Genomic DNA, 72,089 nt, shown 5'->3' on the forward strand with positions numbered 1-72,089 from the left:
TCACTGTCTCAGAAATACTTTACTTTGATAACACCTTGTGGTGAGAATGGAATGCAGAAATGAGGGCAGACTCTGCCAGAGTCATGTGAGTAGTCATCCTGGAAAGGGAGTTTGTGGGAGACCGAACACCGAATCATACTTAGGAAGTTCACTTCCTCCAGCTGTTGACACGAGTTGACAGCCCCAGTTTTTATAAATGTGAGGCCAGTCTCTAACTAGAGCCCAGTGGCCCTTCAATGCCCAGTTTTTGAAACTTGAGCTAAATAAAGCACTCATGGTGGACTTTTCCCCCTGGAGTTAATACTAGGTGAGAGAATTTCTAGACTCATATGCTAAAGTATTGTGGGCTGGGGTGTTAAGAGCTATTCAATGTGGCAAAGGGGCCAGCACTGTAGATGGTTGGATTATATTTTGATGGAATTGTACTTGGGTATGATGCTGTTGGCCTTTTTAAAGGTGAAGTGAGGTGAAAAGACAAGACTGCCAGAAATGGGGAAGCTAATTACAGAGAATGATTTAGGAATATCTTAGTCTCTTCTCCTTTTAGACTAGGTGATGTTTCCATTTGTTCACCTACCAATAACCCCTTTACTATTTGTCCAACAACAGTAACATCTTATGTTTTCACTCTGGCTCAGGAAAAGAAATAACCCTGGGCCACTGTGGAAGTTTTTATTTTATTTTTTTATTTTTATTTTTGAGGAGGTTGAGGTGGAGCAAAAGTAATCCTTCCTTAGGAACTGATCACAGAGGGGACTGGCTAAGTCCAGATCGGTACGCTGTACTTGTTCAGGTCATAAGCCCAAAAGTTGTCTCATTAGGTCAGTTCTTACTCAGCTCTTCACTCTCCAGATTTTTGTCCCAAGATCTCTACTAGCTTTTGCAGGCAAGGTTTATACTGAATGGATTCCAGTGATGAGGTCATCCTCATGGAAGGTTTCCATATATGACATGCTTCTGCTGCTGTGTCTAACTATTCCCAATGCCCTTTCACTGATGCTGTCCAAGGATAAAATCTTGGCTGGATTCCCACATTGAAGGGGCAGTGGAGTGTTGGTTTTTGAAAATAGTTGAGTTGTCTTTTTTGCCCAGTCATACAAGCAATACATGTTCTCTCTAGAATATTTGGGAAACTCAAGAAAGGTATAGAAAGAAAAGATCATGCCATAATTCTATCACCTATAGGCGACTGATATTAATATTTTGGTATACTTATTTCTTAGTTTTTGCCAGTGCATGTGTCTATGTATATATTAGGAGGGGAGTATTGCATTGTGCTAAGAAAGTGTTGGGAAGTCTGACACTATTCATTTAGAGTTCTGTGGACTCCTGCAACTTAATCACTTTTTTTAAAGATTGTATTTATTCATTTTAGAGAGGAGAGGGAGAGAGAGAGAGAGAAGGGGGAAGGAGCAGGAAGCATCAACTTCCATATGTGCCTTGACCAGGGAAGCCAGGGTTTTAAACCGGTGACCTGTGATCCAGGTCGATGCTTTATCCACTGCGCCACCACAGGTCAGGCCACTTAATCACTTTAATTCATATCTCCTTCAGGAATAAAGGTTGCAATTTCTTAATCTAGTCTTCCGCCAGTACGATATTATTTTAACTTATAGGTTTATAATAAGAGTTATCTGGTAATAAAATTTCCACCAACATTCTTCTTTCAAATTTTAAAAATGGTTATTTTACTTATTCCAGCTCAATTTTAGAATATTCTTTTCAAGTTAAAAAAATAAAGTTTTTTGCCTGACCAGGCGATGGCGCAGTAGATAGAGCGTCGGACTGGGATGCGGAAGACCCAGGTTCGAGACCCCGAGGTTGCCAGTTTGAGCGCAGGCTCATCTGGCTTCAGCAAAAAGCTCACCAGCTTGAACCCAAGGTCGCTGGCTTGAGCAAGGGGTTATTCAGTCTGCTGAAGGCCCATGGTCAAGGCACATATGAGAAAGCAATCAATGAACAACTAAGGTGTCGCAATGCGCAACGAAAAACTAATGATTGATGCTTCTCATCTCTCCGTTCCTGTCTGTCTATCCCTCACTCTGACTCTGTCTCTGTAAAAAAAAAATTAAAATTAAAAAAAAATAAAGTTTTTTGCCTGACCAGGCAGTGGCGCAGTAGATAGAGCGTCGGCCTGGGATGTGGAGGATCCAGGTTCGAGACCCTGAGGTTGCCAGCTTGAGAGTGGGCTCATCTGGTTTGAGCAAGGCTCACCAGCTTGGACCCAAGGTCACTGGCTCAAGCAAGGGGTTACTCGGTCTGCTGTAGCCCCATGGTCAAGGCACATATGAGAAAGCAATCAATGAACAACTAAGGTGTCACAATAAAAAACCGATGATTGATGCTTCTCATCTCTCTCCGTTCCTGTCTGTCTGTCCCTATTTATCCCTCTCTCTGACTCTCCCTCTGTCTCTGTAAAAAATAAATTAATTAAATAAATAAATAAGTAAATAAATAAATTTTTTGTAGGTTTACATTGAACTTTGTGGATTAAAGAATGGTTCACATCTTTAAAGCATTAAGTCTTCCCTCATGGAATATTGCACACCTGTCTTTTCATTTATTTTCTTCATGTCTCTCTGTAGCTTAGTAGTTCTGCCCTTTTTCTGTTAATTTTGTTCTAAGGTAGTTTATAGTTTTGGTTGCTAGGGTGAATAAAATTTTTCCCCTCCAATCACAATTGGCTATCACCTGTACTAGAAAGCTATTTTAGAAGTTTTATGTATATCTTTTACTGGACATCCTACCTGCTCTCTCTCATTAAATCTGTTTTTCATGATTATCTTCAGATTTCTAGGTACTTAGTTTTGCTTCATTATAGTGGCTAGATTTTCCTTTTAGGATACAGTTGAATACACTGCTCACAAAAATTAGGGGATCAGGGAATGTGCAGATACTCCAGTCCTTTCAGCCTTTTGTATAGTGCATTTTCACCAATGAAATAAAAGTTGGTTTTGCATCTCATTTGCATAATCAAACAACTTTCTTTGACTTGTTATTTGCTTTTCTGATGTTCTTGTTTAATAAAAAAATCAGGCCCTGGCCGGTTGGCTCAGTGGTAGAGCGTTGGCCTGGCGTGCAGGAGTCCCGGGTTCGATTCCTGGCCAGGGCACACAAGGAGAAGCGCCCTTTGCTTCTCCACCCCTCACCCTCTCCTTCCTCTCTGTCTCTCTCTTCCCTTCCCGTAGCTAAGGCTCCATTGGAGCAAAGTTGGCTCGGGCGCTGAGGATGGCTCCATGGCCTCTGCCTCAGGCGCTAGAATGGCTCTGATTGAGGCAGAGCAACACCCCAGATGGGCAGAGCATCGCCTCCTGGTGGGCATGCTGGGTGGATCCCGGTCGGGCGGGCACATGTGGGAGTCTGTCTGACTGCCTCCCCATTTCCAACTTCAGAAAAATACAAAAAAAAAAAATCAAATACTTTTTATTGCTTCATATTCATTTTGAAATATCTTCTAATTTTTGTGAGCAGTATAATAGTCGTTAGGAAAGTGTCTGTCTTGTCGCTGATATTATTTTTTTAAATTAATTTTAAAGAGAGAGAAACATCAATTTGTTGTTCAATTCATTCGTGCATTCATTGGTTGATTCTTGTATGTGCCCTGACTGGGGATCGAACCTGCAACCTTGGCCTATCAAGACAATGCTCTAACCACTGAGTACCTGGCCAGGGCAACATTACTTCTTTATTAAAAATGATGCTGGGTGTTGTTTCAGAAGATGTATTTTATCATGTTAATGAAGCTTCTTTCTTTCCTGATTTATAAGGGGAGTTTTAAAAATAAAGAATAAATGTTGATTTTCATCTTCAAATACTTTATTATCTATGAGAGACTCTTGGGTCTGTTTTTCTCCTCTGACCTACTTCTGTGATGTATTACATCAGTGGCTTTCTTTTATGGGGCCATCATTACCATCTCAACAAACTCACCATATGCATTCTGGGCTCTGGGGTCAGGTAGATCTGGGCTGCCTTCCTAGTCTACCACTTACTAGCTGAGGGGTCATGGGCAAGTTCAAAATGGGGATTCAGAATAAATTCTGGCAGTTATGAATATGATTCCTTACTATATTGAAGAATTTGTTAGTGCTTTATTTAGAAATTTTTCATCTATTATTGAAAATGGTATTAAGTGTGTATATGTATATGTGTACACACTTTATCAGGTACATTCACAAGAATGAATTATGTTGGTTTTCTTATTTTTCTATGCCCTACAAGAGATTAAACAGCACCAAATTTACACATTCATGTCCACAGCAGCATTATTCACAAGAGCCAGGAAGTGGAAGGCAATCCAAGTGTTAACAGTTGGGTAAATGGATAAACAAAATGTGTTATATACATACAATGGAATATTATTCAGCATGAAGAAGGAAATTCTGACATGCTACAACATAAATGACCTTAAGGACATTATCCAAGTAAAATGAGCAAGTCACAAAAAGACAAACACTGCATGATTCCATTTATATAAACTATCTAAAGAAAGTCAAATTCATGGCTGACCGGTGGTGGCACAGTGGATAGTGTCAGACTGGGACGCAGAAGACCCAGATTCAAAACCCCAAGGTCACTGGCTTGAGCGTGGATCACGGACATGACCCCATGGGCTTGAGCCCAAAGGTCGCTGGCTTTAGCCCAAGGTCACTGGCTTGAGTAAGGGGTCACTTGCTCTATCTCCCCCCCCATCAAGGCACGTATGAGAAAGCAATCAATGAACAACTAAGATGCTGCAACAAAGAATTGATGTTTCTCATCTCTCCCTTCCTGTCTGTCTGTCCTTATCTGTCCCTCTCTCTGCCTTTCTCTCTATCTCTGTCAGAAAAAAGAAGTCAAATTCATTGAGACAGAAAAGGGAAGGGTGGTTGCAAGAGGCTGAGAGAGGAGAAAAAGGGGAGGTGCTATTCAGTGGGTACAGAATTTCAGTTTTGCAAGAGGAAAATGGTTTGGAGATTGGTTTCACAATAATTTGTGTGTATACTTAACAGTACTGACTGTACACTTAAAAAGGTTAATATGACAAATTTTAGGTTATGTGATTTTTTTACAATAGAAAATGACATTAGGATGATCTGTTTCTTGAAAGTTTGAAAGAACTCATTCATAAAAGCATCTGGAGATAATACTTGCACATTTCCCCCCACTTCTTCATTGAATATTGATTTTTTAAGTCTTTTACTTAGTTGTTGTTTCATTTACTGATAACATATATTTTTTTAACTAGAAAATTATTTCATTGAGCAGCAAATTCATTACCCTAGTTCTATATAGGACTTTCTTATAACATGCATTTATTGTATCTCCTTATTTATTTCTAATTATTTTCTGTCTTTGGCTATTTTACTGTTTTTTCAAAGAATGACATTATGAATTTATGTACTAATTCTATTTTAAAATTGAGTGATATCTGCTTTAATATTTCTTTCTTCTTGGCTTTCCTAGTATATTTCATTATTTTCTAATTTAACTCAAATGCTTAATTCACATCTTTTGATTATTTTTTATTAAATAATTAAAGCATTTAAAGTTCTAAATTTCCTTCTCTGTGCAATTTGTAGAAATTCCAAAAGTTTTAATTTGTGATACTGCTTTATCATTCATTTCTAAATAAAGACAAATGTAATATTTATTTTCTCAGGCTTTCCTTCATTTACCTTCTAAATGGTAACTTTCTATGATTAAGATGTTAATTTTTAAATTCTACAATCTTTAAAATAATTATTTAAAATGTGTGTCTATTTACTGCTCTGTTCTCTACCCTCTTTGAACCAAAGCTTTCCCACTTATTAACAGAGTGACTTTGGACAAATCTGTGCATTTATTCTATCTCACTGAGTGTCGGGCACTATTATGGGAGCTGAGAGTACAAGGGTAAACAAGACGAAGTTGCTGTTTCCAAGAAGTTACTGAAGGAGATAGGCAAGCTGGAAATAAATCAACAGGATGGCTCGAGTTCATGGCAGCACTGCACAGACAGCACAGAAGCTGTCAGAGTGACAGCATTGTCAGGGAAGACCTCCTCTAGTGCCAGAGCCCAACTCAGACACATCTTGGTCCTTAGCCTAGAAAATATTTCCTGAGCCACTTGACACTACTCTCCTCCCTTCTTTAGACTGTGTCCTTCCATGGTTTCTACAAAAATATAGGGCTGTTACTCTCTCCAGGTCTTGTTCTATACCTCTATGAGCCCCCCTTTCAGCCTTCAGTGCAGGCCCACCTTCCCTTGACCACCCATTAAATGTGGGTATTGGGCAGGAAAACCATCTGTTCTGGCAGCTGGAAGGAGAACTCTTACTGCAGGCTCTTTCTGCTGAGAGCTCTTGCTCATATTCAGACTTTTGGCCTAAGTGACACTGGGTGGCAACACAGGCCTAAGGAACAATGTCTGAGTCAAGACATTTAGATCCTTTCCATGAGGAAAAGGTAGAGCTTCTCAAGGTTAGGGCATATGTCCAACTGCCTCCTAACATATAATTCAACACCAAGGACACTATATCAAGGAAGGGCTTAGCAAAAGAAAGTAAGGAAGTGTTAGGTCAAATGAAAGGCACTCAACTCTACTAAAAATCAAATGTGGTCCCTACCCTTACAGAGTTTATATGACGGTTCAGAGACATGGCTTATGTACGAAAACACTGCAAACCAGCAATAAACAAAAACCAAACAAACAAAAAACAAAAACTCCCAAACGTGAAATTGTGAGAAACAAGCTATAAATGCCACGGGAGTTCAAAGAAGGAAGCCCTTGGAATGAACTGATCCATGAGAGAAGACACTGGAGGAGGTCAAACTTAAACCAAGCCCTAAAGGAAGCAGGTTTGATCACCAAAGAACACAAGAACCCTGGTTATGCAGTGCAACAGGGCTAGACTGTGGACTTAACAGGCACGATGAGTGATACTGGACACATCTGTAAGTGTAAGGCCCTGCTTCCAACACCAAGTCAGCTAAGGTTAAGAACAAATTCAACCCTGGATGAAGAAGTGAAGATTTTTGTAAAGAGAGTCAAAGTTTCTTTCTCGTCCTCTTCTTTCATTTCAAGAAGTAGTTGGGGCCCTAGCTGGTTGGCTCAGTCGGCCTGGCGTGCGGGGGACCCGGGTTTGATTCCCGGCTAGGGCACATAGGAGAAGTGCCCATTTGCTTCTCCACCCCCCCCCCCCCCCCGCTTCTCCACCCCCCCCTCCCGGGCGCTGGGGATGGCTCCTTGGCCTCTGCCCCAGGCGCTAGAGTGGCTCTGGTCGCGGCAGAGCGACGCCCCGGAGGGGCAGAGCATCGCCCCCTGGTGGGCAGAGCGTCGCCCCTGGTGGGCGTGCCGGGTGGATCCCGGTTGGGCGCATGCGGGAGTCTGTCTGACTGTCTCTCCCCGTTTCCAGCTTCAGAAAAATACAAAAAAAATAAAAATAAAAAATAAAAAAAAGAAGTAGTTGGAACACAAAAGTGAGAGGTTCAAACCGGAATGAAGCCAAAGCATGAAAGACAAGGTACAATCTCTAGGTCCTGCCTCTGCTCAGTCTCAGGGAAATGAGTGGAAATTGGGAAAAGTTTCTTCTGGTTCTTGAGATTCTGTTTTCCAGCTCTGACTATCAGGACAGACCAGATAAGATATTTGGAGCAGAGAAATATAGAATGAAGAGTCCTCTAGTTGGAAGTTGGATGGGTAGAGGTCTAGTAGGTGGAAGCAACAGAACCTCAACTCTAACATTTCAAGAGATACAAGCAACAAGTATCTTAGGTCTTGATAGCATCAGACAACTCTCATAGTTGCATATGCATTCCATTCTGCCCTCATTTGAGATAGGCTTCTTAGACTGACCTCACTTTACAGATTATAAAGAAGTTTGGGAAGTTAAGTGACTTGCTGGTGAATGAACAGCTGAGCCTAGAAACAAAGTCTTAAATGTTCCAACGGTCCTGATCCAAACAGGCCTTCTCAGTGCCCCAAGCAAAGTTGCTTACCAAAAGAAACAAGCTTTGATTGAAGAGTACTCTTCTGGGCTCATAGGCTTGAAAGATGTTTGGACAAACTTGTCTCCAAACTCAGTCTGAATAAACACTGAGAGACTCGGGGAGGAGGAGGGACGTATAATAACTACTGACAAACTGTGTTTCGGAGAACATCTGTTCGGTCCCAAAATTGTTCTCAAAATCATTTAAAACAGACCAAAGTTACAGGATTCACTGGGCCTTCAAGTCATTAAACCTTTGTTCCTAACAGATTCCATTGCTTTCAACACCCACATGAACAATTTTTCCTTCCTCTGGGGTAACTGAAATTTTGAAGGAGCAATTGACAGTCAAGGGAGATAGGCATTGTGATTTTAAATCCCGGAGTGCCAAAAGGAAAGTTAAAACCCTTGCCTCTCAAGCTATAAACATCCATGACACTAGCCCCACTGTGGAATGCTCCTCCCCATGCTGCCTGGTCAGGTATCTAGTACCGAGAAAGCATTATAAATGCTCCAGTGCTTGCTTTCTCTTTGGTTACATTTAAGTAGGAGTACTTGAAAATGATTATCACTAAAAGAAACGCAGCCCTGCCCCAACCCCCAGCAAAGCAGCTTCCTCAGTCTCCCCACACCTGGCCCTGGCCCATGGCACTTCCGAGTATCCGCGCCTCCACAGCCAGACACTGTCTCCCACTTGGCTCAGACCAGCAAGCGTGGCCTTGTGTGGCTTGGAAGAGCAGGAAGGCTTCAGAAGCCAGGAGTAAGTCTCTTTACTGACTAGTTGTTACTTTCACTATAAACTTTCCTTGGGTTTCATGGTCTAATTCCTTTATTTGCAATATTCCTTTCCTCTTTTCCTTATAACTCTTGCTCCTATCCTCTCACCAGCATTCTCAGCCTCCCCACTTCCTTGTCAGCTGGCTGGATACAACAAGTCTCCCCCACAGAGGGGAGCGTGAAGAGAGAGGCACCGAGGCTGTCCTGGGCAGTGCCTCTGCCATGGCTAGACTGCAGCTTCCTTGCCCATTCAGAGCTTCCTTGTAAGTGATCAATGTGGTTGCAATATATGACACACTCAGTTCACTTTGGCTCAATGAACATTTGCTGAGTGCCTCTGACTTGCAGAGATTGAAAAGAGAGCACACTATACTTAGGTTTTCAGCCCTGACTGTGCATCAGAACCCTAGCTGCTTTAGACTATGCGGGGCCCTGTATTTCCCTGGTGTGGGGTGGAGCACACGTATGTAAAAACTCTTCAGGTGTTTCAATGTGAAGCCAAGGCCAATAACTTGATGTGACCATATGTATCTGAATAAAGGCTAAATTTAAGTTTTAGGCCATGAAAAGCTATTGCTGGGTATTTTTAAAATTGAATTTATTGGGGTGATGTTGCTTAATAAAATTATACAGGTTTCAGGTGCACAAATCTATAATACATCATCTGTATATTATTTTAAGTTTTTAAGTGAGAGGAAAGATGAGAATGGTGATAATGTGGGGAGCTTCTTCTGAATGTACTGAGCAGAACAGACTGGAGACAAGAAACACTGAACACAAAGGGATCTGGTAAAAGCCTACTGCAATCATCCAAGTAAGGGGAAGTTCTGAGAATGGACAGAGGGGTGAATGACATGGAAAGTGCAGGACTAGGCAATGGCAGGACTGTTGGGGTACGGTGGCACAGTCCAGGCTGCCTTTGGGCCACAGGAGGGAAAGAGGGACAGTGATAGGTGAGGCACTCTTCCTCACTTGGCTCCACATTCCTACCTACACTAAAACTGCTGAAGAATTTCCAGTACCTCAAAGGTTAAGAACCCAAGAGAGGAACAAGAATATAGAGATTTGGGAGACTTGGCTTTCAGGGGGAAAGCTCAAGGAACACTAACCTAAGTGATAAAGACTGAACATATTCAGGACATAAAATATTTAAACGAAGCAAACTTCATACATTTGCAGACTTTTCCCCACACAATTCTGATATAAAACAAAGTCATTCCTGCTTGACCTGTGGTGGTGCAGCGGATAGAGTTGACCTGGAATGCTGATGTCCCCGGTTTGAAACCCTTGCCTTGCCCAGTCAAGGCTTGTACGGGAAGCAACTACCAGTTGATGCTTCCTATTCCTCCCTCCACCCCCACCCCTTCTCTCATGGTTCTATCTAAAACATGAATAAGTAAAAATCTTTAAAAAAAAAATCCCTCTTCTATCCAAGCTATTTATTTACTCTTCTCTCTCCGCCTGAGGGCCACAAACATTCCCATTCTTTCTAGGCCACCTCAGAACACAAGGCTCAGCTCACAGAAAGAAGAACACAGGATCAACTGCAGCTTTAAACACCTTCCTAAATGTTGCCTTAGTTAGAAAAGTACAGTCAACGCAAAAAAAATTAGTAGGGTGGGGTGGCATGGGAATGGAATCATTTATTTGGAGTGTAACCTGGCACTCCAAATAAAGGCTCTATTATCTTAATCTGAAAGCTTTTAGGGCATAAGGAGGAAGTGAATGGGATGACCTACTTGAGAGAGCACCAAAACGAAGAGATGACTTCACAGCCCTGGATGATGGCAACAGGAAGACAAAAAACACTGAACAATTAAAGGTGGACTAGGCGCACCTTCATGGCAGCACATCTCAAATTCCATATTCCCAACTCCTAACCCTTCCTGTCAGTCTACTGGACAATGCTGGACCAAACACACACATACACACACAAAGAAGTTAACTCTTATTTTATTATAAAGGAAAAAATATCCTGAAATATTTGTTAACTAACAGTAATTTCTGACAAAATCATTCTTCAGGGTTTTCAGGCCTCACCATTGATCAGACATAGTAATCTGTCCCTGGCCTTCATAATAAACTTCATTAATATTGCCATAAACCACAGGAAAACCCAGAGATTTTCTGAATGGCTTAGAAATTTCTGCATAGATGCCCTTTATTAGGCCAAAGGTAAACAATAAACAAGTTGGCAGAGAAATTAGGAGAGCTGAAAGAAAAAATAAATATTAACAATTGGTGACTCTAGAACAAAGAGTACACGAGTGTTTATTATATCATTCTTTCTTTTTCCATTGACTTGAGAGAGGGGAAGGGGGGGGGGGGAAGGAAGCAAGAAAGAAGTATCAAGTCGTTGCTCCACTTAGTTGTTCTATTTAGTTGTGCACTTATTGGTTGCTTCTCGTATGTGCCCTGATGGGATCAAACCTGTGTCCTTGGCACACTGGATCGACCCTCCATCCACTGATTCACCCAGCCAGGGCCTCATTATACCATTCTTTCATGTTAACTTTTCAGTTACAGGCAGACCAAATAGTTGTGTTAGCATGACAATGCTATTTTCCAGACTTGCCTAAAAAATATATTCAATTCTTTGTTCTTAAGCCAGAAATAGAAAATCAGTTTTCCCCCAGGTGATACTCACTTTCTATTCTGCCTAAAAAAGATTCCAGAGCTTTCTGGGAAGTTTAAATTAAGTAGCTACAGTACACTGATGTGGTTTTATAGTTCTTGACAGGTGTGAGTCAAACTCTCATCGAAGGTCTGTGATGGTCACTGGTCTGTCCACAACAGTCACGTGGCTGCAGATCTGTATTAGGGAAAAAGAAAGGAAGAAGTCCTGGAAAACTCTGAAGCCACTTTTTAAAACTCCTTACTTAAAGTGCTCATTTTGGCTAGTAGTTCCCAGTCTGGAAGCCAGACTGCTACTTAACGGCAGTTATAGTCAGGCGTCTGGGCATCATTACTTTCACCAATCCCTACCTGAACCCTGAGCCAATGTGGGCCTGTATAACCTCAATTATTTTTCAAATGTATCTATATTCTAGAATCATTCAAAAGGTATACATTTATCTAAAAGAATTGCTGAATTCACTGCAGTTTTCTGGGTCACTATGTCAACCCGATGACAGAGCACACCTGCTAGCACGTGGGGAATGCTCCCTCTCGGCACACAAAAGGAGTCTTCATAACCGAAAACCTGGGCATGTGGGGGGGGATTATGTGGCCTCTGTTTCAACATCCTGGCACCTAGACATTTGTATTTCCCAAGGCAGACTAACCTATTTTTGAACAGATCTGTCAGAAAGTTGTTTCTCACTCTCAGCTGAAAACTATCATTTCATGAGATCTTAGCTGTAGTTCTGGGAGTTGTAAGAAATAAACCCACTGTCATTTTATACAACAGCTCTTCCAACATTAAAGTCAATTCTCGGATTCTCCCTGGGTTTTCTCTTCTAAATACCCCCAGTTCCTTTTACGTGACAAGGTTCTGAATTTCCCACACTGGTCACTTTTCAGTGAATCCAAAAGAAATACTACTCTGTGGCCAGCATGGAGTGAAGCAACACTATCACATTGATTTGAGGGGCATACTGAAACACACTGATCTTCTCAGCAACTGAAACTTTTTATAGACAGAATACAACTTAGGCAGAAAACTTCCTAAGAATATCATAAAAATCCCTATTATCTAATTAAAATTCCATAATCAGATATATTTTACTTATTGTAAGTGGCTGTTTTCCTTGGGTTTCAAATCTCGTACTGAAGGGCAGGCTTATAAACTGATACTGATGAAGAAAAAAAACTAACAGTTAATAAAGCCAGCTTACTGCAGGCGGTACTTTCTGTATATTATTATTTCATGTAATCCTCTCGTTAATCCTATAAAGTAGGTTTACTATTATCACCATCCCAATTTACAAGTGAGAAAACTGAGGCCCAGAAGACTAAGTAGCCTGATCAAAGACACATGGTCCTTAAGTGGCAGAGCTAAGGTTCCAATCTGTTCCTATGCCACACTACATGTACTTCCCATGTACATCCTTACTAGGAAGATTCGGAAAGATAGGATATAAGGCTAATCTTCTACGTGGGTCAGAAAATACAATGCACCTCATCAGTTCTGACTGTCCTCCTGCTTGAGGCACAGCCCTGATTTCTTCTACACAGATACATACACAGAAAAGTGGTGGATCCTTGCTGTGTGGGTGAAATCCTTTCTGGCGACAGGAAGAAATCTCCTCTAGTCCATGGTCAGTTAGTTTAAAGAATCCGGTTCTGAAAAAAGAAAGAGCAGGCCTGGAATCAAGCAAAGGTGGCCCCCAGTCCCTGAAGCGTGTGCACACGTGCACCCCCCCCCACACACACACACACATCAGGGTAGAGTTCATTTTGAGACAGCTTTGAAAGTATGCTGGCTCATAGGTTACTTCTCTGGTGAATGAATCAGAGTTAGAGAATGACGCATCACAGTCACTACACTAGTTTTATTGGGAGAATTCACAGTAAATAGCAGGATTTAAAATTAAAGAAGTTAACATCTCTAATCTGATATCAATCTCTTAATAATTCCTACTGCTTCAAGTTAAACATTTCAAATTTCTTGTGTTCTTTTCTTAGAAAAGCACCTAAATTGTTACTTGGATTTCTTTTCAAGCAAGCATAACAGGTTTATCAGGATACAGGGCTGAAAAGGAAGCCTTTTAGAACAACCAATTAATACCATGATCTATATACTTTATAGAGAACAAGGTCTTAAGAATACAGACTTTCTTCTGAAGCTCTTCCCCACTGTGTTCTAGTAATGCCCCCAAACCAAGTCCTGCACTTACTCCTGGAACTTAGGGGAGCAAACAATGGCTATCGACTCTGGCAGCATCATCTGATAGGAGCAGTGAGTGTGTAGGTCGACGCTGGAGAGGAAGGCGGTCTGTGTGGGATGAGTCTGAGAAGAGAAAAGGAAGTCAGAGACCCCTCAGTGAGAACACACAGCTAACCCTGGCCCATGCAGGAAGGTCAGACAGTTCTCAACAGGAGACTGCCCACAATCTCCTTCTCAAGTACAAAGCCATTTTGCAGCCATAAGGGGTATGCCTGAAGTTTGTAATAAGTAATGAACTTCCTTTCCAGCAGTGTAAATGAGTGTTGTTTAACATGAGTGTGTGTGAAGAGACTCATAATTTCTAACTGACCATCGGGACTTAATTAACTCCTCACAAGTTCTCTCTGCACAACAAAAGCCAACCTTTCTGGAATAGATGGTACAGCTACCCCAAAATACTTCAACATGTAGAAGTCAAGGACTTAACAAACTAGTTAGGTGAATGGTTTTTCTTCCTGACAGAGGTATTAAAAGGTCTGGGGCTCTAAAGGCAAAAGTGGCAAAAAAGCTGTCCTGTGGTTAAAGCATACTATCCAAGGAGACAAGAGGCAGGCGCGACTGGGATTTCAACGGGTAGCTAAACAACACAAAGGACCCAGTCTTGTTTGGGAAAAGGACCAAGATATTGAAATTTAAGGGTAATGAGTTAAAGTACCATCTAAATATGCATTCAGTTTATCTAATTTGTTTTTAATTACTTAATGTTTTATTAAGCACATTCTTTGTATACAAATGAACAACTATATAATGATGTATGTTCATCTTAGAGGGGGTGTGATTTTAGATAACAAGAATGGAAAACCCGGTATGACTCAAAAAGACCACCAGCCTTCACTGACAGAAAAGCACAGAGAATAGCCGAGTACATCTGACCAGTTTCCAAACCTCCCACGTAATAAAATGAGGATCCTGAGAGCTTGTCAAAAAAAGCACAGGCTCCTGCTCCACCTCTGGAAATACCCATCCTGACAGAGAATTTTTCTTTTTCCAAAAAGCTCATTAAAAGCTTCTTAAGTTGCCTCATCAGCGATGCACCACTGCACAGAAGCCTGTGAGCGATGACTGTGGAAGAGGTCTGCAGGACGGGAGCGTGTAAGCTGAATGCTGACAGGAAAGTCAAACACAGGTCCTCATAGGGGAGGTAAGAATTCTGGTGACCACAAGGGAAAGACAGTTTCTACTTGATAGTACCATCATCCTATAGACTTCTAAGGACAAATAACCTGTGTACCAACACATTTTATCCTACGGTTAGAGCCAGGAATTCTAACTGGAACAAATGAGGCCTACACAAGCCGATCCAGGCCTGTGAGCTAAAGCTGGGTTAGCTAGAAAGACAGTATAGAGACATATAGCAGGGACTCCATAAATAATTGTTAAAACTAAATAAAAAACGGCCTTGAGCTTCTACATCACTCTAACTACTATGCCTTCTCTTTTTCCTCCTCTTCACAATTGAGTTTCCTGAAAAAATAGTTATGTCCACTGTGTCCACCATGCTGGAGACAGAGGAAGGCATTTTTATGGAGAGAAAACTACACCAAAGGAGCAGAAATGAGCAAGGGGAGTGAATGCTGAGGGAAGCCTGTAGAGCACCGCCAGAGAAGTCAGGCTTAGCCCAGGTGAAGGAGTGCCTCAGATACTGGGTTGGGGACTATATAATAGTTCATGATCAATACGTGACCATACAAAGCATCTGACTGGAGAAGCGGCTTTGAAGCTGGCAAGGTGCAGAGGGAGGAACCGATCTTTTGCATTTTCCTCTTGCCACTCACTGTAAGAGCTAGGCACACCTACGGTCTGGCTTTGTTTATTTTTAATCCCAAGTTAAGAAAGAATGGAACAGAAATATCATGGGGTAAAAAGATGAAATGCTATCAATTTAGGCTCTAACTTTGTTCTTACCTGGGCCCTCACTGATATTAGAAACCCTTTTATTCATTTGTGGTTCTTTTTGAAATCTAAACAGTAATTATTCCCAACTCTCCCCCATCTCCTCCAGTTCCTAAGCCTCATCTCCCTCCCACTGGGCAGTGGGTCTAGACTCCAACCTTGTTGAAATCAAGACCACCTACAGTGAGTCCCTCAACCCCTCCAACAGAACCTCAAAAATATCTCTGTATCTTCCTCTCTGCCTTCAATTCTGCTTCAGAGGAATGAGTGCTTTCTCTCCAATATGAAGATATATATCCTATCATAATTTTTTTTTTTTTTGTATTTTTCTGAAGCTGGAAACGGGGAGAGACAGACAGACTCCCGCATGCGCCCAACCGGGATCCACCCGGCACGCCCACCAGGGGGCGACGCTCTGCCCACCAGGGGGCGATGCTTTGCCCATGGGGGGGGTCGCTATGTTGCGACCAGAGCCACTCTAGAGCCTGAGGCAGAGGCCACAGAGCCATCCCCAGCGCCCGGGCAATCTTTGCTCCAATGGAGCCTTGGCTGCAGGAGGGGAAGAGAGAGACAGAGAGGAAGGAGGGGGGGTGGAGAAGCAAATGGGCGCTTCTCCTATGTGCCCTGGCCGGGAATCGAACCTGGGACTTCTGCACGCCAGGCCGACGCTCTACCACTGAGCCAACCAGCCAGGGCCTCCTATCATTATTTTTAATTTTATACTTTCCTATCTCCACATCACCTGTCTCTCCTGCCCTCTAAAATCTCCTCCACTGGCTCAATGGTGTTAAAAACACATTCAGACAACTATGCACAAGAATGGAGAGCCCTGGCCAATTGGCTCAGTGATAGAGTGTCGGTTCCATGTGTGGAAGTCCTGGGTTCCATTCCCAACAAGGGCACACAGGAGACATGCCCATCTGCTTCTCCATCCATGCCCCTTTCCTCTCTATCTCTCTCTTCCCCTCCTGCAGCCAAGGCTCCATAGGAGCAAAGTTGGCCTGGGCGCTGAGGATGGCTCCATGGCCTCGGCCTCAGGTGCTAGAATGGCTCTGGTTATAACCAAGCAACACTCCAGATGGGCAGAGCATCGCACCCTAGTGGGCTTGCTGTGTGGATCCCGGTTGGGTACATGTGGGAGTCTGTCTCTCTACCTCCCCGTTTCTCACTTCAGAAAAATATAAATAAATAAATAAATCTTAAAAATGGTGAGCAGGCCCTGGCCGGTTGGCTCGGCGGTGGAGCGTCGGCCTGGCGTGTGGGGGACCCGGGTTTGATTCCTGGCCAGGGCGCATAGGAGAGGCGCCCATTTGCTTCTCCACCTCCCACCCCCTCCTTCCTCTCTGTCTCTCTCTTCCCCTCCCGCAGCCGGGACTCCGTTGGAGCGGGGATGGCCCGGGCGCTGGGGATGGCTCCTTGGCCTCTGCCCCAGGTGCTGGAGTGGCTCTGGTCGCGGCGGGGTGACGCCCCGGAGGGGCAGAGCGTCGCCCCCTGGTGGGCAGAGCGTTGCCCCTGGTGGGCGTGCCGGGTGGATCCCGGTCGGGCGCATGCGGGAGTCTGTCTGACTGTCTCTCCCCGTTTCCAGCTTCAGAAATTAAAAAAAAAAAAAAAAAAAAAGAGTCCTCTTGAGCTCATCTAAAAAAAAAAAATGGTGAGCAGCCTGACCAGGTAGTGTAGCAGTGGACAAAGCGTCAGACTGGGATGCTGAGGACCCAGGTTCAAAACTCCAAGGTCACCAGCTTGAGCACAAAGTCATCAGGCTTGCACATGGGATCATAGATATGATCCCATTGTCGCTGGCTTGAGCCCAAAGGTCACTGGCCCAGCTGTAGCCCCCCGGTCAAGGCATATATGAGAAAGCAATCAATGAACAACTAAGGTGCCACAATGAAGAATTAGTGCTTCTCATTTCCCTCCCTCCCTGTCTGTCTTAACTTGTCTGTCTGTCTCAATTAAAAAAAAAGAATGTTGAGCAAAAGAAGCCAGACACAAAAGAATACATGCTACATAATTCTATTTATATAAAGTTCAAAACCGGGCAAAACAAAACATCACATTTAGGAATACACGTTTAGGTGGTACTATAAAGCAAGCAAAGAATTTCCAGAAAAGTCAGGAGAGGGAGGAAGTATGACCAGGCAGGAGAATGGGGGAGGGAGCATACTTCTGGCAATGTTCTAGTTCTTGAACAATGTTCTAGTTCTTGTAGTTTGTGTACAAAATGTTTGTTAAATGATTCATAATTTAGTTTATGTACTTCCTTATGTATATTTCAAATATAAAGTTTAAAAAAAATAAAATCAAAACAAAACACATGCTGAACCTTTCATAATAAACCATAAATCAAGCAAATCTTCTCTCAACCTGGATGCTACTTAAGCCCACCATCCCATAGCTTCCCTTTCCTCTAGAACTGAGCTCTTCAAAAAAATTAGTGTGAATATCACTATCACCACAACCTCAATCTTAATTACTTCTTAAACCCTTATAATGATGAGGTCCTCATCATTTTGGAGCTCTCTGCAGCATGCAACATTGTTAACATCCCGAAGTTTCTTCTTAAAACTTTCCTTCTCCTTTAGGTCTGTGCCTTGACACTACCCTGACCTTTCTCTGACATCTTTGCTTCATTACTGCCTACTTCCTACATCCTGCCAGGCAGCCTGCTCCAAGGCTGCCAGTGAATCACTTCTTGCTCTCCTCTCCTCCAGTTCCAAGTCTCCCAAGGCCAGCTCCATGCAGAGCTTCCCAGATCTCTTTTGTGCCTTGGCCTTGCTCCTAAGTTCCAACCACACTTCCTCCTGCCTGATAACCAATTCCACCCATTTAATGTATCACCAGCACCTTCAGCTCAACATGTTCAGAACTGAACACCATTTATCCCACTTCTAAAGTAAGATCTCCTCCTGGAGCCCGTTTCTGCTTATAAGATGATCACTGCCACTCCCAGGAGTCAGGCCCCAAATCTCTTAAGTCATCATTGACTTTTACTCATCATCCTCCTACTCATCCCCCACATCCTCTGAAATCCTCCCTTCACCTCCTCCTACCCAAACACAATGCCATCATCCGGGCTGTCATTATTGGGTTTTATCACCACACTAATCCCTTAAATGATCTATCTCCCTGCGTCACTTATCTTAAAACTGCTTTTACTTTTTTTCTGAACTATGGCTTTGATCATGTCATTGTTCAACTCAAAATGTCAAATCATTATATTTTACACATGAAACTAATATATATAATATTGCACATCAACTGTGCTAATAAAAAAAGAAATCATCACAAATACAGAAAAACAAAAAACTTTGAGTTCTCCACTTACTAAAAAAGGAGCGCTATTCTGCCTGTCTACCCAATATATCACATTAAAGCTTACCTGCTACCATTTTCTGATGTGAACCACAAACTCCAGCAAACTGGACATGCAATGCTCCAGGAACACAGTCTGCCTGCTCTATGCTTTCCCTCCATAGGGAACTCTCCCTGGGCCCACCCTGTCAACATTCTAGTAAATCACGCCAAGTGTGACCCTTCCCTCCTCTGGATTCCACAGGGCTCTCTGTGCTCCTCTTGAGGCACTTAGCACATTCTGCTTCATGTGAAGAGTTATAACTTCTCAGTGTGTCTAACCTTCTTCATGAAACTAAAACTAGATTTGTCTTACTCAAATCTGTATACTCTGGCAGATAAGGGGCAAGTTTTCTACCCAATGGGGATACACAATGGAAGGCCAATATTCATGTATTTAAACCAAATAAAGGACAGAGGCACATGGGTCCACTGCACAGGTCAGTATTTTCCAAATTCTAATATATAAATGTGAGTAATCATCCCAAACCCAGAAAAGAGCTGACTTGTTTGTCTGTAATCCTGGCACACATGAAAAGAAGCTTGGCCTGTGACAGTGAGGGTTTGAGAAGGAATAGAAAGAAATACCAGAAAATAATCTTTAAGGGATAGAGTTATATTTTAACTGAATATTACCAAAAGACTACATAAGCTATGCAGACACTTGGCAATCACCTATGTTGATGGTGCTCCTGGTTTACATAAAGATATATGCTGCTTTAAGAAAAACCAAATGCAAACATCTGAATTAAGTTCTTGGGCTCATTTAAAATACTTTGATTTATATACTTTTAGGAACATATATACTTGTATGAATGAGGCATAGTCCATGCCACCCCTATTCAAGACCAGCATCCCATCACCATTCACCTTCACAAGGAAACTGATACTATAGAAAAACAAGTTCACTTTTATTTAAAAAAAATTTTTTTTTTTAATAAAAAAAATTTAAAGTCCTAAGTATTTCCCAAAAATCAGTATGGAGTACAAGCAGTCAAGTATGCTAGGGAAGCCAAGTCTGCAGCCAAGGAAGGGAAACACAATCTAATCTGAATACTGTTCCCTTTGCAGAAAGAAAAACACTAGCAGTGTGTTTAAACATCATGAGAGAAGAGGCTGGCCCTCAGAGGACTCGGAATTGCTTACATGAATCCAGCCCAGTGTGATGAGGCCCTGCTGATCCTGCATGAGGAAAAGCTCTTCTTCATTCTCTGTGTTGCAATAATCAGACCCAGCACTTTGCTTAGGGATGAGAACGTGGGTGATGGTAAATTCATTCCTCATCTATCAAAGGAGAAAACAGTTCATCACAATTCCCTGGCACCTATGCAACCCCCTCTGTCACAGCAGTAGAAACTTATACATTTATGTACGTGAAGGCCTACCCCTCCTAGTCTACATCTTGCTCTCTAAGTCCCTTACCTTATGGTTCCTAACCTTGGCTGCTCATGTGCATTCCCCTGGAGGCACTCTGCAAAGTCACAGATGTACTCAGCCCCGTGGGAATTTCTATTGCACGGAAACTGGTCTATTCATGGTTCTAGAGAAGCTCCACACACAGTACTGTTTCTCTTTCTTTTTCTATGTCCAAAGTAGTTCCCTTTCACTGTTTCCCTAGTCCTTCTCATCCTTTAAGGTTCAGTCTAAGCCTATTCCACTTCATTCATTTAGTCATTCAGCAGTTAGTTAAGTGCCTCCATTCAGTGATCTTTTCCTTCTTAAAGTCCTCTGTGCTCATACTGTACTCCTATTCAGCAAGCTATTTATTTTTTGGCATGTATCTTCCACCTTTCCAAAGTTCTTGGGTACCTTCTGTGGATACATACTTTGTGCCTTATATATTTCAGATCTCCAGATCCTACCATAAAGCAGGTACTTGAAAAATAATACATAGGTGATGACTAAATCTTCCTACCAAGTGTAGAAGTAGAAATATTTCTTACTATTGGCATTAAAATTTTCAGTTCAGCCTGACCTGTGGTGGCGCAGTGGATAAAGCGTCGACCTGGAAATGCTGAGGTCGCCAGTTCTAAACCCTGGGCTTGCCTGGTCAAGGCACATATGGGAGTTGATGCTTCCAGCTCCTCCCCACCTTCTCTCTCTGTCTCTCTCTCCTCTCTCTTTCCCTCTCTGTCTCTCTCTCTCCCTTTCTCTCTCCTCTCTAAAATGAATAAATAAAATTTAAAAAAAAATCAGTTCAATTCAAAGGACTGTGAAAATCAATCAAATACAGAGTCACCAACTTCAAAATTACAATGCATTATGCTGTCCCTGGTCCTTTCTGCAGAGGGACTGGTGCAAAGAATAACTGACCCTATTCATCTTCTCTGAGAGTCACAGGAGGCCAAGGGAAAGAAACAGCTTCAGCCCAGGAAAGCATTTGTTTTTACCAGTTTTCCACAGAGAATTCCACATGTCTCTACTCCCCGTGCAGTGTTGGCACTGGCTAGTTGGAGAAACTGTGGGCAGAGCCTCCCAGGCACCACCACGTGACGCAGTCCATCGATTGTAGGCACTGTAATGGAGAAAGCGGAAAAGTCTGAGACTGTGGGCAGGGCCTCCCCAATTGGATGCAGAGTTGGAAGCCCAGGAGAGCAACGCCAAATCACTGCCATGACCTTCAACTTCAGGCAATGAGGGGAATCTCATCCTAAATGACAGAAGAAAGAAGGTTGCAAAGTCTCTTCCCCAACCTCTGGCCACAGCTGTTGGAAGTACATTATTTCAAGAAAAGAAAAGAGGCTTCAATCATTCAAGTTGAGACAAGGGCAAACTACTACTTAAAAGAAGTTTCTGAGCTATTCAGGAATTCTCTGTCACCACCTAATATAAAGGATTAAAAAAAGTAACCTCCTCATTCAATTAAATTTTTATTTTAAATCTTTCTTTACCTAAGAATATCAAAGAGTATGCCTTTCAAAGAAATAAACCAAGATATATTTTAGAAATAACAGAAAGTAATTTTGATAACTACTTAGTTCTGAATTTATTAATTTAGAAGAAAGCTAGAATGATAGAACAAAACAAAAAACATTCTGTCCTCAAAAAAGGCATGCACAAACAAAGCAGTTTATAAGCCTGGTTCAGAATGCCAAGAATGGACAGAAACCTGTGAGAGAGCCAGCAAACTGAAATCAGGTGCTAAAAAAATGATATATAGGAAACAACTGGATCTTCCTACCAAGTATAGCAGTAGGTATTTCTTACTACCTCTTTGTATCTTTCAGTCACATTTTCATTAAAAAAAAAAAAAGTGAAAAAGGATGTTCTGCTTCTCCACATTTGACAGCAAGATCTGAACTACTGGAGCGGTAACAATGTCAGACTGGGAGCCAAGTAGTCACAGGGCAGTCTGCTGACAGTATCCAAGGATTCTGAATTAAAGTTTCCGTACAATTCAATAATCACCTACCAAGTAGACACTGCTCAGCCCACAGGGAAGACAAAAAGCATTAACACTCAAGCTCTAACTCTACAAGAAGTTAAAATCCAGTTATGAACAAATGACTATACGATCAGGTAGTGATCTCAGCTGCATTACAGATAATAAGAGCTCTGGGAGTTTGAAGAATGGATTCAATCTGACTGAAGGGAAGGAGAGCTAGAAAAACTTTAAGAAAATTAGGGAAGTCAGAGATAAAGAAGATTTTAAAATCCAGGCAAATGTTAACAAACCTCTTTGGATAAGATAGTCCAGGGACTATGCTGGCAATGTGAGAGTCCAATTTGACCAAAGTATAGACTATGTATGAAAGAATAGTAGTGAGAGGCAAGTTGCCAAGTATGTGGGAAAAACCCTAAAGGCCAAGCTTCAGAGTCTAGCACCCCTTCCCCATTCTTACATTGTCCTTTTAAGTGGATCTTTGGCAAAGCAGATGTCCTTAAACAACTACTTGAAAGCATATTCCTACCTAAAACGATCTAATCTAATAATTAAGGTATACTCATCATTTCACAGCTATTGTTACTTTCTCAGATAGTCAATCCCGGACGAGAGGAGGAAAGACTGGCAATAGTTGATATGGATGGACTGAATATCATTGACTATATACAATATTTACCATAACTAAGCTCCTTAAGGATTAGGAACGTTCTCAGGGCAAGCACAATTCAGTAATGATACCCCCCCCCCCAATCAACAGTTTTTATTGTAATTTATTGTAATTTACATTAATTTACATTACAATAAATTTCAAGTGTCCTTTACAAAATGCCAGTAGTGGTCTCTACTGAACATTTCAAATCTCTGTATAACCCTCTAAAAGCTGAGGGTGGGACTTTCCAGAACATTATTAGTTCTTCAGAAAATTGATCTGGGCTCACATAAATTATATGGCTTATACAAAGGCCATGTTCATAATACAGCCAGTCTGACAGGATGCAATATGGCAATACTGATCAAATGGGTATCTGTGTCCACAGCCTAATGGGTGGAGTCCTGGAGGTAACCATAGGCTGAATCTTCCAGAATGACAAACTGTTTGGGTGTAGCTAAGCAGAAAGAAACATAAGCAAAAGAACTCACTGCTCTCTGAGTTGTTCAATGCTCCAGGTTTCAAGGACCTGTCTACCACAGGTGGCTTGGCAGGCCTTACAGTTGTATTACAGTCTGAAGGCTGTGTGGATGCAATGGGTGCCGTGGGGGACACGTCTAGGGATGGCTTCTCCAAGTCAGGGAGTAGTGGGCCACCTAGGCCAGGGTCCACCTTCCCAAACTCCTGTACAATTTTCAGCCGCTCTTTTTCTAGCTCCTGGTTCCGGATCATCTCCTCAAAGGCATGGAACTGTTCCTGCTCCAACTGCTGCTGCTTCTGTTGTGCTATCCTCTGTCTTTCCTTTTCCATCTCCTGCTGGATGGCCACATTCCGGGCAAATTCTTCTGCTTCCTTCTTCTACAAAGAAAGACTAGGAGTCAGGCTAACACTATACTCAGGGACTTCACACTTTAGGAGAACAAGGCTAGTCAGCAGGGGGATTTCCCAAAATGTCCTTCTGCTCTGGCCTGACTTCCCAACACAGGATTTATGCTTCCCTTGGTACCTCTGCACACATGGAAGGTTCATCACTCCTGTCTGTCTAGCCACCACATACCTATTCTTCAAGGACAGTTAAAGCCCCAGTCCTCTCAGTACCCTTCCCATTGACTCTAACTGGTATATTTTATTTTTTATCAAAATCTCGATGCAACTCATTGGTATTATATACAGCTTTATTCTCTGTTACATGTATTCATACCATATCACAGGTAAGGCTATAAAATAGAACCAAACCCTGCTATGTTAGGGTTCTCTATTGAATTCTTTTCTTTGTTGTTTTTGTGTGTGACAGAGAGAGAGGGACAGACAGGAAGGGAGAGAGATGTGAAGCATCAATTCTTCGTTGAGGCTCTTTAGTTGTTCATTGATTGCTTTCTCATATGTGCTTTGACTGGGGGGGGGGGTGCTTACAGCAGAGCAAGTGACCCCTTGCTCAAGCCAGCGACCTTGGGCTTCAAGTCAGCGACCTCTGGGCTCAAGCCAGCGACCATGGGGTCATGTCTATGATCCCACACTCAAACCAGCGACCCTGTGCTCAAGCAGGATGAGCCCATGCTCAAGCTGGTGACCTCGGGGCTTCAAACCGGGGTCCTCTGCATCCCAGTTTGATGCTCTATCCATTGCGCCATTGCCTGGTCAGGCTCTATTGAATTTTTAACCCAAAATGAAGTCTCTGAAATTTTCTGGTCCTCAGTTCAATCAGAGTGACATTTTTAATGAACAAGAAATATTAAGTATAATCTCTCTCATTAAGGTTTTCACTCACTCAGTGCCTTAGAAACATACAGCCTCATAGCTGTTCACCTCTCTGCTGATTTTAGCCAAGAGTCCAGAACAGAGCTCAGCAAAGCACCGCAAAATAATGTGGACGTGCCTGCAGTGTGCACTGACATCTGACACAGACCTCTGATGGTGCCCTGAGAGTTTTTCCACGTGCTCGCACGGACTGTTCCTATCGAGAATTATTTGAAAATGGCTTGAAAAAGAAATTGATTATTTCAAACAGGTATAGCCTGCTTCAGGTATAACAAAATGTGAATCAAATTTGCCATATTCTCTGGTCTAAAAACCTATGTTTTAGTGAGAATTTTCATTGTTTTTAGGTTCTCATTCTAGATATAGCAGATAGGCAATAGATTTTCTGTCTCTCTTAGACATGCAGGATCAATCTGTGATAAAACACTCAGCCTAAGCACTTGCATTCTATATTTTTGTGTTCTGACCTTTGCTAAAAAAAGTGAAGTACCACATCAAAAACACAGGATTGCTGAAATATTATAATCCCAGGGCACAGCCTAAGAAAATAAATTAATTTCCTTTTTTATTATTGTTATATACTCACTTTTTCTTCATTATATTCATTATATTCCTTGGTATATCGTTTTAACAGCTCTGCCTTCAGCTCTTCTGCTTTGGGAAATGCAATCTCCTTTAATTTCTGAGATATACACACACAAAAAATGCTGAGAATTAGAATAGTTCTTGGCTAATTAAATCGATGTCAAATTGGCAATGGCAACAATGTTTCCAAAATCAACTTTGAATACCCGTACTGTCCCATACCTGCTACTTCACACTCATCTGGTGGAATGGCCTTTCCTCCTAGTGCAGGGTTTAATGCTCAGAGACTGACACTACTGCTCTTCCCTTCAAGTTAGTGTGCTGCTGGTAGATGAGCAACAATGAAAGTGAAGACTCACCTTCACTGTGTCTTTCTTTTCAGGAATGACAGCTGATTTGTAATCTCGATGTTTGGGAAGTTTCTCAATAAAAAGCCTAAGGAAACAGATCAGAGTAATGATACAAAGAAAATGTCCACATGTCCAAAAGACTCTGAAGCAATACAACTCCCTTAGCCTGAACCACCATATGACAGGGTTCCAGAATTGCAGGAGGGGTAACAGGCACACGCAGACAGGACATATTCTCCCCCACCCACCTTGCCCTGTAAAGAACAATAGAGTGTTTCTCTCTTCTTCCAAATCAGGCCTGCAGCAGCAAGTACCAGACTCATACAACAAAAAATATGAAAACAGAAACAAAAACCACTTATCCTGTACCCCAAAATATACCTCCCTTTAAAGACATTCTTTTCTTGTTGTGTCAGTGACAGGCTTCCAAAGGAAAGGGTCTCTGTCACAAATAATTCTTCAGAGAACAGTTTGGCAGCCAAGGCCAGGAAGTCAAAAGAAAACTCATGTTCTACTTCTACTTCTAGCCCTGTGTGACCTTTAACTTTGGCTTTTTCCCTTTGGGATTCATGTTCCTTCAAAGAATACTCCTTGCATCATAATAAGCACTGAGAAGCTTAGATAGTACATGTGTGTCTCATATGTTCACGTTATATGTATAACATGCATTATGATCTCTGATGAAAAGTGTGTAGAGAAACATAAGTGCTAGATTTTCTCTTTCTGTTCTTGTCCTTGGCTGTAACACTCAGTGGCAAAAATAAAGGGACTCAGTTTATAGACCTCTAATATTTAGGATGTCTACTTGGGGCCAGTGAGAAAGGTGGAGGTCCAGTATCATGTCAGAGCCCAAAGTGGTGAATTCAGAATTTCAAAGCCACTCTACAATCTACTCTTTTAACCACTATATCACACTGCCCTTACCTGGCTCCTGGAATAATGCCCACAACTATTAGGAGGAGTCCTGAACAAAGGGATCTTTTAACAGAACTAAGCTGTAATAAACATAAGCCAAGACCCAAAACAAATAAATTAAGGGTAGCTTGCTCACAGCCCTAAAATACTTTGCTATAGTTGGGATTAACTGAGTCTTTTCTATTTTCTGCCCATGGTCAGGAGAAAAACAGAGGCAGAAGCCTCAGTAAGGGGACAAGAAGATACCCTCCGTCAAAACAAACCTTCTATAGACAGTCTTCCTCCTTCTGTTCTATATTTGGCATGTGAAAATCTTTCAATCCAAGACTCTTCAGGGTGGGATAAATTCTAAAGTCAAAATGATTCTAAAAATCTTCCCTTTGGGTTCATGAAAAATATATAAAATAGTTTCCTTGAAGTCTAAAACAAGTACAGGTTTGTTTGTCCAATCATGAAGTCTTAAGAGGATATTAAGATAAATAAGACACAGTTCTTGTGTTCAAGAGGCTTACAATTCGGTAACTCTCTCACTTTTGCCCTAATGACCAAGGTTCATGCTCACCACCTTCAGCAGGCTGAATGTGCTTTGTATTGAAGCCTGAACCAGCCAAGAAAATACCATGTCATACAAATGCCTCACTTTATTTATCTTTTTTAAGTAAATTAAAAAATTTTTTTTATTTATTCATTTTGGAGAGAGGAGAGAGAAAGAAGTGAGAAGGGGAGGAGTGGAGAAGCAAATGGATGCTTCTCCTGTGTGCCCTAACCAGGAATCAAACCCAGGACATCCACACACCAGGTTGATGCTCTACCACTGAGCCAACCGGTCAGGGCCTTTAAATGCCTCACTTTATATTTGCTTATGCTCTCAACCTGAAGCAAGAGACTCTAAAGTCCCTGAGGCCAGTGATTTCTTTCATGCTTCTTTGTATGTTCCTCTAAAGCAGGGGTCCCCAAACTTTTTACACAGGGGGCCAGTTCACTGTCCCTCAGACCGTTGGAGGGTGGGACTATAAAAAAAACTATGAACAAATCCCTATGCACACTGCACATATCTTATTTTAAAGTAAAAAAACAAAACAGGAACAAATACAATATTTAAAATAAAGAACAAGTAAATTTAAATCAACAAACTGACCAGTATTTCAATGGGAACTATGCTCCTCTCACTGACCACCAATGAAAGAGGTGCCCCTTCCAGAAGTACGGTGGGGGCCAGATAAATGGCCTCAGGGGGCCGCATGCGGCCCGCGGGCCGTAGTTTGGGGACCCCTGCTCTAAAGCCAATACGGTGCCTTGTATAAAGAGGCACTCTATAAATATCTGATGAATAGAATCTAGTTTATAAGTAAGGATAAAACTTTCAGATCTATACATGAATACCTTTTCCTTGTTTCAGCTGTTATCCATTTTCTGAATGGGGACATATGGGCAGAGGGGTTTCTTCAAAGTAGAGACTACTAAGCCATATAACCCTTTCCATACTGGAAAAAAGGAGCAAGGAGGTTAGAAGGACGGGCTCTGGGGCCACCTTGCCTAGACTCAAATCCCGGCTTGACCATTTACCTCTGGTAAATTACTTAATCTCACCATCCTTCAGTTCCCAGATATAAATGCAGACAAAATAGTATCACCTGATAGGGTTGTTGTGATGCCTAAAGAGATAAAAAATAAAGTGCTGAATATAGTGTCTAACATATAGCTAACATCAATGTGCTTATATGATTGTTTTTACTAAAAAATAAATTAATGTGAGCAAGAAGAAAAGACGAAGATGTTAACAACAGGGCTAGCGATGTTCCAGGCACAGAATAGCTGTTCTCAGGGGTTAGATCTGGTTGCAGCCTGGAGAGAGGATATGTACCAAAATAAGAAAGATGCGCTGGCAAAAACACAAGCAAAACCACTTAATAGAACAAAAGGGAAAAAAGAGACAAGGAGAAAAGTAAATATAAAAGGTGAAGAAGTATATAAAACAATATTCAATTTTACTTACCATGAAAGAAATTGAAATTCAGATGAGATCATTTTCATCTATCAGACTGGCAAAAGCTTAAAGGTTGATTATAACCAGGGTAGATAAGGATGTAGGGAAATGAGTGTCCTTATATATTGTTTGCAGTTCTATAACTTGATAATATTTTTTCTTAAGGAAGGGAGGGGTGGGAGACAACTATTAAAAATTTAAAATATATATGTCCTTTAAACTCACAATTCCACTTCTAGAAACAACAAGAATGGCAAGAGAGTGACCCATGAAGAGATCTAGGATAAGATTGTTCCAGGCAGAAAAAATAGCCCCGAGGCAGCATGAGCTAAATCAGTGTGTCCTGATATGGAAAGGTCGATAAGATGTTAAGAAAGTAAGTTGTAGAACAAAATATATTGTATGATTTCATTCATGCTTTAAGAAAAAATGATAATCATATGAGCCCATGTGTTTAAACAGGCATAAACATTTTCTAATACACAAGAAACCTAACAGTGGACACCTCTGGTAGATGAGACTTTTCACTTTCATATTTCCCTTGTTGTATGTTTTGAAAAATAAAAATGTTTTAGGACCTGGTGGGTAGCTCAGTTGTTTACAGTGTCGTCCTGATACACCAAGGTTGAGGGTTCGATTCCTGGTCAGTGCACATATAAGAATCAACCAATGAATGCATAAATATGTAGAACAACAAATCAGTGCTTCTTTCTCAAAATCAATCAACCAATTAAAAAATTAAAATAGTTTTAATCATGAAGAAATATTAATATGTATAAAAATAACTAATTCAAAAAGTCAAACAGAAATTGTTTAACATGGATATATTATTGTTTCATTTCTTCCAATCTTAAAAAATTAATCAGCAAAGTGAGCATAATCACAGATGAAGATCTCTTCAGTCTATAAGTTTCAGTCCCAGATGTAACTGTTTTCAGTACAGGTGACAAACCATTTACAGAAAGTGGGTTTGTTTTTGTAGGCTCACAGAGCAGACAGGAATTGCTTCAGTCCTCTGTAACTCCCTTCCTTCTATGTAGCCTAGTCAATGACCATAAAAAGCTGTGAAAGAATCCCCTGCCTGGATTATTGCCTGTGCTCATCATGAAAATATGTACTGCTTTAACATGCTGAAGATCCTTCTTCTATACAGGGGTCTGCAAAAGGCAAAGCATTCCTGCAGCAGGGAAAACCTCTGAGGGGGGAGAGGGGAATGTGCTTGAGATCATTCAGATGCCTGAACTGCTCCAGGGAAAAGAACAAATACGCCTTTTAAACTCTGGAATTAAAGGGTCCACAAAAGGTCTGAACAATGACTCTCAGTAGTGGGAGGCAGAGGAGTGGCGACGCTGATCCCTGCCCTCCACCCTCTTCAGTTGTAATAACTGCCAAAGTGAGCCATAATTACTGACAGAAATAAACCAAGTAAAGTGCAGTAGAAAAACAGAATGAGAATACTGAGTTAGAACCTTTCCCCTATTCTTAGGGCTTGTTGGTTCAAGAATCAGAATAAGGATCCTAAAGATATCTGCAAGAAAAATAAAGTAGCTATATTTATTGATCCAGGTCAAGACAATCCAACAAAATTCCAAATTAAACCCCAAATCTAACAAATTAAGTAAAGGAACTGCTACATCCCACCTCTCTCTTATTCAACTCTCCTCCAGGCCTAGTTCATCATATTAAGTGGTCCTATAAGGGGAACCACATACGGGGACAAACTCCCCTCATATCAGTCTCACTGTTAACAGTAATACTCATGTCCCTCAAAGTAACACCAAAGTCACAGAAAAATATCAATTTCTTAAGAATCTGTGTACTCTTGATCCTAGTACTTCCTGCCTATTTAGGAGTTTATTACTACAGTTAAATGCACTCTTTTCTTTAACAGCAGCCTTTCCTTCTCCAGAGGATACTTTCCATCAGCAAAAAAAAAAAAAAAAAGCTCTAGAATCTACCATCTTAAAATACACACCACATTATCACATTGTCCCCCTTCAATTACTTCCTCATTTTTCTGCTTCCTATACAAACTTCTACAAAGAGTTGTCTATGCCAGGTCTTTGCAAACTATGCTAGTGGGTCAAATCCAGCTCACCACCTGTTTTTGTAAATAAAGTTTCGTTGGAACTCAGCCATACCCTCTCGTTCATGTATTGTCAATGGCTGCTTTCACACTACATAGCAGAAGTTGTGACAGAGATCAAACGGCCTGCAAAGCCAAAGATATCTACTATGTGGCCCTTTACATAAAAAGTCTGCTTACAGTATACTGTCTCTATTTTCTTACTGTTCATTCACCTTTCAACTGCTCTAATCAAGTGTCCCTTTAATCCTTCTAGTAAAATTGCTTACCAAAATCAACACTGACATCAGGTTACCAAACTCAAATCCTCACCCATCTGACCCATCTGATTCGGCTGCTCCTGTCTGCACACAGTGACCTCTTTGGCTCTCACAGCACCACTCTCTCCTGGACTTCTTCTGCCTCCAGACTTTCCTTCAGTCTCCTTAGCTGGTCCTCCTTCCACTAAGCAATCTCAGGGCTCAGTTCCTGGCTCCCTTTCTCATTCTACAGTTTCATTAGCAAGTATTCTTTATCCTTTTATGTGCTGTGGATCCTTTCAGCATCTGATGAAGCCTATAGATTCCTCCTTGGAATAACTTTTAAAAGATACAAAATACAAAACACAGTTTTGTATTTTATACAAGTAATACTGAATACAGTTTTCAAAATATAAAAAGTGATGCCTGTTTCTTTATTAATGCATTAAAAAACAGGATCTAGTCACAGGTTTAATAACTACTATAATTATGAGGTAGTAAAAAGTGTAAATGCTACCTTGAGATATTAGTAAAAATTGTAATGTGATATGAAAATATCATGATTTCTGCTGGTGACAAAATTACAAATACAGGCATACCTCATTTTATTGTGCCTCCTAGATATTACGTTTTCATCAACACTGAGACAAGACCCTCCACCAGCAGAAAAGATCACAATGCATGAAGGTTCAGATGATGGCTAGCATTTTTTTAGCAGCAAAGTATTTTTAACATGTGTTTTCTTTAGACATAAGGCTATTGCAGCTTAATAGACCACAGTATAGTGTAAATATAACTTTTATATGCACTGGGAAACCAAAAAATTCATGTGCCTCACTTTATTGCACAGTTTGTTTTATTGCAGTGGCCAGGAACTGAACCCACAGTATTTCCAAGGTAGCCTATATTATTAGTACTACTGTCATTTGAGGCCTACATTCAGAATGGAAGGAAATGCTAAGTTTCAGTTGAGGTTAATAAAAATAAGAAAAGTTTGTCTCAACTAAGTTCAAGGACTCCATGTTCTATCCATGAATCCCCACGGGGTTCCTGAGCCCAGATTAAGACCCTCTGTGCTAGAAGGTCTCAGTAATTCTCATGGCTTCAGAACCATTGCATGCTGAGGACTCCTGCATTTGTATTTCCAATCAGACTTCTCTGAGTTCAGACTGGTACATCCAACCGCCTTCTGGACATATCTGCTTGGATGTCTCACAAGCATCTAAAACTTAACATCTTACCAGGTCAAAAAAAAACCAGACCTGAGTTCTTGTATCTCCCCCTTTGAACCCCACTCTCCCCATCTCGGTAACTAGACCACTACATACTAAATTACTCAAGGAAGAAAGATGAAGTCAATCTTGATACCATCTTCTTTCCCAAAATATTTAAGTAAGTCCCATGGACTCTACCTACAGAATACCAAATCCATCCACTTCTTTCCCGGTCACCACGCTCCTTCAAGGCACCAGCCTCCCTCCTGAACAGCTTATTTCCTAACTAATCTCCCTGTCTTTTCTTAACACTCCCTCCACCATTCACCACACAGCAGCCGAAATTTATATTTTTAAAATATAAATACGATTAGGTCACAACTTCATTTAAAATTTTCCAATGGCTTTCTGTTGGTCTAAAGATGAAATGCAAATTCCTTACCTTGGTCTATAAGGTTCTGCAAGATTCAGTCCTGCCTGCCTCTCTGACCTCATTTTGAGTCATCCTTCTTCACTTACTGTACTCCAAACACAATGACCAACTCTATTGTATCCTTCAAGTTTCAGTTTAAATTTTATCTTCTCAGACAGACCTTACCCTGACTTTTTTATTTAATTAGATATTGGTTATTATCTATCACAGCATTCTCTCTGTTGCCTTCATAGCATTTTCATTTTGTGACATTTGCTTACATGTTTATTGTCTTCTCCCATAACTAAAAAGGTACACCAATAAAAATAGAGGTCATTTATCTACTATATATCCAGGTCTTAGCACAATCCCAAGTATATAGTAGGCATACACAATATATATTTTTTGAATGAATATGGTCCTTATCCTCAAAGCACTTTCTATATGGGACAACAAGACCTGGAGGGCCCATTAGAAAACACCTGGTAGAGTAACTTCATGATTCTACTGAACTCTCCCAAAGGAATTATGCCCTGGGTCTCATTCTGGGAGAACCACCTACAGGATTACTGGAAATATACAGGAATACAATTTCTACTACCAGCAGAGTATACAAAGAGAGGGCCAGTGGCCTAAGAAACTTCTCAGGAAAAGTTTTGCCCACTGTGCCTTAGGAATAAAAAATAACAAGCCAGCAAAGAGAGGCCAAAATGTAATTATAATTCTATGAAACTTTACCAACATTGAGTCCACAAGACAAGGCATTACAGCATAGATGAAATGCAAGACCTTTGAGAAAACAGGCACTACATCTAAATAAAAAAAATAAAAATAAAAAGGTCAACAGCTATCCCTTTTCTCCATTCTAAAATTACAATTGGAATCCTAGGCAGTCCACTCTTTTTTTCTTTTTTTTTGCAAAAGAGAGAGATACAGATAATTTGTAGATGTGTCACTTCAGTTGTTCACTGATGATTGCTTTCCATACATGCCTTGACTGGTGTGGCAGGCTCCAGCTGAGCCCGTGACCCCTTGCTCAAACCAGCAACATTGGGCTTTAAACAAATGACCTTTGGGCTCAAGTCAGTGACCGTGGGATCATGTCTATGATTCTCATGCTCAAGCTGGCAACCCCACGCTCCAGCTGTATGTACCCATGTTCAAGCCACAACCTTGGGGTTTTGAACCTGTGTTCTCGGTGTCCCAGGTTGATACTCTACCCACTGTGCCACCACCCAGTCAGGCCTAGGCAGGCCACTCTTAACTCCCACTTTTCTTTTAGCACACTGATTCTACAACAAAGCAGTTTTGTCCCTCAAAAATCATTAGGTAGGCCCTGGCCGGTTGGCTCAGCGGTAGAGCGTCGGCCTAGCGTGCGGAGGACCCGGGTTCGATTCCCGGCCAGGGCACACAGGAGAAGCGCCCATCTGCTTCTCCACCCCTCCGCCGCGCTTTCCTCTCTGTCTCTCTCTTTCCCTCCCGCAGCCAAGGCTCCATTGGAGCAAAGATGGCCCGGGCGCTGGGGATGGCTCTGTGGCCTCTGCCCCAGGTGCTAGAGTGGCTCTGGTTGCAACATGGCGACGCCCAGGATGGGCAGAGCATCGCCCCCTGGTGGGCAGAGCATCGCCCCTGGTGGGCGTGCCAGGTGGATCCCGGTCGGGCACATGCGGGAGTCTGTCTGACTGTCTCTCCCTGTTTCCAGCTTCAGAAAAATGAAAAAAAAAAAAAAATCATTAGGTAATGTCTTAATGTCTGGAGACATTCTGGTTGTCACAGCTGGAGGGGAGAAGGTACTACTGGCATCTAGAGGGTAGAGACTAGGATGCTGATAAACACCCTACAATGAACAGGACAGTTCCTGTAACAAACAATTATTCTACCCAAAATGTAAATGATTTTAATGTTGAGATACTCTGCTTTATAGTATGTGATCAAAAACATACTGTGACATAATTGATATGCATATATCATCTCTGGGAGAACATATGGGAAACTAATAGAGTGAATGTCTGTGGAGAGAAAAATCAAGAGTTTGAGGGGAAAGATGATTGGTAGGAGACTTAGTTTTAAAATATTTATACCCTTTTGTGCCTTCTGAATTCTGTACCATATATATGTAATACCTATTCAAAAACAATAATAAAAAATAATTTAAAAAACAGGCAATGTGGCCCAAGACTATGATCTCAAAAAACAGAACATTATCAAAACAAAAAGAACAGAATCTATGTTGGGTTTTATCACTCCAAAAGGTGGAACAAAGCATATCACTAAACCTCGAGCTTGTTTCCTCATCTGTATAATGGGAGGATGATGTGCACTACTAAATGCACACAGAGATGTGAAGATCAAATGAATAATACAAGTGAAATACTCTATGAACTACTAAGAGCTGTATAAATACACTGTAATTGTTATTTACTTATTTATTTTTTACAGAGACAGAGAGAGAGTCAGAGAGAGAGGGATAGACAGAGACAGATAGGAATGGAGAGAGATGAGAAGCATCAATCATCAGTTTTTCGTTGTGATATCTTAGTTGTTCATTGATTGCTTTCTCATATGTACCTTGACCATGGGCCTTCAGCAGACCGAGTAACCACTTGCTCAAGCCAGTGATCTTGGGTCCAAGCCGGTGAGCTTTGCTCAAACCAGATGAGCCTGCGCTCAAGCTGGTGACCCCAGGATCTCGAACCTGGGTCCTCCGCATTCCAGTCCGACGCTCTATCCACTGCTCCACTGCCTGGTCAGGCTGTAACTGTTATTATTATTATTCTTTTTTTTTTGTATTTTTCTGAAGTTGGAAACAGGGAGGCAGTCAGACAGACTCCTGCATGCGCCCGACCGGGATCCACCCGGCATGCCCACCAGGGGACGATGATCTGCCCATCTGGGGCGTTGCTCTGTCACAACCAGAGCCATTCTAGCGCCTGAGGCAGAGGCCATAGAGCCATCCTCAGCGCCCGGGCCAATTTTGCTCAAATGGAGCCCTGGCTGCAGGAAGGGAAGAGAGAGACAGAGAGGAAGGAGAGGGGAAGGGGTGGAGAAGCAGATGGGCGCTTCTCCTGTGTGCCCTGGCTGGGAATCGAACCTGGGACTCCTGCACGCCAGGCTGACGCTCTACTACTGAGCCAACCGGCCAGGGCCTGTTATTATTTTTTAAAGGTCCTGATATTACCAAAGAAGAAGACCAGGAAATACATATATATACATATTAGACCCTTTAACATAATTCCCTTCCTAAATTACACATCGTTTTATTATCACTGGGGCTTTAGAAGTTGTTCTCTGTTAACTGTACAGAAATTTTCTATTTATACTGCCTATCCTAAGAAGCTAAGCAACTAAAAGGAGACATACAAACTGCAGGTCATTAATACTTAATGATTTGCCTCATGAAACTTAAGAAAAAACTTTTTCCTGAATCACTCAATTTGCTACAAAATAAGTAGAGGTGAGGAATTCTGGCTGTGCAAAGCCTCAACATTAAACCTATGATTAATAAAGAGAGGAGAGGAAAAACATTCATCAATACCAATCATGTGGGTTAACCACCAACTCTCTTGCCTAACAGCTGGGCCATGTGGGCACAGACCAAAAAGATAGGTCTCTTACTCATAAAATCATCGAGTCATGAAAATAACACTCTGAGTACTCATGTCTTTGAATGTCAAAGACAGCCAACAGGTAGGAGCTGCTAGCAAAAATGATTAACGGTAATGAAGTTGTAAAGTTCTACAGCTTTAGCAACTCTGAACAAATAAATGAGCACAAAAGAAGAATAAGTGAGATACCAGTCACTGGAAAAGAAAAAAGTGGAGGTGTCTTACGTGATATACTTGTTATATAGAATGAAGGCATGTTCAATGTTGCCCTCCTCAGAGTAAATGGATGCCATTCGGATAATCTCAACTCCAGAGCGAAAGTACCGACGGGGTGGAATGTCTTCATTTATCTCCACTGTGCTACCTATCTGGGAGAGAGCCCTCACCCGGTCTTCGGGAGGGAGGCTCACATCTCCATGGTCAGTCATCAGGACCAAGAAGTTCTGACATAGGAAAGAGAAAAAGGATTGCATCAACATCATGGCCCACAACATCCCAGCACAACCTAGTACATTTCCCACAAACCTCTACCTTATAAAGACATAGAGAGAAAAACATAGGCAGTGGCTCATATCGAATACGGTCTCTTCCCCATAAGAAGGCTGAGACCCTCAAAGAAGTCCATATTACAATGATGTCAAGATTGGCAGACTCAAAAACCCACAGGGCCTGTGCCATAATTAGGTGGTACAAATATAGCTACAATGGGCCACAGGATGTTCAGTTCTACCCTTGATGCTAATTATTCTGTCTTTAGGTGGCCCTGCCCTCAGCACCATAAAAGGAGAGACAGCATCTTATATTTTCAGCATTTCTCCTTCCAGCTACCCACTTCCTTCTACTCAAGTACCTAGCAGGATATGCTCAATGAACTTTCATGATGATTGTAAATTGACTTCATGTTTGATTATTTTTTAGTCTGAGAGTAACTGACATTTTCCTGTGGTGTACCTTCTCATATTTGAGCACTAGGTTAGTCAGGTAAACTGGTCCTGGTCTGGAAATGAATGCTCATAATCCTAACTTTACTCACTAAACAACTATTCCAGTCAATCTACATCATGCATCATATCAGGGCATGGAATTCAGATCTTGAAAACAATTTACTCAACTCTATCCTCAAAGTCTAAGCACTCTTTCCATAACAAAAGGGCACAAAGGTAACTTGGAAGCAAAAAAACCTGGGAGTTTTCCCTCCCTGCATCTCAAACTGCAGTAATTCTACAATCTTTATAAATATTGTTGCTGTGAATTAGATTCCAGCTTCCAACTGAACATCACTCTACATCGTTTCCCAAAAGAACTTGAGTGTTTGATACACGTTGAACTCACAGCACAGCCTAACAAGTGTGCTCTAGATAACATACAAGATAGTTGAATTCATTTTGGAATTCAAGGCCTTGTATCAACTGGCCCCGTTTTGTCTTTTCCATCTTAAACCTTATTCCTTCCCAAAGGAGAGCTTTTGCTTTAGTCAGGATTCTGATCTGCCCAGAAATCCTCACATTTCAGTTTCATTTGTTTAGCCACTGTTTTTATTTTCCATGCCAACCCCTCCCACAGAGATAGTTTTCTCCTGGCCAATTCTATCTCTAGGTCACATTTCCTCGGCTAATCTTTCTTTCTAAAACATCCCCAACTAAGGCCCTGGCCTGTTACCTCAGTCGGTTAGTGTCAACCAGACATACCGAGGTTGTGGGTTGATCCCAGGTCAGAGCACCTATGAAAGCGACCAATGAATGCACAAATGAGTGGAACAACAAATGAATGTTTCTCTCTCTCTAAAATAAACGAATAATGAAAAATCAATGAAATAAAACACTCTAATACCACAAAAGCTGTGGGTACTACCAGGGGCGCAAGGCATTCCATCTCCCACAAAGCCTTTTTCGGGGCTCAGAAAGCCGCTAGCGAATCTAAAACCTCCCCACGTTGCCTAATTACTATCTCAGTCCAGGGCCCATTAAAGCTAACTGAAGCAGGGGATGCTTGCTGCACCTTAGCACCTCTCCGGAGACGATGTTTTGGGCGGAGATGCCACCCCCTCGCCAGGCCAGCGAGCGGTGCCCTACATCACAGGGCCGAGCCACTCTCCAGAGAGCCCAGCATCCGCATGGACGGGGGAAGCGTCCTAAAGGACTGAGGAGGTGAAAACAAGTAGCAGGAATGAGAGGACCGGGTGTATGCAGTGGACGGGGACCTCCTGACAGCGGCCTCAGGCACCCTCCTTCAAAGGCACTAGAGCCCAAGTTGCCAAACCGAGGCAAAATTATCCAAGGTCTCGGTTTTCGAGTGCGATAGGCGGGGACGCGCTGGGCCTGGTTGGGGGCGGGAGCTGGCAAGGGCCCCGCGCGCAGCGGGCGGGCACACGGGACCTGGGGCTAGCGACCGAGGCAGGCGAAGGCTCTATGCCCCACACTCACGGCGGCCGCTCCCCTCCAGTCACACCACGTTCAGAACCCAGCCCCACCACATCGCCCCGACCCTTCCCCACCTGTCCCTGCGGACGACACTCGAAGCTTCCGTAAACGTCACATCCGGCGCGCCCGTCCCGACCACTCCCTCTGGCCTGTATAAATGACATACCCTGGAATTTAGGACCCGGGGACCGAGCTGGTGGGCGGGGCCACCTGCTGAAAATCCGACCCATGAGGAGAGAGCTCCACGGCGGCCATCTTGGTAAAGGAAATCAACGGGGAAGAAGGGGAACCAAGTAGTTTAAGGAACCAATGACTAAAATAACTTGTTTTTAGAATTATTTTGATTTGTGATATGGATTTCTTGTCAGATAGCTCCTCTACACACTCACACAGATCCAGCATTCAAGGAGGGAGTGCTGATCCAGAGTACCGGTCTAACCAGGGTTTCTAAATCAAGGAAAGAAAAACTGAAATTTTCAGCTTGTTTGTATTACTTTCTACACAAAAATTGATGGCTTGAGGTATTAGGCAGTTTCTCTTATTGCCTAGAAAAGACTGTAAGACTAATTTTTAATATGAGAGCAGACATAAAATTGATTGCAAATGAGTGCTTAATTTCTAAGGGTCACTGTACAAAGCAATGGGGACACAAAGATTTGTATGACACAGTTTCTTCCCCTCTGCCCAGCACAAGATGGCTGTTTACACCAAATACAAACAGAGTGGTAGATTCTATGTGTCAGTGCTAGGTTCTACTGTGAGGTGTCCTGGATCCCCTGCAGTTAATTGGGAAGACAGCTGTAAAGGGCACCTTTCTGTGTCTTCAAAGCTTCTTTCTATACTGCCTCTTTCCCATCAAAATGTAAACATTGTGCTGAGCCTAAAGAAGTCGATGCACTAGGGCAGGGGTTGGGAACTTATGGCTCGTAACCCAGATGTGGCTCTTTTGATGGCTGCATCTGGCTCGCAGACAAATCTTTAATAAAAAATAATAATAATAGCGTTAAAAATATAAAAAATTCTCATGTATTACAATCCATTCATTTCCTACTGCTCATTATGGTTGTGGGTGGCTGGAGCCAATCACAGCTGTCCTCTGGGACAACACCAAATTTTTATTGGATAATGCGTAATGTACACGGGTCGTTGTATGGCTCTCATGGAATTACATTTTAAAATATATGATGTTCATGGCTCTCTCAGCCAAAAAGCTTCCTGACCCCTGCACTAGGGGTACTGGTCATTGGGTATACAATGCAAGTGGGGTTCTGGCAGGAGACAACAAAGGACAAAAAACAACCCATTCAACCTCTCAGTAAATATTTCTTGAGCTTCTACTATGTGCCAATTTTTGTTCTAGGTGTTGGGAATATAGCAGTGAACAAATCCAGCAGGTGGACGCTATTATTGTGGTAGTATGGACAGAAGCAGTGATGATGGTGTGTGGAGCATCTTCTCCCATTGAGCACATTCTCCAAAAATAGCTTTTCTTTTTTTTGCAATGTTTAACAACAAATTAGCAGGGTTATAGATATGCTAGACGTTAAGACTTGGATGAGATGGCTTTAATAAGTTACAACTGGCAAGCACATAAAATAAGGGTGTATATATCACAAACACAACAACCACCGCACATGTGCTGTGCCTGGTATTAGAAAGTAAATATGCCTAGGTGCTGGCAGTTCTTAAAATAATGGGTAAGAAGATATAGGAATCAGAATCTAGTCCTTTTAGGGAAGGAATTGGTAAATATGACCAGAGTTTTTGGCATCTGGGGCAAGTGGTGAGCACACTTGACTTTATAAGGACTAGAAACAATAAGCAAAAAATTCTCAGCTAAGGTGAATGTCTGAAATTTCTTATTTCCTGATTAACAGGGAATAAAAACTGAACAATTCTGTATATGTAACCAGGAAATTGAGGCTACAAAAATTTTATTGGTTCTTGACATAAATGAGAAGACTATTCTACTTACTTATTCCTCAAAGGATAGAAGCCAAGCATGAAAGGTATTCTGTCAGCAAATAGCTTCAGCATCTCACTTGGTGGACCAAGTCTAGGCTAGGAAGGGAGGTGCTTTTTCCGTATGGTGCCCATACCTAGCCATGAACACTTTCTCTGAACAGTCTCCATACCTCTCACATACTTTGTTACAGAATCCTGCACTCTTGCCTATTTATTCCTACCTGCTCATTCCTTGCAAGCATCAAGGGACTCCTGGAAGACAAAATTTTTTATACATAGCATCACTGTATAGAAAACAGGCCCCTATGAGCATTCTGGGGAAGCAAAAACAAGGAAGACTCATTTGCCTACTTGTTACTCCTGTGATAAGTGCCATACCTAAAGGGGCAATCTCATTAGTATAAAAATGACATCCATTCTTACCTACTAAAATGTATTCTTACAACAGCAGCTAATACCTATTTTTTAAACAAAACAGATTCTACTGCTTCTGGATTTAAAAACCTCCAGTTACATCCATGGCACTTCAGATTGAAAATCCAAACTCCTTGCCCTGCTAATGAGTGACTTGGTTTCCTTTATCTCTCTGACTTCATCTCCCAGTCTTCTCCGCACTTACACTCTCTATCCACACTATCTGAACATCTGCTTCTCCAGTCACCTTTGCACAGCTGTTTTCTCTTCCTGGGTGGTCCTACCCTTGGTTGGTTCCATCTTGTCATTCATGTCTCAGTTTACATGTCACCTCCTCAAAAACAATTTTTCTGACCACTCTAAGAAGCCACCCAGTCACCCTCTGTCACTTGGTCCTATTTTAATTCTTTTATATAGTCCTTACCACTCTCTGCTATGGTTTGGATTGTTTATTATTTTTCATTCTCCTCTAGAATATAATCTGCAGAAAGACAGAAGCTTTTTCTGACTTGCTTGCAGTTCTATTTCCAGTGCCTAGAAAAGCTTGTAACTCCAGATGACACTCAATAAAGAGTTGAATGTTCAAATGTTGTTGAACTAAATGTCATTTCATGGCCCTGGCCAGTTGGCTCAGTGGTAGAGTATCAGCCTATGTATGAATGTCCTAGGTTTGATTCCCGGTCAGGGCACACAGGAAAAGCGCCCATCTGCTTCTCCACCCCTTCCCCTATTGCTTCTCTCTCTCTGTCTCTTCTCCTCCCCTTCTGCAGCCATGACTCAACTGGAACAAGTTGGCTGCGGGCGCTGAGGATGGCTCCATGGCTTCTGCCTCAGGTGCTAAAAAATGGTTTTGGTTGCAACGCAGCAAGGGCTCCAGATGGGCAGAGCATCGCCCCCTAGTGGGCTAGCTAGTTGGATCCCGGTCGGGGCACATGCCAGAGTCTATTTCTGCTTCCCCTCCTCTCACTAAAAAATATATGTGTGTGTGTGTATGTATATATATAATGTCATTTCACTTCTCCAAAATTACTTACAGGGATGGGTAGCCAGTTATGGTGCTAACTGAGATAAACAATGAAAAACAGTGGTGGTCATGATGCTTTTGGGACCAAGGCTTCTCCACTAGGCAGTTAGGACTAGGAGCAGAAAGCCTCCAAGGCTAGATGCAGTCATCAACTAAACAGATATTTACTGAGTACCTATCATGTTCATGGATCCATGTCAAGTGATTGGTCTACAATAATGAAAAACTCAGTTCCCATAGGCCCTTATGGATGTGTAATTAAAACCACCAGAACGGCCGGACCTGTGGTGGCGCAGTGGATAAAGCGTCGACCTGGAAATGCTGAGGTCGCCAGTTCGAAACCCTGGGCTTGCCTGGTCAAGGCACATATGGGAGTTGATGCTTCCAGCTTCTGTCTCTCCTCTCTCTCTGTCTCTGTCTCTCCCTCTCCTCTCTAAAATGAATAAATAAATAAAAAAATTAAAAAAAAAACAAAAAACCACCAGAACGGGAGAAAAAAATCTCTAAAAGATGATTAAGCTTCTCAATGGGATGCCAGGTGAGCTCCACAAATTGAGACACTATAACAGCCTACTTTGAACATTGCCAGGGAATTGGATTGCTCTGGAAGCAGAAATGGATTGTATACTAAAAACAAATTGTACTGTTAAAGTTTCTGCTGTGAACCCATTGGGAATATAAAATGACAAATATAGTTTGAAAAATAAATATCTGGGAAGAAAAAGAAAAAGTAAATACTTTGGGATGAGCTTTTTACAAAAAGGGAAATGCAGCAAGTGTACTGGGATCCTATACACTTGTGTTTTACAAATGCATGTAAATTAGGTTCCTTTTCAGTTGGAATTGGAATTACCTACCTGATGAAGTTCTTCCTTAAAAAGGAGGCTACAGTAAAATCAGTAACGTGAAGATGAATCTGAGGTTTGGAGCTCCACCTATGGTTTATTTGAAGACTGGTATCTCACATTGCCAAGAAAAAAATATGGTTGAGAAAATGAGTTCTTACGCATGCTTGGAAAGGTTTTCAATGTGTGTGTATTGTTATGATTATGTGTACATAAGGGGTCAACTGTATTTTAGGCATATTTTTTTCCTTTGTTACCTGCTAGTTAGTTATGAATTATATAATTTATTTTCTAATGGCTCAAAGCCTTCTGTTTTAAGTAAGAGTGCCATTGTCAAAATTGCAAATTTCAACAAGAGTTAAATGAGATGAAGAACTTCAGGAGTATTGAACTGGACACCTGGGTGCAGGGGTTTTATAAATTTTTATTTAGTTTATGTATTTTCTTTGTAAAAATATTGGCATATGACCAACTACTACAACTTTGAATGCAGGATAGAACTGCATCCCACTATATTTCTATTCTTAGAATATTATACATTCAGTTAATGAGTACCTACTATGTGCCAAACACATAGTTCAAGGCATTGAATATATATCAATGAACAAAACAAAGGAAACCTGTGCCCCAAAGGATGTTACATTCTAGAGATGGGTGATGGATTATAAACAATTATTGTGGTAACAAGTAAATTACACACTATATTAGAAGATTCTAATTACTATGAAGAAAGTAGGTCCTGGTGATGGGAATCAGATTGAAGGAAAGAAAATGTGCAAGGGGGTTGTTGCAGTTCAAAATAGTGTGGTCAGGTAAACCCTCATTGAAAATATTTGAAGCCCTGGCCAGCTGGCTCATTGGATAGTGCGTTGACCCAGGATATGGATGTCCAGGGTTCGATTCCCAGTCAGGGCACACAGGAGAAGTGACCATCTGCTTCTCTCTCCTCTTTCTCCCCCTTCTCTCCCTTTTCCCCTCCCACAGCCAGTGGCTCAATTGGTTGAAACATCAGCCTCAGATGTGGGTTACCAGGTGGATCCCAATTGGGGCACATGTGGGAGTCTATATCACTGTCTTCCCTCCTCTTACTGAAAAAGAAAAGAAAAGGAAAAATTTGAGTAAAGACTTGGAGGTAAGAAGAGCATTCCAGGCAGAGAACAGAAAGTACAAAGACCCCGAGCCAGGAGCTGGCAGGTGTATCTAAGGAAGAGCAAGGGCTCAGCGGAACTGGGGTAGAATGAGTGCAAGGGAGCATACAGCGGATTCTGTAGGCAGGGGTCAGCAAACTCCAGTGTGCCCTGTCTTTGTAAATGAAGTTTTATTAGAACATAGTCATAACTGTTTGTTTACATATTTTCTGTGGCACTTTCATGCTACATTGCAGAGTTGTGTAGTTGAGAAAGACAGTCTGGCCCACAAAGACTAACATATTTACTGTCTGACTCTTTATATAAAATGTTTTCTGATTCCTGGTGTAGGTAGGGCCTAAATAAGCTATTGTAGGAATGTTGGCTTCAACTCTGAGAAAAAGGAGCAGAGGAAGGACAGGATCTGACTTATGTCTTGAAAAGATCATTGTTGTGGCTCTGTTGACAAATGGTAGAGAGGCAAGGGTGAGCAGGCATGCCAATTAGGACTGTAGTTCACAAGGTACACTGGGGTGCCCCTGGACACCACAGCCAACTACCCAGGGTATAAAAGGGTAGTTTAAATTTTTGAAGGATTTACAGCAATACTTGATATCTGTTAGATAACTATATGAGCTTCTACCTAGTGGGTAGTCCACAGTTGTAACATTACGTGACACTATATTCTTTCCAGTGTTGTCATATCTCTGTGAAGCTGAGTTTTTTTCAGCAGCTGTAATAAAAAGCAACCACTGTTTGGAAATCTATGTGGAACAGAAATGGGGCTGCCGGTGTCCAGTTTAATTCCAAGGTTTGAGATGTTGTACCATGCCCAACAGTCACAGATGAGCAAGTAATTGTGGTTATATGAGAGTAAAATTAAATATATGGTATATATTTTAAATTTATGTGTGTTGTTTTCCAAATGTCTACTTAGCTGTCAGAGCATTGTATTATTGTACAATGTATTGCTTTTGGAGCATGTTTCCTGAGGCAGCTATAACAAATGGCCACAACTGGGTTGCTTAGAAAAAGCAGAAATTGGCCCTGGCCAGTTGGCTCAGTGGTAGAGTTTTGGCCCGGTGTGTGGAAGTCCCGATTTCTATTCCCAGTCAAGGCACACAGAGTAGAAACAACTATCTGCTTCTCCATCCTTCCCTCTCCTCCTTCTCTCTCTCTCTCTCTCCCCCCCCCCTCTTCCCCTCCTGCAGCCCAATGACTCGAATAGTTCAAGCAAATTGGCCCCAGGTGCTGAGGATGACTGCATGACCTCACCTTAGGTGCTGAGAAGGCTCAGTTGTTGAGCAATAGAGCAGCAGCCTCAGATGGGCAGAGCATCGCTTGGTAGGGAGCTTACCGATGGATCCCAGTTGGGGCACATGCGGGACTCTGTCTCTCTGCCTCCCTGCCTCTCACTTCACTAAATAATAATAATAAAAAAAGAAGAGCAGAAATTTATTTTTCACAGTTCTGGAGGTCAGAAATCTGAAATCAGTACCGTGGGACAAATGAAGGTGTCAGCCAGACTGCACCCTTTGGTGGCTCTTGGGGATTTCGCTCTTTACTCTTCCAGCTTCTGGTGGCTGCCAGCAGTGCCTGCTGCATCACCTCAGTCTTTGCCTCCATGGGCTCTGTGAATCTAGAAACTTTGGGGACGTTTGAGTTAGGGGGCCCTCCATGTATTCCAGGCAGGAAACGATGGAGAGATGGACTAAGGTAGAAATGGAGGAAAGTGACTGAGAGTGAATGAGTTCTAGAAAGAATCTAAGGAGAAAGCAGATGGAATTTTATGATGTTTGGGCCATGTAGTTGGGAATGAAACAGAGGAGTCAAATGATTTCAGAGGTTTCTGGACTGAGCAACTGGAAAAATGGCATTACCATGAATTGAGATTAAGAAAATCATGCATAGAGCAGTTTTTATTTTATTTTATTATATTTTATTTCATTTAATTTCATTTTTGGCTGGGGAGGAGGGAAGATGAGAAATTCTGTTTTCCACATGTTTAGGAAAGAAGATAAAGGGAAAAGGAAATAGAGAAGGGAAGCATACACATTCCTGAGCAGAGCCTACCTGCAGACTCTCCACCTGATCATGGGCTATTTCCACCTCCCGTGGTGGCCTAAGGTCCTCTCCTCATGAGCCTTTAGGTTGTTGTGGTTTGCCTTCTTATTCAAAACACTGACTGAGCAACTAGACACATGAGGTGCCATGTGAGAAAGAGAAGACCCAGAAAGCTGAGTCTGACCCAGAGTTCTAGGAGCATAGGGTGAATGGGGCTCTGCTTTGGGAAACTGAAAATTACAGGGCCCTCAAACTCAAGATAATTATGTCAAAGGATGAAGCACAATTTAAGACAAATAGAGGCAGCAACATAGTTTTTGAATTTCCCCAAACCCTCTCATGGAAATCAATCAACCCAAACTAAACATCCATGGGTAACATTTACCATGAAACTAGAAACCCCAAAGTAAGAGTGTGGAGCAACCACCACCAGGCATAGACCTACTTACTCTCAGCGTCTGCACTACAGTAAGTTGCAAACAGGAGGACACATATGATGGAACTAAGGGCAGGAAGCCTTTAAAATCCAGCAGCAGACACTGGAATTGCTGCAGGCCAATCTGAGAACAGCAACTGAGTCTGGAAGGGGTTTTGCTCAACCCCAGAGTGAGTAAAAATAAGGGTCCTGGGATAGAGTGTGAAAGACTTAGAGCAGCTCAGTCCCTCTATACCTTGTCACTGATCACCAGAACTTTTTTCTAGGATGTGGCCCAGAAGAAGAGACTCTGCTGGGAGGAACTACAGACACAAAAGGAAAGTGTCTTGATGAAATCGGGGGGGGGGGGGGGAGGAACAGGCCAGACAATCTCAGAAAGCAGGCCCCGTGTTTCTGAATACCACATTAAAATAAATATATATACAAAGGTTCTGTGAAATTAGGAAAGGGGTCCTCAACCTCACCTCCTTTTCTAAGTGTATTAAAACTGATTTCACTTAAATAATAAACATTGAGATAAAATTCCATACAAAGGTAAAATAAGAAAATAGCTCTCTCGCCCTTCTTCTCTCTCTCCCTTGCCCCCATCTTCTCTCTCTTATTCATCCTCTCCCTCACTTAGCTGCCTTTCTCCACTGCCTTCTCAGGCAGACTCTCTCTCAAGCACCCCTAGCCTTTTCTCTTCTCCTCCCCTCAGGCACATATAACTGTTTCTTTCTCCTAAGATTCAAGGGCTCTTCTTTTGCCTCTATAACTTATTTCCTAAGCCCCGCAGACCAATTGGTTCACTCTACCTCTGTGACATTCTAAATAAATTTTGCTCGAAAAAAAGAAAGAGAAGGAAAGAACAAAAGAAAGAAAGGAAGGAAGGAAATAAGGAAGAAGGAGGAGAATAAAGAACAAAATAGCATCTCCTCTGTCAATGAAACAAGTCAGAAAAGACAGTATCACCAGATAAAAACTGTAACCTGCTATTTCAAAATGAAGTAAAAGACACTGGGAAAAACACTGTCAAAAATAAAAGTGGGGGAAGAGGAATGGAAAGTTATTATTTAGACTGGACAGAATTTCTGTATGGAAGGAAGAAAACTGCTGGGAATGTGAACTGCTGGTAAATGCTACCCATGGGTGTTTGGTTTGGGTTCATCTATTTCCATGACAAGGTTTGAGATAATCAAAAACTGTCCCACTCCCTCCATCTTTCTGAAGTTCTGCTCAATCTTTTCATGTAATTATTTTCTTTTTGTGTGTTAGCAATGAATGCAAAATAGCATGAATGTACTTAATGTGACTGAATTCTATACTTAAAAATGGTTAAAATGGTAAATTGTATGTTATGTATATTTCACCATGATAAAAAAAAGATGAGAAACAACAAATCAAAATTAGGTGAGATGAGAGCACTCAGGACAAAGTAACAAAAAAAGAAAAAATTTAAGAAATGAATACTAAATTAAATAAAATACAAGAGTGAAGAAAAAAATGAGAAGAGTTGAAAACCTTTAGACATCAAAAAGAAGATAAAAACAATCTAGAGCAATGGTAAATATAAAAGATAAGCAAAAAATACTGGACAATTCTGAAAAGTGTAATACAAATACAATTAAAAATTTAGTGCCCTAGCTGGTTGGCTCAGCATCAGCCCGACATGTGGAAGTCCCAGGTATGACTCCTGGTCAGGGCACATAGAAGAAGCGACTATCTGCTTCTCCACCCCTCCCCCTTCCCTTTCTCTCTCTCTCTCTCTTTTTCTCCCACACACATGGCTGGAATGGTTAAAGCAAGTTGGTACTGGGCATTCAATTTCTCCATGGCCTCAGCTCAGGTGCTAAAATAGCTCAATTGTTGAGCAATGGAGCAACAGCCCCAAAAGAACAGAGCATCAGCCCCAGATGGGAGTGGATGGGTGGATCCCAGTTGGGACACATGGAGGAGGAGTCTATCTTTCTGCCTCCCTGCCTCTAACTTAAAAATATAGATATAGATATCTATATCTATATATCTATATCTATACCTATATCTATATCTAGTTTTTTTCTAAAGTTCAATCTCATCCAGAGTTATGGCCAGATGCTGTGCTCTAAAAGCCAGGTTGACCACCTATGGGCACTTGCAAATACTGGAGACTTCGCAGACCACCCTCAATTGAGGTTTTGCCTCACCACATACAGCATGACCTTAGCCCATTGCTTGCTGATTCTCTCAAGTAAAATGACGCAGTGATGCTGGCCATACGTGTTGTGAAGGGTAGCTGAAGGAGTGCATTAGAGGACCTGCTGCATAGGTGTTGAGTAAATGGTAATTGCAATCCCAACCCTGTTTGGGTGGGTCTCCTACTGCTGCAGCAGTTCCCCTGCCCAGGCCCCCGTCTGTGGTCACTGGCCCCCAGGTAACTGTAGGTAGATTCCTCTGATTTGTACTCACCTTCCCCAATGACAATCACGTGGATAAGGTAACCCAAACCTTTTAGAAATGTGTCCTGAATCTGTTTCCTGAAATACTTGTCTGGTGCTTATGGAACATAAGGCCCGCCTTCACGAGACACCTTTTACCCTTCTCCTGATCGCCTTGGACTCTTTTTATGCCGTCTTCAACTCTGTCCACGTTTATCCTTTTACCCCTAACCTCATCCCCTGCTTCATCTGACACGTTCCCCCCCTCGCTTTCTTCTCTTTATAAACCTGTAACACATCTCTCAGACTTTGGCCATGGACTAAGACCCTTGCTTTTTCCTCTGTTCTTACCACATGTGCATTATTCAACCTTCCAACTTGCAATTATTTATTCTCAGGGAGCCTTTGATTCCCACCCCCCACCAAAGAAATATGGCGAGTAACAGCATCTCAAAACTCAAGAGGCTACTTCATTACTCATCTACTAACGCTATTACTTTATTAAGTTTTAAAATACATCAGAAAAGAGAAATTTAGAACTATCTATAAAAAAAAAACCCCAGCTGGGATCCAAAGTGGCACCAACAGTTCTAGTGTGTCCTATCTTGCATACCCGTAGGAGAGAGAAAATTCATTTCCTCTTCCCTGGCAATGAGATATTTCCCCAAGGCGGAGTTATGGGCAACATTCTCACGCTCAAGTTGAGCCTTCCTCTTCATGGCCTCCCGCTCTGGCCTCTGACAGTCTGCGATGGGCGTTGACATGACTGGCCCACGAATATCAGGTTTCTTCCATGCAATTGGTTGTAGAGCAAAGTCTTCGAGTAGATACTGGTTCTGAGGCTTGAGTGGGGTCTGGGGCTTGGTCACAGCAGTGTGAACAGGGTCCCTCTGGAACGATGTACTAGATGATATTCTGTAGGGTGCAGGCCTAGAAGAGGCAGACTGAGGGACACTAGGCCTGGTAGGGTTGGTCCGGCCTGGCTGGGCAAAGTCGGTCAAAGTTGGCCCAGCCGGTCTGGCAGGAGCTGCCAAAGATGCAGGAGTCGGCTGGTATGAACCAATTGCAGTGGGCTGAGCTGAATTAGAACCATGGCAGGCAGTATTGGCTAAATCTGGTTGGGCTGGGTAGGTAGAAATTGGCACAGCAGGTCTGGCAGGACCTGTCAAAGATACTGTATTCGGCCGGGAGGAATTGACTGCAGTAGACGGAGTGGAGATAGAACCAGGCCGGGCGGGGTCAGCCCCAGCTGGCCGATGTGATGCCAGACACTGTGGCCTGCGAGGAACAGGTCGAGCACGAGGCTTGTCCACAGTTGGAAACACCAAAGGTACCAACCTGACCTTGCCAGGAGGTGGCAGCTCGTACTGAGGTGGTGATGAACTTTCTATTTCAGCACTGCCAACTGGCTTCTGCGGTTTGGCAGGTGTTTTCTCAGGACCTTTGGCCTCACGTGGGGTATCCGGGCATCGTTTGATAGTTGGGGCTGGCTGGTGGCCTTTGGGGTTGCTTGAGTTTCCCAAGGCCCTGGAGGAAGAGAGTTGCGTTTTCTTATCAAGCTTCTTCCCCAGAGCATGAAACACCTGCACAGACTCCAGCATGTGCATAGCTAGGGAGCTTCGAGGCTTTCTGAAGGTCTCTTGGATCATCTCAGGTTGATTTCTCCTCCGCGTCATCTTGGGAATGGTTGGCTTCTCTTGTGCCTTGACCTTTTTCCGTGCTTGATTGCAGTCTTCAGCTTTTTTCGAGTTCTTTTCCTTGGTTCTTTTTGCCTTTTCCTGCTCCTGGCCATTACGTTTGCTGTGCCTGCTGGATGCCTGTTTCTGAGGTTTCCTGTTGGAATCCTTGGCCGTGTTCGCAGGAGCCCCATCACTGGCTGCAGCCTTGCACATCCCCACTTCTCCCACGAGCACACAGTCAGGTCTCTCAGGCTGGATTTTGGCCTTGGGAGCATCACTGTTAGGCTCAGAGGCTGTACGTTTGTTCCTCCTGGCTTGAACAGAGAGAGTCTGTGTGACACTTGACCTTCTCTGCAGTTCATTGAACTGGATGTCTCTGGTGTCTACGGTTTTGCCCACTATGGGGAATTCAGATTGATCATCCTCCAAGGAACTTAACAGCTGTGGAAGGTAAATATCCTCCACCAGTGCAGTGCTGTCTGCCAAACCATAATCAGGCTCAGTCCCATGTTCAACTGTCTGTTGGTCCACCAGACTCAAGCTATTGTTTTCCAGCCCAGAGCTTTCACAGCCCAGGTGCTCCTGTTGGCCAAGGGGATCAACGCAGGCCAGGAGCTGGTGCATATCTGCTCCAGCAGATTTCTAAAGGGAGCAGTGGAGGATCTTGGTTTTCTGTTGGCTTGGATTTAATATCATCAGAATTCTTCTTCTTTTTTTGTTCTTGGCATGGAGCTGGAGGCATTGCCAGAAAATCACTAGGACTATAGACGGGAGCTACGTTTGAAATGTCCCCTGGCTCAGATGGTGGGTTATTCTCAAGTATCTGTATATTTTTATTTCTGCAGGACGTGAGCAGTTCTGGAGTTGGTGGTAGACAAAATGTTTGGCCAGGAGGTTGCAGTCCCAGGGAAGACTCCATCTCTAGGGATGTCTCCATCACTACGAAGGAATCAAGGAGAAGTCAGTCAGTGTTGGTAAGTGCGATGCTCCCTCTACCACCAGTACAGCACTCGTACCCTTCCAACAATGGGAAGGACATTTCTACTAGTCCCTGTTAAGGATCAGAGAGTGCCCTACACTAAGAGATAGGAGGCAAGTGTTCTAGTTCTTACTGGTCACCTTTTGATGTCATTCTTTCATGTTGTTTTTTTTTGTAATTCACAGCGTTTTTGTAATTAAAAAGAAAGAAAAAGTAAAAGTAAAGGTGATATTTAAAATGTTTTGCAGTCCTAGCGTCCTCGTAGGGCACCCTTTTCATTCTCTCACTCTCCTGAGTGAACAAGAACACTTCACACCACAGAGTAGGAGAGGGAAGGGAGCTAATCTTAATGAAATCTATAAGCAAGGACAGACTGTTAGCATGCTTTCTATGGACAAGATCTTGGAACACAAAGAGTGGACTCCTGGCATAAAAGTAAGAAAACTTTAGCCCTGGCCTGATAGCTCATTTGGTTAGAGCATCGACCCAACCCACTAAGGTTACCAGTTCGATTCCCGGCCAGAGCACATACAGAAACAGATTGATGTTTCTATCTGTCTCTCTCTCAAATCAATAAAATAAAATTTTAAAAAAAGAAAAGATAATTTTAAGCTGGTACTATGAGAGATCTGAAGTGCCTTCCAATGAGACAAAAGCAATAAATCAGGGAAGGAAGTTAATTACAGTGTACAGTACAGGGGTCTAATCCAGGAGGGCCGTGAAAAGTGTGCCATCTCTTGGTATGCTCTTGGGGTTCTCATACATAGAGCATACGTGGCCGTTACAGTGTCCCCTCTTCCCACCTCTATCAGCTGTCCTCAGCTAACAAAGTGTCTGAGGTTGGAGAGCACTGACTGACGGTAATAGTAATTAAAGGCACAGGACAGAAATTCTACCTGTATGTGTACTCACAAGTTGCCAGCTCAGGATGACCCTGGTTTTGAATGCTGACCTCTTCCATCTTGTTGGTTGTACTCACCTTGCAAACTTGTGTCTATGATGGGTTGAGCAGACGCAGAGTAGCAGATTGCAGAGGTAGAGGCTGATGGTATCACATTTATGGGCTGAGCCTCCTTTAGTACCATGAGCACATGTGGTTGAGGGGCAGAGGCCCTGCTCTGTGTGTAAAACACGGAGCCATGGGATTGCAGGTAGGTGCCCGGTTCTCCAGAGAGCAGGGACCCCACTGTGCCTTGATTATAGTAATACACGTGACTTCCTTCCTGGTAGGGGACCGACAGGCTGTGTCCCTGATTTGGTATCCGAGGCGGTGCCCCCCGGATGAAGCTGGGATAAAGTGGTGGATACAGGGGAACCATGTTATTGGCATCTGGAGTTTTAAGACACTGGGATGCCATGGCTGTGGAGGACACAGCTGTGGCCTGCTCAGCGACAGAAACAGTGAAGTCTCTGAGTGATGATGACTTCATCTCAGTGCCTCCTGGGAGAGCCCACTCAAAAATACCAGCATAGGAAGCAGCTGAAGTGGAGACCTGCCTTTGGCCAGCAACTCCAGACAGCATAGTTGTGCTAGAATGCTGGTAAAGGTGGGCACTTCCCATGAGTGGCTGGAAAGAGGGGCCGGAGGCTGATGGCAGTAGCCATGCTGAACTGCCGGCTGGAGCAGAGACCCTGGAATAATTGGAGACACTTCCTGTTAGGGAGGCTGCATTGCTCACTACAGGAAGAGAGATCTGCAGAGAATTAGAGGTTCCAAGTACAGGTGGATTTTGGATAGTGTCTGTAGGAAACAAGAAGATGATGAAAAAATAAATCAGTGAGATCGATAAACTCTTTTTGAAGAACAGCATTATCTTGAGGCTGTTGCTATCAGAAAGCCTCCAATGGCAGTCCTCACTGAGATATCAAAAATGAAACAGTTTGTGATGGGAGTGAGTGCCAGAGCTGTTTGCTGCTCTTCTGTATTCACTTCTGTCTCCCAACGTGGGCAGAAATGTGCAGAAGACCCAAGTGGTGTGGTTCCTACACTGTTCTCTAGGGTAGATGCAGTCACTTGCTGCCCTATCTGTCGCTCTATTGAGCCTGCATTAGGGATTGATGTGTCTGCTCTTTCCTAGAGGTGAAGCATTGAGAACCAGGAGTCTTTGGAGAGCGTCTGTTCTCACAGTCTAACTATGTGAGTGAGGAAACAGAGGCTCAAACATATTGGATAGGCTTCCTCATGTTCTGAATTATGTTAGTATTATCAGCAGGTTAAGGACCCCGACTTCCTTTTCAGGACTCTGTTTAGAGCGTTACACTGCAAAAAGCTTGGAACAATAGAACTTAGAATACAGGTGCTTTTCTTGTGTCTAGAAAACAGTGTAGGTAGTACCTTTGTAATCTTCAGTGTCTCATTTTGCCCTCAGAGACCACATGCTATTCACTAAAATTCAGGTATAGCTTAGTCCAGTTGGTCATGGGTCATTCTTACTCTTTTGAGGCCCGGTTTCTGATCCTACCTCATAATGTCTATCTGAGATTTAGTTTCTCAAGAAGTGCTTTTTGAAAGAAAAATGGTATTTAAACTACCTGAGCTTTAGGTTATTCATCTGTGGAGTGGTTATAAAAATAACTATGTAATGACTCATAAATCAATAAGTGATATATCACATATGATTTATATGGGTAAAGATATAAGGTCTGGAAAGAAAAAAAATCATGAAAAACATATCACAGAACTAAAAAGAAATGTAAAGCTATTAATGAAACAAACATATAGCAATCATCTAATCATAATAAATTTACTAATACATGAAGTTGTTTTATACATGCAATATTACAAAAGCAAATATTATCTATTCTATTTTAGTAACTACTTTTAACCAAAAAGCTGCTCAAAATAGCAAGTGATTTTGAATGAATTCCTATCTAGTATGTACAGACTAAAAAAAAAAATCAGTAAAAATTGAATAACAATCAGCAAAATGTTATAAATGTAGATATGTAGGTAGTTTCACTATATATAGACAAATATTTTCTTAAAAAACTAGTATAGTTACAAGCAACGAGTCTTATAAGGGGTTAATATCCAAAATATATAAAGAAGTCATAGAGCTCTGAAATAAACAAGCACACAATGCAATTAAAAAAGGGGAGAGGACCTGAATGAACAGCTCTCCCAAGAGGCCATACAAATGGCCAATAGATATACAAAAAGATACTCACCTTCACTAGCTATTCGAGAAATGCAAATCAAAACTACAATGAGATACCACCTGTTCAATTGGCTATTATCAACAAGGCAGGTAATAGCAAATGTTGGAGAAATTGTGGAGAAAAAGGAATTGTCATTCACTGCTGATGGGAATGCAAATTAGTACAACCGTTATGGAAGAAGGTATTGTGGTTCCTCAAAAAATTAGAAATAGAATTACCATATGACCCAGGAATCGCTGTATTTGGTATCTGTCCACAAAACTGGAAAACATTGGTTCATAAAGACACATACACCCCCATGTTCATCACAGCATTATTCACAGTGGCCAAGACATGGAAATAACCAAAGTCTCTCTCGATAGAGGACTGCATAAAGATGATGTGCTACATATATAAAATGGAATACTATTCAGCCACAAGAAATGATGACATAGTGACATTTATGACAATATGGATGGACCTTGAGAACATTATACTGAGTGAAATAAGTATATCAGAAGAAGCTGAGAACTGTATGATTTCACACAAAGGTGGGATATAAAACTGAGACTCATGAACATACATAGATCAAAGTGAAGTGGTTACTAGGGGAGGGAACATGGGTGAGGGGGAGGGAACGGTGGAGGAAGGGTGTAAAGAGGGACAAATATAAGGTGATGGAAAATGATTTGATTTGGGTGGTGGGTATACAACATAATCAACAATTCAAATGCTATAGAAATGTTTACCTGCAGCCTCTTTACTCTTATTGATCAATGTTACTGTGTTGAAGTTAATTTTCTAAATAAAATTTAAACATGGAAAAAAATGAAAGAAACACTGGTATAAAGCAGGAAGCAAATGAAGTGTAAAGGAATTCCATGAAGGTGCTCATTCATATATTTCTTTTCTTTTTTTTTTTTTTTTTTTTTGTATTTTTCCGAAGCTGGAAAGGGGGAGAGACAGTGAGACAGACTCCTGCATGCGCCCGACTGGGATCCACCCAGCACGCCCACCAGAGGGCGACGCTCTGCCCACCAGGGGGCGATGCTCTGCCCCTCCAGGGCTTCGCTCTGTTGCAACCAGAACCACTCCAGCGCCTGGGGCAGAGGCCAAGGAGCCATCCCCAGCGCCTGGGCCATCTTTGCTCCAATGGAGCCTCCGCTGCGGGAGGGGAAGAGAGAGACAGAGAGGAAGGAAAGGGGGGGTGGTGGAGAAGCAGATGGGCGCTTCTCCTGTGTGCCCTGGCCGGGAATCAAACCCGGGACCCCTTGCATGCCAGGCCGATGCTCCACCACTGAGCCAACTGGCCAGGGCCATATATTTCTTAATATTTTCAAGCAAAGAACAGATTTTAAATCTATTAGAAATATATATATTTTGTCCTGGCCAGCTGGCTCAGTGGCTAGAGTGTCAGTTCAGCATATGGATGTCCTGGGTTAGATTCCCGGTCAGGGCACATGGGACAATCGGCCATCTGCTTTTCGTCCTCCTCCCTCAGCCCCTTCTCTCTCTCTTCCTCTCCTGCAGCCAGTGGCTCCGTTGGTTCTAGCGTTGTCCTGGGAACTGAGGATGGCTCGGTGGTTAGAGCATCAGCTGCAGGCGCTAAAACTGTCTCGATTGATTTTAGCATTAGCCCCAGACGGGTTGCTGGGTTGATCCCAGTCGTGGTGTATGCAGGTGTCTGTCTCACTGACTCCCCTCCAATCACTTGAAACAAAGAAATGAAAGAGAGAAGGAAGGATGGAAGCAAGGAAGGGTGAGAGGAAGAGAGGGAGGAAGGGAGGGAGGGGGGAAGAAAGGAAGGAAGGAAGGAAGGAAGGAAAGAAGGAAGGAAGGAAGGAAGGAAGGAAGGAAGGAAAAGAAGAAGAGAAGTGAAGAGAAGAGAAGAAAGATAGGTTTCACCTGGCCTTTGGTGGCCGAGTAGATAAAGCATCATCCTGGAATGCTGAGTATGCCAGTTTAAAGCCTTAGTCTTACCCAGTCAAACCACATACAACAAGAAAGCAGTGAGAAACTAAAGTGAAACAGCTATGAGTTGATACTTGTCACTCCCTACCTCTCTCTCTCCTCTCTCTGAAATTTAATAATTAAATCATTAAAGTAAAAGTAATATTTATATTTCAATAACATAACCGCATAAGAAATAGAAAAGACCACTTAAAAAGTATCATTAGGCCCTGGCCGGTTGGCTCAGTGGTAGAGTGTCGGCCTGGCGTGCAAGGGGTCCTGGGTTCAATTCCCGGCCAGGGCACACAGGAGAAGCGCCCATCTGCTTCTCCACCCCTCCCCCTCTCCTTCCTCTCTGTATCTCTTTTCCCCTCCCGCAGCCGAGGCTCCATTGGAGCAAGGATGGCCCGGGCGCTGGGGATGGCTTCTTGGCCTCTGCCCCAGGCGCTAGAGTTGCTCTGGTCGCAACAGAGCGTCGCCCCTGGTGGGCGTGCAGGGTGGATCCCGGTCGGGCGCATGCGGGAGTCTGTTGAACTGTCTCTCCCCGTTTCCAGCTTCAGAAAAAATACAAAAAAAAAAAGAAAAAAAAGTATCATTAATGGCTTTTCTTTTTAATGTTTATTTTATTGATTTTAGAGAGAAAGGAAAGGAGAAAAACAGTGAGAGATAAGATCATTAATCTGATCCTGTGTGTGCCCACACCAAGGATCGCACCAGCAACCTCTGCGCTTCGAAACTATGCTTTAATCAGCTGAGCATGGGCATGGAGGTTTTTATGTTTTTTTTTTAAAACATAGATTATAATTATCTTTAAGACCCAGGAAAGTGTCATACCCAAAGCCTTAGAAACCATTATCACTGGAATCCAAATAAAAAAATAAATGTGGGGATCCACAGGGGACACCGTAAATTTGGTTTAGATAAATGTGAAATGAGAGGTGTGGGAATTGACCGTTTCTTTTTCTTCTTAGGTAGCTAAGATCTAAAGACATGGTGGTGGTTTATTGGTCTGTTGTGTGTGTGTGGAAGAAAATACCTGTGACGATGAACAGCAGCTTTGATTTAAAGCATACTTATCACACACAGGAATCAGTCTTTCTGATTCAAGTTAGGACACGCACTGTTAAAAGAAAATCTTAATCTTATTTTTAACAGACAGAGCATTGACATTGCTTAAAAATCACAACGAAGTGCAACACTGAAATTCTGTTTCATCCAGCCCCTAGATAGCCAGCTTTGTGAGTTTCCTGTTTATTGGAGACATCATTTCTAAAACATATGTTTAAATGTTTATGCTTCAAAGTGTCAAGTGCCAGTTTTCAGAAAGGCAATAGACAAACACAAACAACTGTCTATGTTTTTTGGTTCAGCTGCTTTTCCTAGTGATACCCTATTCTGGCCTTCCTTTCTTGTCTAGTTTATTCATGTAAGCATTTGTTAAAATCAACTTAATTGTGCCGTCCGCTGAGCATTAGACCCTACACTCTTCTTCTGCTACAACTGAAAATCTTTGGTTCCCCTCCACATTCCGTTCCAACCACCTTTTTGGCTCCTGAGAGCTCCTCCAAGCTCTCTTCTTCATCCGTTCAGCTTCCCCTCCTTCATTCTTCTGCTTCCCCTCCCTCCTGGTGCCCGTTGCCCTGTGCTGATGAACACAGTCCTCAAGTTTCTTACATTTAAATACTTGCCTCTATATAGCCCATTATGCTCCATCTTCTCTCCCTGTTTTCTCTTCTCACCTAGTTTGGATAGAAAACTCCAAAATCAGGTGAATATTATAGTTTGAACGGCACTACACTGAAAATACTGACATTGAAACATTAATCTTGGGAGATGATTACACATTAGACATCTGGGATATATAGTGCTAGTATTCTCCACCACCCCAGTTTTCTTTCTTCTTCTCCTAAAAAAATCTCAAGAAGTGTTGATTTCATTTTCACAGAACTTCTCTTTTAAGATACTGTGTTAGAAAAGTAAAGGTTTAGAGAGAACAACCAATCTATTACAGTGATTTAATAGTTGAGGGAAAAACATATTTTGTGATAGTCACTGACTTGTCCATGGTCACATAGCCAGTAAATGTCAAAATCAAAACTGAAATCGGTTCTTCCAATTTCTAGACTAATCCTTTCCACTATTATTCTATACTATTTTTTACACTACTCTTAAATTTAGTGGCAAAATATTATCAAATAGTATCTTTAGAAAGTTTTATTTGTTACCTGGCATGATAAAGAAGAGGATATATCAGCAATAGATTCAATAGATGAGGAGACAATAATATATGTCTGACTGGCTAGAGCCAAAGAGTGCATGTGTCCAGTACAAAGGTCACTGGTCACTGGTTACTGGCCACTGGTCAGTTGTGATGATCTAAATGTACTTACAAATCCATGGAGACTCCAAGGTTCTCTCAGATGGTGATAGGTTTGGTGGCAGAATGATGTCACAAAGCAGGCAGTTTAAAGGGCTGAGAGAGCCAATAGATTGGTCAGATTGTCAACAAGAAAAAAGGATTGGATGGAAGCAGCGGTAGGGGAACTAAACCAACACCTTTATGGCTGAACTCTGGGGATTGACGTGATTGTCAGAAGACACGTGTGATCATCTTGTGTTCCCTGGGCTCTTTTGTTAGGGAAATATTCTCGCTATTTCTTTCTTTTTTTTTGTTCTCTCACTATTTCTTAATGACATTCATTAACAAAATTAACTAGTAATTACTTACATTCTGTATAATATATTGTCTAACATACATATTTATTTTTATATATAGTAACATATAGTATATTGTTAGTATCTGTAGAGAGAAAGAAATGGGACAGGTAGGTTGCACAATTATATTTGTCCTGAAATCACATCAGTCCAGCTTTAGTGAATTGGCAGCAACCTTTGAGGAGCAAAGGAATTCTTTGTGAAGTATTTAAAGATGGACTGAAGTTTGTTGAGAGCATTTTGTGGAGAGTGATGTGGTCCATGGGCTGTTTTAGTTTGTTCTCTAACTCTTCCCTTCTTGGGCTGGGCTGCGGTGGGCTAGGCTGGGCTAGATTGGACTTGCTCTCCATTTTCTTCTTCATTTAGGCATTGTTTCTGAGAGCAGCTTTGATCGTGCATTCTTACACTCATGGATGTTGCTTCCTGTCAGCTTCCAGCAGCAGGAGTCTTCTTTTCAGTGTCCAGTGCTTCCCCGAATGGACTCTGCTCATGAGAAGCAAACACCAAAAAACTAGGAGTCAGCTGATGAGAAACCTTCCTTCCTGCAGCCTTTGGTTACAGTTCCTCTGCCATGATTTGCTACCTGTCATTCCTTGGGCCATGTAGGCATCCTGCCATCCTGCTCTTTCACACGTGCGAGGCGTTCGTGAGATTTTCCTTTTTTCCTCTTTACCTAAACTCTATGCTCTGTGGCAGTTACTGTAGTCTCCTGCCCCCTGGCAAACAGCCAGTGCAGAACTTTGGGCTCCTAAGGTTCCTTGTCTGCCATGCTGTTCCCCGGCCAGGCAGAAAGGAGAGGGCAAGTCAGAGAAAGACAGTGACAATCATGAGGAATAGGGAACGGGGTACATGAATATGGACAGGAAAAAAGGTATTGATGTGGAATTTTTGCTCTCTGTGAGAAACAAGTTGACACCATTAGGTTTCACTTTGTATTAACATATGAGAGGTTGTTTCCCAGCTTTTTACGCTTGGGGAGTGGTGAACAACAAATTATTTCAGAACCAAGAAGGCAGAAATAACCCTAAGCATAGGCAAATTAAAGTGAAATCATTGGCATTTAATCGTTCAACAATTAGGGTAGATCACTGTTTTGGGGACCTGCAGAAAGTTCTGGCAGACTGGTCTATGGAATAGAGGTTGAAAAACACTATATACTGCAGCAACTGCCATGAATTTGTGCACTAGCGAGAATTACCTTAAATATGATCTTCACTTTGTTTTATGTCATATCACCTCATTTACATCATTCGTTGATGTGTTTTTAGAATATGGATTATTTTTATGCTATCAGAGCTCTGGATTTGTCCATATCTTTTCTTCCCAGTCTTATTTTTAAGAGTCCCGTCGTTGTAAGACACATTGTGTGTGGTTTTCTTGATGACTTTATTTAGAAGCATCCTGAACTAACTTGACCTGAGGGATCTTCTGGAGAAACTTTAAAATGGTCTGTGAAGCAGTCGTGTGGTGAGTTACACTGTGCACCCGAGCAGGGGAACAGATGTGTGCAGCCAGCCCCCGTGGCCTGCTTGGCTCTGTTCTTCTTCCCTTGCTTAGTGCTTTCCTCATGTACCACTCTTGTCACTCTGAGTGAGAGCTGAGTTGTTAATGACTTGCACAGGGTGGTACAAGAGTAGGTTTACAGTTGTTCGTATAAAAAAAATACAAAAATTAATGAATAGAAGTGTAAGAATAAAATCTGTTTTGTGTACTTACAACTGTAACCATGTACTTGCCCCTTCCCCACACCTGCTCATATGTAGAGTAGCTGGTTTTGGAGAGCAAATTTATAGATCTAGTCCTTATCATTAATGGTGAGCTTTTAGGAGGACCTAGATCAATCTTTCATGGGGCTTTTTTAGTGTCTATGGGTGTGAAATCTGTGATGCCAGATGCCAGGAGCCCATGGGAAGATAGCTCATAGATTGGATCTCCAAAATGACACATGTCATTTATAGGCCTACTTTTCCTATTTTAGGCATGTGTTTTTTCATAGTTTGTGTATGATGTTTACCTAAAAAGAAATGTGATGGGGGATGCTGAAACTTATACATTTTTTTTCAAGGAGTTCCCCCTCAGACTCCCGACTTCCATGACACAATATGTTTTCAATATCTGCGGAGCAGACCGATGCGTCCTTTTTCTGAGTTCCTTCAGAAAAGAAGGGAATCCATATGTACTGCAGGGTTGGTGGTGGAAGATGGGAGGAACTGTGGTAACACAAGTCTGGTGGCGATAAAATGTTTACATGTTAAGGTATCGGTTCCAACATCCGGTTCTATTTTGACAAACCCTCATTAGGCCTTTCCTGGTCCCCAGCATCAGTAAGTATTTTCTCTCCATAGTTCCAGCCATTTAACTTCAGCTTGCTGGCTCACCATCATCTTAACCTCTGCAGAAATCGTCAGTATAGGAGAAGGAACCTAAAGATGTTTAGTCCAACACTCAGAAACAGCATCAAGCTCCACCTTGACTTAAGCATTCTTTTAATAGAATATTGTCTTGTCTCATAGACCAACTACCTGCATTTTTTACCCAATGGGATAATAACTAGGACCTGTCTTGAGAAGCATACCCAGTTCATCTACCTCTGGACTCTTCATTACTCTCACTGTTGATTTAATTAAAGACTGGGATCCCTCAAAGCCCTATATTGTAGCTGGGTGATACCAGATGCTAGTAGATTTTAGAATATCAACTACTTAGTTGTTTGGAGCTCCAAAAATCTTTTGCTCTTATATTTTATGTCCAGTGTACTATATATTTTTTAAGGCATTATATTGCCTCATGTTGGATTTACTCCAATACAAAGGCCCACTCTTTGCTACTTCCCATACTTTCTGGAAACCCTATTGTGCCTAGAAGAGATTTTCTTCTTTTTTTTTTTCTTTTTTTTTGTATTTTTCTGAAGCTGGAAATGGGGAGAGACAGCCAGACAGACTCCTGTATGCGCCCAACCGGGATCCACCTGGCACGCCCACCAGGGGCGAAGCTCTGCCCACTAGGGGGCAATGCTCTGCCCGTCTGGGGCGTCGCTCTGCCGCGACCAGAGCCACTCTAGCGCCTGGGGCAGAGGCCAAGGAGCCATCCCCAGAGCCCCGGCCATCTTTGCTCCAATGGAGCCTTGGCTGCGGGAGGGGAAGAGAGAGACAGAGAGGAGGGGGTGGGGGATGGAGAAGCAAATGGGCGCTTCTCCTATGTGCCCTGGCCGGGAATTGAAACCCGGTCCCCCGCACGCCATGCGGACGCTCTACCGCTGAGCCAACCGGCCAGGGCCTAGAAGAGATTTTCTTATGTCAACTATAACCGAGTTTGTTCCCATCTCAAGTTTGTGTCTTTTAGCAAGTCGGAAGTATAAGACCAATGTTGTTTTTCTAGTTTCAGACAGATTTATGCCATATTTTGTATTTTTCATGTCTACAGATATTGTACCAATAGTGCTTTTCACCACTACATGCCTAAATTCCAAAGATTATTTTATGATTTAGGACCAAATTTGAATTTGCCTAATTGTAAGTTTTGAAGTTGTGCTGTAATAACTTATTTAGATATTTTTTAAAATAGCAATTTACTAATATTAACTCATTTTTAATTAAATGGAAGTTTTCAGAATTGCAAATGCTTATGGATATAAACTTGGTTAGAATATGATTGTTGCAGGAATGTTAAAACTAATGATCTTTTGACCCATTCATTCATTTATTCAATAATTGACCTTTATGGCACTCAGTTTACCCTGATCTGAAATGTTTGTGGAGATTATTATTAACAGTGTGGATAGGATACATTCAGAAATTCAAAACTAAAAATTAAAAACTGAAAGCATTTGTTATTATAATTATCTACATTTTAACCTGAAATTTGGTATTCTGTTCAGCCTTTGGACCAATGTAGGACTTGCTGTCCTTTTCTGTTACAGTCATAGCAAAATTGATAGGTTTTCTCTATGCCTGATACTCTCTGGAAATCTTAGATGTGACATCCACTTTTGCCTCGGTTACTTTTTGTTATTGCTAAAACCTTAAATGCATACTACCTGACACATGATTGGAACCTAATAAAAGGTTCATTGTGCGTGGAAGTGTATGTTAACTCAGTATTTTTGGGGCAATAATGCTGTATTTCTCACAATGTTAAGTTTGTGTATCCTTCATTCCAGAAATTCTACTTCTAGGACTTTAGATATACTTGTATACATGTTCAAGGATGTTACATTGCAGCCTCTCTGTAACAGGACCAAAAAACAAACAAACAACACAAAAACTGAAAACAACTAAAAGGCCATCAATAATGGACTGGTTCTATAAATTTTGGTGCTTAGCAGTAGAATACTATGTTATATGTTACCATTAAAAACAATAGAATGGATGTACATTTAAATTGACTGGGAAAAATATAAAAATTTTTATAGCCATTTTGTAGACTATGTATAGTATGGGGTTTTATATTAAAAAAAGAATATCCATAGTTGTACAAATAAATATTTATATACACTATGTGAATGTAAGGACTTGGAAAATATCTGGAAGATCCATTCAGGAACTGGGGCGTGGAACTTAACTTTCCATTCCGCGCTGTAGTGTCTGTAGTGTTGGATATATGAAGGGTGCATTAAGGAACTCCTTCACTGTGCTACCTGCCGCCAGCTAAGGAGAGTACTCTAGTGCAGTGGTTCCCAACCCCGGGGCTGCGGACCGGTAGCAGTCCGTAGGCCATTTGGTACCGGTCCACAGAGAAAGAATAAATAACTTACATTATTTCCGTTTTATTTATATTTAAGTCTGTTGCATCTAAGACTCACTCCTGACGCTTGTCTCGGTCACGTGATACATTTATCCGTCCCACCCTAAAGGCCAGTCTGTGAAAATATTTTCTGACAAACCGGTCTGTGGCCCAAAAAAGGTTGGGGACCACTGTTCTAGTAAGTCCTATCTACTAACTAAGCTATTTAGTCCGCCCCCCACGTGATTACGTCATGAACCGGGCGGTGGCGCGTGCGCATTAGCAAGGAGCCAGTGCGGTGGGTGGAGCTAGGTGGGTTTCTGGTAGGAACTTGGGGTCGGCTCTGGTTCAGCACGCAGATTGTTGGACTGGCGGCTTGGGCACTCTTGGCGTTGGGTGGGCGGTTTCTCCGGGCCCACATGAGCCAACGGCATGGATCCCGCGGCAGCTGGAGCCAGGGACGCGTCTTCTGTGGACAGTCCTCGGCCAAGAAGAAGAAGGGCGGAACCCACATCCCCGAGAGGTAAGGTTCTTGGCCCCTGGGCGCGGCCCCTCCCGCTCATAGCTCCTGGGCCTGGGCTTCCCCTCCTGTGACCCCTGCCTGTGTCTGTGGCGGCCGCGCGCACTCCTCGGTCCCTGCGGTCCCTGGGAGGCGCTGACCCGGCTGCTGCCCCGCCCACGGCGCTTTCTGAGGCCTCCCACCCTTTCAAGAGCGGGGCTCTGCCGTTGCCCCTCGGATACAATGGGGGAGGGTGCTTTTTAAGATATAGGGCTGTCAGTGTTGGGGACACTTAATTACCAGAACCGAGACCCCCTTTAATGCCGATAGCTGTGTTATTTTGGAATAGAAAATGTGATTAGTAAGTACGAAGTTTGAGTGAAAAACCCCCACCAGTACCTCTGAATTTTTAACTGAAAAACTTGCTTGGTATGGGAATCATAGGGGGCGTACTGTTGATCCTAACAGGTCTCATTTGCGAGATCTTATTCTATAGGTTCAAATGATTATTGTTGAGATTTTACTCAAAGGTGAAGTGAATGCTTCTTTATTCCCTGACACCTTCTTTCTTCCATTTCAACTCATTAAATCCCTTTCATTTGATCTCTTGAAAATATTTTGAATCTTTCAGCTGTTCTCTGTCAACATCCTAATACAGAACTAGCTGGATCCATTGCTGTTAGCTCCTATGTAGTGTAGTATATCTACCTACTCTTAGTGTACTGTATAAATATCTACTCTAGTTTCCTTCCTATTCATTCTTCACATAAGAATTTTGTAATAGGCAAATTGCTCATAAACATCACTCAAAAACATTGTTTTAAGAATGAAAAACCTTTTACCATGGCATTTAGGTTTTGTACTAGAGTACTGCTGTTTTGCCAGCCCCAACTTGTGCCTCTTTTGCCTGCACCTTCTATGCTTCCAATAGACTGGATTAACCTTAGGTAATTCTGACTCATCTTACAGAAGTCAGTTCAAATATTACTGGTCACTGTGACTCCTAGCATTATTAAGGGAAGTTCACAGCCTATGTCAGGTTTTCTTTTAAAATACGAACTCGAATTTCCCTACTGATCGGTTTGGGTGTGTGAGTTGTTAGAGGACTAAAAATCAGTAGCAAAGTGGAAGAATTGAATTAAGCTGTTTCCACAGGTATGTATTAAAGGCACCTTCGTGTTCATTACCGTGTTGGTTCTACCAACATGGGATACAGGAGGTCTGGCCATCTCTGGGTTTAAATATGCCTTATTTGTTGAGGCCTTTGCACTGTTCTGTTGCCTGGTATCTGTTTTCAAGGTGGGGAAACAGGAAGAAGGAAAGTACAGTTTCCTAGACAGGGGTGAATAAGTAGAGCAGCAAAATGCAAAGCAAAAAGAGAGGATTAAGGAGTCTGTCAGAGTCTGTGCAGAGAGACAGGTTAACAATTTTGTTAACAAAAATGTATTAACAGGTGGACAGACTATCTCCCGGTTGGACAGAGGATGCCTGGGACTCGTTTCATTGCTTTCAAAGTTCCTTTGAAAAAGGTAAGCAAAAATTAATTTAGTATTCTTTCATAAGCCTGAAGTCACCATGTAGAATATAGATTCTCAGTTCTATCACCCTCCATTTTCTCTTTTTATAGCACATACTTTGTATTACGCCCTCTACTCTCCTGAGATGAAATTCATAGATAAATAAAACCTACTTTCATACTTAATTTTAAAGAAAAAAATGTCAGCTCTAAGTATAATACAAGGAATAAATAAAATAATTCATAATGTAATATGTATTTATATTTCAATATATAAATGTTTAGTTGTGACTATACTAGAAATGATTAACTAGTCAGTTCCTTGCATCATGAATGCCAGTACCGTAAATGCAGACTGATTTAGGTGGATTATATCGCCTTAGTGGTAGCAGTTTCAATTCCAGTGAGCAGCTCTTAATAGATTTCCAAATAAAACCAAGTTAATTCTTCACTGGTTAGTAAGGTGATACTATCCTGGAAAATTTAGTTTACGTGAAAATTGTACAAACCCTTATGTTTATTTGTGAAATGGAGCTAGTTTCTAAGGCTTAGATCAGCAGTTCTCAACCTGTGGGTTGCGACCCCGGTGGGGTCGCCTAAAGCCATCGGAAAATACATAATGCATATCAGGTATTTACACTCCGAATCATAACTGTAGCAAAATTACAGTTATGAAGTAGCCACCAAAATTATTTTTTGGTTTGGGTTCACCGCAACATGAGGAACTGTATTGCGGGGTCACGACATTAGAAAGTTGAGAACGACTGGCTTAGATGATTATGAACAGATTTTTCACCAATATGAATGTTGAGTAGGACATTCAAGAGTCATTCAGGTATGAGACACATTTGTAGGCCTGAACTGAGTTTGACAAAATGTCTAGCATCCATGATCCCAGCCACCATGTGTCTGTAAGACCCTTTGTTCTCATTTTCACAACCAAAAAATGCCCTGGGTAGAAAGTTTTGGATGTTAGCATGGAAATTATGTAAATAGTTTTTTTGTTTGAAGTAAGAAAGTAATAGGGGGGCAATGCATTTGACCGATGTAAAAGCTGTGAGAAGATATTCCATGTCTCATTAAAGTAGCCACCATACCATGGATTAGCCTCAGAAACGGCTACTTTAAATGTATTGGGAATTTATTATGTGAGTCATAGGTCCTTTTTTATCTACAGTGTAATTTCTTGTGCATCTTTGGACTTAAAAATCAGTTATTTCATAAAGATAAACATATGCGTATTGCCTGACCAGGCGGCGGCGCAATGGATAGAGCGTCGGACTGGGATGTGGAGAACCCAGGTTTGAGACCCCAAAGTCAACAGCTTGAGCACGGGCTCATCTAGTTTGAGCAAGGCTCACCAGCTTGAGCCAAGGTCGCTGGCTTGAGCAAGGGGTCACTCGGTTTGCTGTAGCCTCCTGGTCAAGGCACAGATGAGAGAGCAATCAATGAACAACTAAGGTGCCTCAATGAAGAATGGATGCTTCTCATCTCTCTCCCTTCCTGTCTCTCTGTCTCTGTCCCAAAAAGAACAAACAAACATATGCTTCTTATATCCACCAATACCAAGTACAGTGTTTGACATATACCGTATTTCCCCATGTGTTAAACACTCCTGTGTATAAGACACATCCTAATACAGGGGCCCGAATTTTGAAAAATAAATGTATTACATGAAGTTATTGAACTCAAGTTTTATTCATCATAAAATTCATACAGCTCCTCATCACTGTCAAAACTCCCATCCATTAGCTTGTCATATCTGTGTCTGATGACGAATCACTGTCTTCATATATTGCCTCATCTTCAGTTCCATCGGTGGCATTTGAAATGCCACACTTCTACAACCATTGTATAAGACATACCCAGTTTTTAGACCCCAGATTTTTTAAAAAAATGTGTCTTATACATGGGGAAATACGGTAACTATTTAACAAATCTTTGTTGAATGAATGAATGGACTTTCCAGCCACATTTACAGTTCCTGTGAGTTTTCTCCTATATTCCTTCTCATGTCTATGCAGTTTTTCTAACTCTTTTGAGTCCCTACTCAGTGGCCTCTAGAAGTGGATTCCTGGGATTTTACAAAGGCCTCTGTTCAGCCCCTTGCCTGAAAGTATATCAGCAAGAGAGAAAACAGGAAGACTCTTTAGTTTGCTTTCCTCCACAAAGCCACAGATCTTTCCTGTATGATGGTGTCATTATAAACAGCCTCTTCTAGCTCTGATACTTAAGTGACTTTATTCAGTGTTGGGATGGTTTAAGACCCATTAGACACCACAGAGCTGTATAACCACTCCCAGTGCAGTACCTGTTCTTGCAGTAGAATTAGGGAGATGGATTATTCCTGTGTGGAAGTGAGATGTGACATTGATTCCTGTGTGTTTTATGGAAGTCACCAAAGGAGTCACTTCACTATTTGAGAGTCCCTCCTTAAACACACTGACATAGAAACTAGAATACGTTAAGTATCAAAAAACTGTGGCAAAAAATCCCCAGAAATTGAAAAGAGGGGGAAGTGTTAACAGGGTTTATTAAGGAAGGCTTTTCTAAAGGCCTGTAACTTAGTTATCGAAAATTAGTTCTTGTTCAGGTAGCTGGGAATGACCATTGATCCATCGGCTCCAAATCTTTAAGAAACTTATATAGAGATTTTTTGCCCTGTAATTTACTCTTTAAAGCTTTTATAATATTTTGTGGAAAACTCAGCATCATAAACCTATTAAATTTCCCTCACTTAATTCATAAACTTAAAATCATCTTAAATAATCTGATTCTAAATCATATAAGAAAACAAGGGGGGGAGGGGAGGGGAGGGGAGAGGGGAGGGGCACAAAGAAAACCAGATAGAAGGTGACAGAAGACAATTTGACTTTGGGTGAGGGGTATGCAACATAATCAAATGTCAAAATAACCTGGAGATGTCTTCTCTGAACATATGTACCCTGATTCATCAATGTCACTCCATTAAAATTAATAATAATAATAATAATAATAATAATAAAAAGAAAACATAGCCAGAAATATTCTGAAAAGAAGAATAATATTGTAAGGGGGTCATGGAGCCCTATTAGGAATTAAGTCTGATTGAAAGTGTTGCTGGAGCCTGATCAGGTGGTGGCGCAGTAGATAGAGCATCAGATGGGGATGCGGGGGGGCCCAGGTTCAAAACCCCGAAGTCGCTGGCTTGAGTGCAGGCTTATCCAGCTGGAGCACAGAGTTGCTAGCTTGAGTGTGGGATCATAGACATGACCCCATGGTCACTGTCTTGAGGCCAAAGGTTGCTGGCTTGAAGCCCAAAGCTGGCTTGAGCAAAGGGTCACTCGCTCTGCTGCAGGCCCCAGTCAAGGCACATAGGAGAAAGCAATCAATGAACAACTTAGGAGACTAAGGAGCCACAATGAAGAATTGATGCTTCTCATCTCTTTCCCTTCCTGTCTGTCTGTCCCTATCTGTCCCTCTCTCTGTCTCTGTCACCAAAAAAAAAAAAAGAAAAGGAAGTGTTGCTGGAGTACAGGAGATTTGAAGGTAGTGAAACTATTCTGTACGATGCTGTAAGGGTAAGTACAGGTCAGTAGAAATAGGTCAATCCCATAGAATTACCATAAAAAGAGTGACTCAATGTAAACTATAGATTTTAATTGACAATGATGTGTCATAGTTGGTTCATTGATTCTAAGAGATGTACCACACTGGTATGGAATGTTTGCGTTTGGGCGGCTGTGGGGTGAACAAAAGAGGGTATGAGTGGGAACTGTGTACTTTCTCTTTAGTTTTATTGTGAACATAAAAGTGCTCTAAAAACGACTATATTCATTAAAAAATATATATGTTGTTGGCACTGAAATAACTAATAAGATTAGTGTAACAGAGTACACAAATAAGCCAGATACTTAAAGAACATTTAGCAATAAAAGCCATTCTTTGTATATATGTGTGTCTCTGTATATACACAGACACACATATATTTAATCAGCATTTATGTGTGCCTGTTTATAGGCACTTCAGTTGGAGCTGATGGTCCCTGCCCTCTGGGAGTTCACAGTCTCATTAGGAGACTAACATGAAACAAACACAGAAATCAATATAAACACAGGAGCTTATTTTCTTCGCTTTAGTCTTTCTGGATGAAAGGATTGAAATATTGCTTGTAAGTTCCAGGAAAGTGAAAACTTTCCCTTGAAACTTATTCTATGTCAGCATCACAGGGCTTGACTAAGTGAATTATGTAATACAGGATTTTAAGCACAGCTTTGCAGTTTCATATTTCATTCTTTCTGACAGAGTTTTGATGGGAAACTTGCACCAGAAGAACGTTTTTCCCCCTTGGATCTTTTTAACAAAATCCGTGAACAGAATGAAGAGCTTGGACTGATTATTGATTTAACATATACACACCGCTATTACAAACCAGAGGTAAATGGAAATCTTAATTGAAAAGAACCTTCTTTCTGATACTATAATAATTCATAGTAATAATTAATACATCATGCCAGTGGTTCTCAAAGTGTGCACCCTAGAAAATTTCCAGGTGCGCCCTATAGTATTCCAGAGAAATATATGCCTGTTGGGGACCAAAAAACCAACAGGGTTTTTGGAGTTTAGATTTTTGGGGGACAGAGGTGTGGGGAATTGGCTGTAAGCTGACAGTCTGCCCAACCCCCCATCTCACTTGCCTGATTAGGTTGCAAAAGGCTGTTAAACTGTGGTGCTGGATTGTTTATACTGCCCCCCATGTTCTCTGGAAAGACTGGAGGCAAGTTTCTTCTAGTCTTTGTTTGGTGTAAAGTTAAGATGATATGTATGGTGGGGGTTTCCTGCACTCAACACAATTAAGAGTAAAAAGAGAGAAATTCTTCAATGTATTGATGAGGAAATGAGAGTTTGCCTTTCAAGTACACGCCCAAACATTGAAGAAATTGCTAGGACACATCAGGCTCATGTTTCTCATAAACACAAGAATGAAAAAACATATTCGTGCTGGGACCTGCCGAATTTACTAAATCTTACTAAGAATGTATCTATATACCTGTATATAAAAAGAATTTTTTTTGTCATTTTTAAATTTTTTAACCCCTCTTTTTTATGAATTCTAAAAAGCATAACTCAAGAAATGTAACATAAAAATGTTTTTTAATGTCAGAATAAATTTAATTTTGTCATATTTATTTCATTTAATTACCATAAAAGCATGCTTGGACTTTATCTATTTTTTCTTTAATATTTGACTTAATTATTATTACATATTTCTCAGAAATTTGGCTCCTGAATCTTATGTCATGTAATGACATGACATCAGTTATTTCTATGCTTTTTCAGTGATCACAGTTAGCAGATGTGTTTGTAGGTTTGTTTTTAATACACAATACATCATAATTCATACTGATACTTTTCCATTAAATTTAGAACTAAGGATTTTCATTTAACTTCTTCCAGCTTTTATCAATATCTACTTTTTCCCCTCCCTCCTCCAACAAGAATAGTAGTTCTCACCAGTGCCTGAAGTTTGCTGTGTCTCACAATGGAAACCCTAATTCTTCTGACTGTATTATACTTATATCACAGCTGCCTTATGGACCTTGAAATGTAAAATATTAGGTAGAATTATTTATACAGTTTTTAGTTACATATGCATTCATTCACATGAATTTTGCTTTCAGTTTTGTATATCTCTTTACTAATCCATTCTGTCAATTTAATAGAAATTAAGTGACACTTCCTGGTTGAAGCAGCTTGGGGAAAAATGGCTCTTTTATCAGAATTACTGACATATGAAATTTCTTACACTCTCTTGGTTTACATTCTGGCCAATTTAATTAATTTTTAATTTTTTATGCAAATTAATAATATACATATTTATGGCTTTGTTTCATAGGACTTACCAGAAACTATTCCTTACTTAAAGATTTATACAATCGGTCATCAGGTGCCTGATGGTGACACTATTTCTAAATTCATATGTGCTGTTAAGGGCTTCTTGAAGGAAAATGAAGATAATGGTGAGTTGGTTATCTTTCTTACCTGCACTTTGGCATGCATTTTTAGTGGGACTGTGGATTTTTATAGTTCCTACATTAGGCTTGTTGTATTTGATGATGTGGACATAGTAGGTGGTGGTAATAGAGTAAAGTGTTTTATCTTTTTATTGCTACAAATAAAC

The 72,089-nt window shown here is 41.8% G+C and overlaps 2 protein-coding genes and 1 pseudogene across 5 annotated transcripts in view; 1 reads left to right on the forward strand and 2 right to left on the reverse strand.

The window, feature by feature from the left end:
* Positions 1-10,663: 10,663 nt before the first annotated feature.
* STAMBP (STAM binding protein) lies at positions 10,664-38,602 on the reverse strand. Of its 4 annotated transcripts, none has more exons than XM_066377967.1 (11): positions 38,538-38,602; positions 37,732-37,824; positions 36,269-36,486; positions 25,595-25,670; positions 25,237-25,332; positions 23,384-23,750; positions 21,249-21,373; positions 20,005-20,142; positions 13,565-13,677; positions 12,911-13,010; positions 10,664-11,538 (listed from the first exon to the last, which is right to left on the reverse strand). In XM_066377967.1, the coding sequence occupies exons 3-11, from the start codon at positions 36,469-36,471 to the stop codon at positions 11,482-11,484; spliced, it is 1,275 nt and encodes a 424-aa protein (XP_066234064.1). In that variant the 5' UTR covers positions 36,472-36,486; positions 37,732-37,824; positions 38,538-38,602; the 3' UTR covers positions 10,664-11,481. The 4 variants fall into 4 exon arrangements, with proteins under 4 accessions (XP_066234064.1, XP_066234066.1, XP_066234065.1 ...); XM_066377969.1 differs by lacking the exon at positions 38,538-38,602 and adding an exon at positions 38,467-38,485; XM_066377968.1 differs by lacking the exon at positions 38,538-38,602 and adding an exon at positions 38,419-38,437.
* Positions 38,463-58,795, reverse strand: LOC136398464 (uncharacterized protein C2orf78-like; annotated as a pseudogene).
* A 5,412-nt stretch (positions 58,796-64,207) lies between these two features.
* The window catches only part of DUSP11 (dual specificity phosphatase 11), a 16,512-nt gene continuing 8,630 nt past the window's right edge, over positions 64,208-72,089 (forward strand). The window contains exons 1-4 of the mRNA XM_066372369.1: positions 64,208-64,437; positions 65,867-65,942; positions 70,214-70,345; positions 71,805-71,928. Of these exons, the coding sequence (XP_066228466.1) occupies positions 64,334-64,437; positions 65,867-65,942; positions 70,214-70,345; positions 71,805-71,928 (436 nt within the window). The 5' untranslated portion in view covers positions 64,208-64,333. The remainder of the gene's footprint in view (positions 64,438-65,866; positions 65,943-70,213; positions 70,346-71,804; positions 71,929-72,089) is intronic.

Source organism: Saccopteryx leptura, chromosome 3, assembly GCF_036850995.1.
Source record: "Saccopteryx leptura isolate mSacLep1 chromosome 3, mSacLep1_pri_phased_curated, whole genome shotgun sequence".
NCBI classification, from domain to species: Eukaryota; Metazoa; Chordata; class Mammalia; order Chiroptera; family Emballonuridae; genus Saccopteryx; species Saccopteryx leptura.

Excerpts from the sequence above, each read along its gene's own strand:
- STAMBP (XM_066377967.1), bottom strand. The coding sequence starts at position 36,471 with ATGACTGACCATGGAGATGTGAGCCTCCCTCCCGAAGACCGGGTGAGG. Across the intron at positions 13,678-20,004 it reads TCACACTGGGCTGGATTCAT|ACTCATCCCACACAGACCGC; the intron begins GTAAGCAATTCC and ends TTCTCTTCTCAG. Across the intron at positions 11,539-12,910 it reads AGGATCCACCACTTTTCTGT|ATCTGCAGCCACGTGACTGT; the intron begins GTATGTATCTGT and ends TCCCTAATACAG.